General features: G+C 43.3%; 2 protein-coding genes and 1 long non-coding RNA gene across 15 annotated transcripts; all 3 read right to left on the reverse strand.

Moving 5' to 3' along the window:
• Positions 1-8,494: 8,494 nt before the first annotated feature.
• On the reverse strand, positions 8,495-43,749 carry LOC112264472 (protein FAM83H). 5 transcript variants are annotated; one of them, XR_006078583.1, is made up of 14 exons: positions 43,453-43,749; positions 29,179-29,335; positions 28,906-29,040; positions 21,764-21,961; positions 16,073-16,237; positions 15,481-15,605; positions 14,952-15,353; positions 14,425-14,562; positions 13,963-14,199; positions 13,144-13,768; positions 12,066-13,041; positions 11,379-11,887; positions 9,734-10,675; positions 8,495-9,526 (listed from the first exon to the last, which is right to left on the reverse strand). XR_006078583.1 is itself a non-coding variant. In XM_042295355.1 (14 exons), the coding sequence occupies exons 3-14, from the start codon at positions 29,299-29,301 to the stop codon at positions 10,655-10,657; spliced, it is 3,654 nt and encodes a 1,217-aa protein (XP_042151289.1). In that variant the 5' UTR covers positions 29,302-29,335; positions 43,453-43,461; positions 43,498-43,749; the 3' UTR covers positions 8,495-10,654. The 5 variants fall into 5 exon arrangements, 3 of the variants coding, with proteins under 3 accessions (XP_042151289.1, XP_024296856.1, XP_042151290.1); XR_006078582.1 differs by having other exon boundaries at positions 8,495-9,456; positions 9,560-10,675; XM_042295355.1 differs by having other exon boundaries at positions 8,495-10,675; positions 43,453-43,461; positions 43,498-43,749.
• Positions 43,750-47,601: 3,852 nt separating this feature from the next.
• On the reverse strand, positions 47,602-50,388 carry LOC121838994. Its single transcript, XR_006078521.1, has 3 exons — positions 50,248-50,388; positions 49,904-50,023; positions 47,602-49,125 (listed from the first exon to the last, which is right to left on the reverse strand). It is a non-coding gene; the product is annotated as an uncharacterized LOC121838994 (long non-coding RNA).
• Positions 50,389-64,769: 14,381 nt separating this feature from the next.
• On the reverse strand, positions 64,770-71,938 carry si:ch211-199g17.2. 9 transcript variants are annotated; one of them, XM_042295361.1, is made up of 9 exons: positions 71,794-71,938; positions 71,235-71,347; positions 70,728-70,786; positions 70,546-70,623; positions 70,320-70,459; positions 69,811-69,936; positions 69,677-69,734; positions 69,238-69,561; positions 64,770-68,500 (listed from the first exon to the last, which is right to left on the reverse strand). In XM_042295361.1, exons 3-9 carry the CDS (start codon positions 70,750-70,752, stop codon positions 66,585-66,587), a joined length of 2,667 nt encoding a protein of 888 aa, XP_042151295.1. In that variant the 5' UTR covers positions 70,753-70,786; positions 71,235-71,347; positions 71,794-71,938; the 3' UTR covers positions 64,770-66,584. The 9 variants fall into 9 exon arrangements, with proteins under 9 accessions (XP_042151295.1, XP_042151291.1, XP_042151298.1 ...); XM_042295357.1 differs by having other exon boundaries at positions 70,728-70,914; XM_042295364.1 differs by having other exon boundaries at positions 71,235-71,307; positions 71,794-71,937.
• Between the last annotated feature and the right edge of the window lie 151 nt (positions 71,939-72,089).

Consider the following 72,089-nt stretch of genomic DNA (forward strand, 5'->3'; position numbering starts at 1 on the left):
GCGAGGGATATACTACGGACACCCGACCAGGCCCAGAGCCCCGTGATTCGCTGGAAATGGAAACATAGTTTGAACTACTCCCCTCTGGGCACAGGTATAGGGCACCCCTCAGCAGGAAAAACAGAACTAGACAATCATTTGTGCCAGGTGTGATATCCCTCCAAATAGCTCGGGCTAATGTTCCTGTCGACCCAGTAAGGCCAGCAGGCTAATGTTCCTGTCGACCCAGTAAGGCCAGCAGGCTAGCAGGCGTGGACTAATTTTCATTATCCAATTACATGTTCATGTATTTAACCCTCTGTTTCCCCCATGTTTGTTGTGCGTGATTATTCCTATGTTCAATTCGGTTTATGATGGCTGTTTTTTTGACGGGTGCTGTGTTCACCCGTGCATAATATTCCCGTTGGTTATTGGTCAAGTGTATTTGTTTACCTTGTGCCTTTATTTTTTGAGTAAAGTACATTGCTCACTCATTTTGCTCTCCTGCACCTGACTTCATGCACCAGCTACACTCACCTTCTGACAGTATGTAAACTTCTGACCCACTGGGAATGTGATGAAAGAAATAAAAGCTGAAATAAATCATTCTCTCTAGCATTATTCTGACATTTCACATGATTAAAATCAAGTGGTGATCCTAACTGTCCTAAAACAGGGAAATTTACTAGGATTAAAACTGAGTTTAAATGTATTTGCCTAAGCTGTATGTAAACTTCCGACTTCAACTGTACCTCTGCAACAGAATCCTGAACTTCCTGACGGGCCGCCCCAGGTGGTAAGGGCAGGGAGCAACACATCTGCCACGCTGATCCTCAACACGCGGGGCCCTCATGGGTGCCTGCTTAGTCCCCTCCTGTACTCCCTGTTCACCCATGACTGCGTGGCCAAACACGACTCCAACGCCATCATTAAGTTTGCTGACCAGCCAACGGTGGTAGGCCTGATCACCGACAAGGATGAAACATTCTATAGGGAGGAGGTCAGAGAACTGGCAGTGTAGTGCCAAGACCACAACCTCTCCCTCAATGTGAGCAAGTCAAAGGAGCTGATCGTGGACTACAGGAAAAGGCGGGCCGAACAGGCCCCCATTAACATCAACAGGGCTGTAGTGGAGGAGGTCGAGAGTTTCAATTCCTTGGTGTCCACATCACCAACAAACTATCATAGTCCAAATACACCAAGACAGTCGTGAAGAGGGCACAACAAAACCTTTCCCCCTCAGGAGACTGAAAAGATTTGGCATGCGTCCACAGATCCTCAAAATGTTATACAGCTGTACCATTGAGAGCATCCTGACCGGTTACATCATCACCTGTTATGGCAACTGCTTGGCATCTGACCGTAAGGCGCTACAGAGGATAGTGCGTACGGCCCAGTACATCACTGGGGCCAAGTTTCCTGTCATGCAGGACCTCTATACTAGGCGGTGTCAGAGGAAAGCCCAAAAAATTGTCAAAGACTCCAGTCACCCAAGTCATAAACTGTTTTCTCTGCTACCGCACGGCAAGCGGTACCAGAGCGCCAAGTCTCGGGCCATAATACTGCTGAACAATTAATCAAATGGCCACCCAGACTATTTACATTGACCCCCCCACCTCTCTATTTGTTTTGTACACTGCTGCTACTCGCTGTTTACTATCTGTGCAGTCACTTCACCCCTACCTACATGTACAAATTACCTCAACTAACCTGTACCCCCTCACACTGACTCGGTACCGGTACACCCTGTATATAGTCTCGTTATTGTTATTTTATTGTGTTACTTTTTATTTTTTTTAACTTTAGTTTATTTGGTAAATATTTTCTTAACTCTTCTTGAACTGCACTGTTGGTTAAGGGCTTGTAAAGTAAGCATTTCACAGTAACGTCTACACTTGTTGTATTCGGCTCATGTGACAAATAAAGTTTGATTAGATTTGTTCTTCGAGCTCAGAATGTGAAAATACATTATTAATCATAAATAGAAAATATTTCTTATGCAATATAATACTAATATAATACAATATATACTAATTCATCAAATTAACTAAAATAATAGTAACCGGAGACGGGATACAACAGCTACCACAATACAGGGTAGAGAGCTACAATCATTTCGCAATATAATTTCGAGTGAGCCTAGCTATGACCACAGGGCTGGAGCAGGAAAGATATCATGTTTAAATGTAGGCTTATTTTTGCGAAACATGCACAAATGGCCGTCGTTTGGTAGCATGCTAGTGATACCAGGGGAGAGGAATGCCTAGGGGAGGCAATCCGAATCTCACGTTTTATAGCTGGTTAGGCTAACCTTCCTAGATGTGTTTATCTAGGGAAGAGACCCGTTTGTGTTTTAAATAGTTGAAGGACAAGTAGTGCCCGGTGGCCTTGATAACAACCACAGCAGGATATATTGACAAGATTACCACCGGAATACGGTGGCCAACACACACACACTAACTGTTGGGCTAAATGAGTACAAGACAAGGAAGCCTGATATCCTTATATAAAAGGGATAGGTAGGGGAATCTGTCACACAGCCTTGTAGGGCGAATTTCGCACTCTGACCTATAGGTCACAGGCTGTTGGTGACAGACTGACAGTACACACAACTCACACAGTTTAGTTTACGGGAGCAGCGCAGCAGTCAACATGCGCGACACAGCTAAACTAACTGCGAGAAGGATATTAGAGACAGTGCGTGGTCTGATTTACGGGTTTATATGTCCTCCCACGCTGTCACGTCACCTGCGTGATTTAGTTGTTATTATTACTTAACCTGCGCGGAGTGCGAGGGATATAATCCATACTTTCAACTGTACTGACAGTCTGAAAGGTATGAAGTAGAACACACACACTACTACTACTACCAGTAGATGGCAGTACTTTTCAAATATAATGCTAGCTGGATGTTGCTCTGAAATGTTTTGTGTGTATACAGTATCATTGTTTGGCTGTGTTGAGTTTGTTACCCTTTATACTCTGGGGCCCAGGACAGCTTGGCTGGTGTGTTTTACACCCTAATACACTATATCATACCATTCAGTCAGTGAATCTAAGTCAGCGCTCCCAAAGACACACACGTGTGTGTACACTCACACAGACACATACACACACACCAGTCAGTGTCAGCTTTAGCCACATTAAGACTTTATTACAATGTTTTTTTGTTAAACATGACATCATAAAATACAATAGAGTTGTAAAAGAAAACATTTCCCTACTGTGCAAAATCCCTTTAATTCTGATATTCTGATTGTCTTACTACAGTCATTAATCATGTTAATAAAAAATGACACAAGACGTTATTTAACAGCCTGGTGATAGGCTATCATTTGTCACTTGTTAACAGTATCAACAACAAACCCTTTTTATCTATACCAATATTTACACTAATATATCCCTTATCGGTGTTGTAGGACTCGAGACCATCTCGCAGTGTCTGCTTTCTACCAGACACTGCGAGATTAATTCACCTTTCAGCAGGACAATAACCTAAAACCGAAGGTCAAATCTACACTGGAGTTGCTTACCAAGAAGATAGTGAATGTTCCTCGAGTCCATTCTCGAGACCACATATTGAGTGTCTCGGTCTTGTCTTGTACTCACTCTTGACTCTGTCTCAGACAAGTGAGGTATCAAAATGTCTTCCCGAGACTAGCAGAGTAAAAAAATTAATAATTATCAGCTCCCATTCAGTCAGGGCATAAAACCACTTAGCCAGGTCAAATATATACATACACTCCTTTCTTGAAACATTGATAGAGTTTCTTAACAGCCTTTATACCTGTTATAGACATGTTGCGCAATGGTGAACCTATAGGTCTTCAGTGTGTGACAGGTTAGTACAGTGGTAAACCTATAGGTCTTCAGTATGTGACAGGTTAGTACAGTGGTGAACCTATAGATCTTCAGTATGTGACAGGTTAGTACAGTGGTGAACCTATAGATCTTCAGTATGTGACAGGTTAGTACAGTGGTGAACCTATAGGTCTTCAGTATGTGACAGGTTAGTACAGTGGTGAACCTATAGATCTTCAGTATGTGACAGGTTAGTACAGTGGTGAACCTATAGATCTTCAGTATGTGACAGGTTAGTACAGTGGTGAACCTATAGGTCTTCAGTATGTGACAGGTTAGTACAGTGGTGAACCTATAGATCTTCAGTATGTGACAGGTTAGTACAGTGGTGAACCTATAGATCTTCAGTATGTGACAGGTTAGTACAGTGGTGAACCTATAGGTCTTCAGTATGTGACAGGTTAGTACAGTGGTGAACCTATAGATCTTCAGTATGTGACAGTGGTGAGCCTATAGATCTTCAGTATGTGACAGGTTAGTACAGTGGTGAACCTATAGGTCTTCAGTATGTAACAGGTTAGTACAGTGGTGAACCTATAGATCTTCAGTATGTGACAGGTTAGTACAATGGTGAACCTATAGATCTTCAGTGTGTGACAGGTTAGTACAGTGGTGAACCTATAGATCTTCAGTATGTAACAGGTTAGTACAGTGATGAACCTATAGATCTTCAGTATGTAACAGGTTAGTACAGTGATGAACCTATAGGTCTTCAGTGTGTGACAGGTTAGTACAGTGGTGAACTTATAGATCTTCAGTATGTAACAGGTTAGTACAGTGGTGAACCTATAGGTCTTCAGTATGTGACAGGTTAGTACAGTGGTGAACCTATAGATCTTCAGTATGTAACAGGTTAGTACAGTGGTGAACCTATAGATCTTCAGTATGTGACAGGTTCGTGATTCTGAAAGGACCGTAATACCAGCGCACTTATGTAGAAGAGTACACTTTTTGTAAAACACAAAGGGCCAGTGGTCTAGTTGAGGGTATACGCAGGTATAAGCCATATACCCACTTTTGTTTTGTTTTAGTGGGCATTGCTTCTACTTAAGCTTTAAGGCTCGAGGGGGTGTGGTATATGGCCAATATACCACGGCTAAGGGCTGTTCTCATGCACGACGCAATGCAGAGTGCCTGGATACAAAGCTAAGCCGTGGTATATTGGCCATATACCAAAAACCCCTGAGATGCCTTATTGCTATTATAAACTGGTTACCAACATAATTAGAGCAGTAAAAATGAATGTTTTGTCATACCCATGGAATACGGTCTGATATACCACGGCTGTCAGCCAATCAACATTCAGGGCTCGAACCACCCAGTTTATAATCACTTCTTAATCCCTACTGATGCATATCAAAGTAGTTTAGTGGAGGTATACGACTTATCAATTATGTAGCACAATAGAGAAATCATGCACAAAGTAGCCTACACAATCGCAAAGCGCGTGAAATACAGTCACATGCGTTCCACACACATAGCCTAGTTTCAGCGGAATATTATCTGCAGGCAGCAAGAGTGTGCAGCTCTCAACTAGTTTTGACATCCGTAGCCGGCAGGGTAGGAGACATTTTAACTTATGATATCTACCAGTAAATGATAACTAAGGCAACAATGGGTCTGCAAACCAGGAATTGAAAAAGTGAAGTCTTTATTGTTGGTTAGAAGGCTATTTGTCATCATGTGCTGCATCCGGCGCGTAGACATGGATGGGCCTGGGTGGACAGAGGCCCACCCACTGTGGAGCCAGGCCTTGACAGATAATAAGATTGATGTGGTTTAAGCATTGTTGTGGCCTTAGACCGTCACAATTTGGTCTTTTTTCTTTAAAAAAAAAGTGTGATTTTGAGAGTGAACATCTGAAAAATGGATAGGAAAATATAGTACTTTCACACAGGATGCCTTTCCTTCGCTGGGTGGGCCATTTGGGAACTTTTGGGCAAAATTAGAGTATACCCACTTCTCCAAACACCACTGCATGGAAAGACAGCAGTCCCACACAGCATGATGTTAAAGGATAAGCAGTCCATAAACTCAGACATAATAAGCCAGTTGGTCCCAATCATAAGAACACAAAAACACAACCATTAAGCATTTCCCAATCAAAATGTACAACCATTACTTCCAATGCAAAAAACATTTCATGTTTAGCAAACAAAGTAACCGGTGACCTAAAGTTTAAAGTGAAAATGACAGCGTTTTAACTAGGGATGCACGATATATCGGTGAACATATCGGAATCGGACGATATTTGCAAAAAATGGCAACATCGGTATCGCCCGATATCTAGTTTAATGGTGATGTTAAAAACCAGTGTCAAAGCTACCATGCATACTTATATAACGTAGTCATAACGTAATGACACCACGTAAAATTTTGCGCTACACGTGCAACACAGCATTCCTAACCTAGCCCACAATGTCTGCTGTGTGGATCGAGCAGTCAACAAGTCGAGCAGTCATTTGAAAGAGTAAGAACATTTCAGCGAGACAACTCAAAGGCGAAATACATTAAAGCCAAGATGATGGAATTCATTGCCCTTGACAATTTGCCGACTGGTTGAGCACCTGTACACACTACCAAGTGCGTTATTTTTCAGATGTTGCCCTACCGGAGTTACACAGTAATAGCGTCACTGCTATTAGCTTCACGACATACATACTATGGAACACCGTTTGGGTCTTTGCGTGTCAAAAAAGATACAGTAGCACTGTCAAAGCTGTACAAAAAAGTACACCGGCCATGAACGATGTGTTTACAATACCGCGTTGGTAATAAAGCATAACGTTAATTTGTTCGACCTTCTGGGGTAGCTAGCTTTAGCTATAAGAACTGTCTTATAAATTAGGGTTATTTGAGATGATGACACCTAGCTCTATAGTTAGTTAGCTAATTATAGCTACTGAAATAGCTTTTTTTATAACCAGCACTGTTGGTGCGCAAGATAACTTTACCAGCATCATAGCATACGTATCGATTAATCATTGTGACATATGAAATACGAGTGATAGTGTAATCAATGTGTAATAACTACGTAAAACATTATGAATGCGTTAAATTATTATGTGACGTGCAGTCACATTCAGGTCCTGATTGGTAAACAAGCTTATTTGACACATCAAATACTGTTATTTGACTTGTATCTTTTTTGACACGCAAAGACCCAAACGTGTTCCATAGAAATCCTGGTTGAGAATGAAATGACTGAACAAATGAACAACGAAACAGCACTGCAAGTAAGTTAAATAAATCGTTTTTGATTATGTTTTACTGGTAATGGGGACATACGTAAATGCCAACAGAATAACTTTTTGGTCAGTGTGGTGTGTGTGTGTGTGTGTGTGTGTGTGTGTGTGTGTCTGTAACCTTTATTTAACTAGGCAAGTCAGTTAAGAACAAATATTTTTTTACAATGACGGCCCGGACGACGCTGGGCCAATTGTGCGCCGCCCTATGGGATTCCCAATCACGGCCGGATGTGATACAGCCTGGAATCGAACCAGGGACTGTAGTGACGCCTCTTGCTGCGTCCATGTGTGTGTGTGTTAACTATTTAACTGTACTAGAATGCTTAAAAAGCGGCTAAAATGTTAAATATTAGTTATCGGTATCAGGTTTTTTGGCAAGAAAGATATTAGATATCGGTATGGCCAAAAATATCATACCAGTGCATCACAAGTTTTAACTACAAACAGACAATCATAATATCAGTAAAAAATATACAATTCCCACTTGATGCTACAAAACCAACTTTATAAGAGGTTTTAAAAATAGGTTCAATTTGACTCAACGTTCCATGATGCAGTTCAATGCATGATTAATGTAATTCACCAAAACATTTCTTGGTTGTTCAAAAAATATTGCTATCAGTTTGTAAATCACAGCTGGCCTGGTACATTGTTTGCTGCCTCCATTCGGGATGCATGTTTCAGTTTCAATGACTCAATATTCTGGACAAAAACTGACAAATGTAACTAAGACTGAGAATGTCAATAGAATCTAACTAGTCAGTCATAACGTGGCTTTAGGCTAGTGTATCAAGCAAAAAATATGGAGCCTAACGTTAGCTAGCTGCTAGGAGGATGTCATGGAGTGGGTGAGTGACAGACTTTTCCCCCTCATATCGTTGTTTCTGTGACTATACACAGCCAGAGATGATTTGACAAAATTACTATCATGGTCTTGACTTAAGTCTCGGAACCCCTTGTCTCCCTCCTGGTCTCGGTCTTGGCTCCCGAGTGGCGCAGCGGTCTAAGGCACTGCATCTCAGTGCAAGAGGCGTGACTACAGTCCCTGGTATGAATCCAGGCTGTATCACATCCGGCCATGATTGGGAGTCCCATAGTACGGCACACAATTGGCCCAGTATCGTCCGGGTTTGGCCGGGGTGGGCCGTCATTGTAAATAAGATTTTTTTCTTAACGGACGTGCCTAGTTAAATAAACGTATCGGTCTTGAGAAGGACTCGATTTGCTACGGTCTAAATCTTGAAACAGTCACGCTTTAGGTGGTCTCGAACACAACACTGGCATTAATTAATTATTCATAACTCTATTCCCTCACTAAGTATTTTTACAGAGTGTGTTCATGTACTTGGAAATGTTCTTTCCACTTCTGGTGTAGTGGACAGAGACAAACTGACAGACTCAAGGCGTGAAAGTTTTTATACTCTTGTATTCTTCCCTACGTTTCTTCATCAAAGATGTCTGACCTGACTTGACCGGATAGGTGAAGGTTTTGTGGTGGAAATATCACTCAGACCCTATCCAACTCACTACGTTTTCCAGGTACCTGCATCCACACAGGGCTACAACGAAGCAGTCTCAATCTCAACTTGTCTTCTAAGGTACTGGTGATTTAATTAATAAATACAAAATTGTAAAGACCTGCAAGCCATATACACAGTATCTAATTATCTTACCCTGTTGGTCCATCTCTTTCCATCTCCTTTCCCAGCTAGCACATACAATTCTGAGAACAATATGTTTCTTAGAGCTTGGTGAGAGTGTGGTTGTCCTATGGTTATTTTGCATTCAACCTTCAAACAAAGTTCTTGGAATGGTGCAGGATACCCAGCTAGCACATAAGGTTCTGAGAACCATATGTTTCTTAGGTGGAATTTCAGTGCTTAAGTGTAAAGTTTTCTGCAGGTTTCCTCATGGTTCTATTTAAAGTAATGTTTTCAGAATGTTCAGAGAACATTAAGAAACAACAATCTTCTGTGGGAATTTCAGTACCTCAGCATAAAGTTTTCTGCAGGTTTCCTCATTGTTATATTTAAAGTCATGCTCTAAGAACATTAAGAAAACTTTCCATAAAAAAACACAAGAAAACATTAATAGCTTTCAAAGATCATTCTAAGAATGTTATTTAAAAACGTATACATTCAGTATCAACAAAAGTATTTTAAACCTCATGGCTAGAGAACATAAGATCATAGGTTTGTATCTCACTGACGCCATACCACAATAAAAAATATATGTGTTTGCATGATTGAAACATGTTCTCAGAACATTATTTAATTACCTTCAAATAATTAATCATTTCCGTTCGCAAAACATTAATAAAACCTCCCAAGAAAACCTTCAGGGAACCACAGTAAAATGTTCTCAGAACCTCCCTGCAACTTAAAAACCTTCAGGGAAGCACAGTAAACATCCTCAGAACCTCCCTGCAACTTAAAAACCTTCAGGGAACCACAGTAAAACATCCTCAGAACCTCCCTGCAACTTAAAAACCTTCAGGGAAGCACAGTAAACATCCTCAGAACCTCCCTGCAACTTAAAAACCTTCAGGGAAGCACAGTAAAACATCCTCAGAACCTCCCTACAACTTAAAAACCTTCAAGGAAGCACAGTAAAACGTTCTCAGAACCTCCCTGCAACTTAAAAACCTTCAAGGAACCACAGTAAAACATTCTCAGAACCTCCCTGCAACTTAAAAATGTTCTCAGAACAGGCAAAATGTTCACTTCTGTTCTCAGAATGTTTAAAAGATGTTCAGTTTTACCAGTCAGGAAACGTATAGCTTTGTTCCGAGAACCAATGGAAAACAAAAAACGTACATTCCCACAACTTCCAAGGAACCAAATGTGCTAGCTGGGTTAATCTGTATTTTTCCTCTCTCCCTCTATCATTTTCTCTCTCTCCCCATCTCTCTCCCTCTCTGCTGTCTTTAGTGTGGAGACTGGTTAATAATAGTTCTCTGGGTTTGACGAGACGTGGCGCTCCGTTGGCACAGTGTAAACCCAGACATACTTTCAGCATTACCAGTTTCCACACACACAGACACACACACACACACACACACATACATACGACTGGCACAGGGAGTGTGCTGTTCTGTACAGGCATGTTTGATGGCTGGGCATGTGTTCAGTTGCTTTCTTGCAGTAAAACATGCACACACAACACACACTTTCTCTCACACATACACTCTCTCTCACTCTAGGCGTGGATGAAGGATTGTGGTGAATCGGTGAAAGGTTGTCCCATGAAGTCCATATAAGGCAAAAACCAACCAGACAACGCTTGCCTTATATGGGTACAGTTTCATCTCATGTTTCATAGTCAGTCTTTTAAAGGTTTACTACAGTATCGTCTGATCATCCGCGAAGACTGCAGTCTGAAGTCACAGGAGGTATCTGCTGTTCTAGTGTTCAGTGTGTTCTCCCTCTCTCTCTGGTCTTCTGATGATGTGTTTGGCACATATATTGCTGAATGTGAACGATGTGTGTGTGCATGTTGGTGTGTGTTTGCACGTCCTCCACACACACACTCAGCTTCCAGTCAATGTGTTCCTCAGCCATCTTTAGTTATCCCAGGTTATTCCCCATCTGTTAACAGAACATCAGGAATGACAGTGAGTGGAATACGATCTGATTCACTCTCTCATACTCCCCCTTTCCCTCCCTCATGCTCCCCTCCTCCCCTCTCCCTCATCCTCCATTTTCTCCTGTCATCCCTACCTCTCCTCTCCACTCATCCCTACCTCTCCTCTCCACTCATCACCCCCTCCTCCCCCCTTGGTATCAGCTTTCAGTGTGAAAGATCTCTTTAGGTACTAATGTGCTTCATTGTTCACATGGTTTTAATGGTAACTTCAGTGGTAACTTAATTAAGAGCCAAACTAATGTCCCTATGACATCATATCCACAAAATTAAAACTCACTGAGTCTGTGCACTATGTACAAATATCCTAAACATTTTTTGTTGAAAATCCTTATCAAAGTATCGGGAAACAAAATAAATAAAATGTTGTGTCACATCTTTAAATAGCAGCATCAAATATATATTTCACATTAAGGGCTATAATTCATAACATGTAAATGTCTCTTCTATTTAGTCAAGGGTCTGCTAAATGTAATTTATTATTGTTAATATATTATTTTACCTCCTGGACATAACCAGTAAAGGTGTGTATTTACTCCTCTCTACACTCCCCCTATCCTCCTCCTCTCCCTCTAACTCCTCCTCTCTTTCCCCTCTCCTGTAGCCCTCCTCCTCCCTGCAAACCTCCTTTCTGCTACGGTAGAGTACCTCAAAGCGGCTGTAGACCTTCTTGTCCTTCCTCATGCTCTCGATCCTCTTCAGGAGGCTATCTCTCTCCTGAGGGTTGACCTGGGGCCTCTGGAAGCGGTTCTTTTTAAGTGTTGACTCCCTCTCCAGCCCTCCTTTCTCCCCTGCTACGTCTACGTCCTTATCCCCTCCAGCCTCCTCTCCTCCTCCTCGCTCCAGACGGTTCTTCTGGCTGTTGGCAGAGATCTGTTCCAGGATGACCTTGGTGTCGTCTCTCAGGTTGCTACTGAACAGAACTGAGCCACTAGAGCTCTGGTACCGAGACAGACCTGTCGTTTTGGACGCAGCTTTGTGATTGGCTGCGGAGGTGGCATAGTCTGTGGCTTTAGCGTCGGCGGTGGAGCTCAGGTTTTTAGCGGCGATCACAGGCTCCTCTGAGCTTTCCGGCACAGTTCTCATGGTCTTTTCGTCTCCGTTGGATGGCGATGTCGCACCACCGGAGCTCTTCTTGTCCTTGGGTCCCAGGAAACCTTTGAATGAATGAATGTTTTAATTAATAATTGAACTAATTAATTAATTAAAACCTTTATTGCTCCGAAGGGAATTTGCTGTATACATCATGAGCACAGCAATTACATTTTTAAAATTAAAACCCAGTAAACATGTGCGTAACAATCCGTGACAGACACACAGACAGTACAAACATACCTTTGAGTCTTTGGGTCTGCTTCTTGAGGAAGTCTAGGGGCTTAGTGTCGGCCTTTCCCTCCCCTCCCAGGGTGTTGAGGGAGGTGTTGGAGCCCAGGTTCTTGTGGAGCCCCTCCTTAGACTCGGTCTGTGACATACTGGACGAGCTTTTGGAGCGAGACTTCTTCAGCTCGCTTTTCTCCGCGTCTGTGGCGTCCGTTGTTAGCATTTCCTCATCACAGGAGACGTGGCGTGGGTTGGAGCTCTTGAACGGCTTCAGAGTGTCCCTCTTGAAGATCTTCGGAGAAGGGAATGGCTTTAGAATCTTACCGGGCTCTTTCCTCTGTGACTCCGAGCTGCTGTTTTTTCTCTGTGCTGTGGTAGAAGCGGCAGGCTCTGAGATTTTGAAACTTGAGGTTTGAGGTTTACATTTTAGCTCTGGTGTGGCTGCGACTTGTGGTTTCTTTGGGGCAGGCTCTGGAGCAGTCACGAAAAATGAGGGGACTTTGGGGACCGAGGTGATGGCGGTCGTGCTGGAAGAAGGAGTGTCTGGAAGGTCTGGTTTCTTCTGAGGAGGTTCTTTTATCACAGCCTCTTTAGATGCGTTCCTCTTAGCAGCCAGCTCCATGAAGTACTGCAGTCTATTGGAAGGGTTGTTCATGTTAAATGACTGGGGTTTGGGGGGATCTGCAGATGCTGGGGTGTCTTTCGTGGTGTCCACCTCGGCCAGGGGGTTCTTAGACACCTCTCTACTGGCTGAGGTTACTTTGGGGGGCTCTTTCTTTGGCTCAGCCTCCTCTTTCAACCAAGCCTCTTTCTTTTCTTTCTCCTTCTCTTCTTTCTCCTTCTCTTCTTTCTCCTTCTCTCTCTCGTTCTCCTCTGCCTTCTTCCTCCACTCAAAGGGTTCCCGGGTCAAGGAGCGTCGCTTCTCCAGGATCTGTTGGACGATGGAGGTGGTGCGGAGCGAGTCGGAATTCTCGTCCTCCTCGTTGGCCACCTGCATCAAATCAAATGAAACTTTATTCGTATGGCACATTTCAAAGCAAGGTTGCAATTCAATGTTAAAAAAACCTCAGATGATATGAAAGGTAATAAAGACCTTCATGCCCAGGCCTCCCATGTGGGTCTCCGTCTTGGAGGAGGAAAAGATGAGGGAGGAGCGCAGCCGGGAACTCCTCTGGAGCATCGGGTTGACCCGCATCCGGACCGTCTCGTGTTTGGAGATCGAGACCTCCCCCGGAGCCTCCCTCGACGACGGCATCTCCACGTCTGCCCCCACCTCCCTCCCCCCCACCGCCCGCTCTTTCTCTCTCTCTCTCTCCCACTCTGTGGTCCATCGGTCAGCCCTGTCCTTCCCCATGCTCTCAGGCATGAAGGGCTTGCTGTAGTGCAGCGGTCGGATATCCGGTCTAGGCTTGGAGGGGACATTCGGAGGCTCTCTTGCCTCATGGGCGTACGATTTCCCATCAGACTCAGGGTCTTGGAAAGCATCAGGGCCCAGAGGTTGGAGCAGCCCCTCCTCTCCTGTGTCCCCGTAGGCGCTGAGGTAGGAGTTGATCCTCCAGCTGCGGAGGCCCTGTCTGACGTTGGGGTCCTGGTCGTGGTCTGCCTCCGCTGGGACGGGGAACACCTGCTTCTCTGGGGGGTGCGGATGGGTGGGGGACGACAGGCAGGCATAGGGCTGGCCCACCGTCGGCCTCTTGTGGCCACTGCCACCTCCGTACCTAGACAAAAGGGAAGGTGTTACATTAGTATAGACACATTTTGAGGGTCGTGGTTGATACTTACACATTAACCTTATTGAAACATTGTGTGCGTATCACTGAAAGTTTAATTTAAGAACTCTAGTGGGAGCTGTCAACAATGAACAGACATTACTGATTATTCTCAAGTCCAGTGGACTGTCTCTACCACGTACCTTCCCCCTGCTGGTGGATGTCCTGGGTCATGTTTCAGGTCCTCAGAGGAGAAGTAGTCTCTGCCGTAGCCCTCTGGACCAGGAGGTTCCTCATAGGGGTAGCCTGAGTCAGAGTACTGGTCCAGTGCTGGTCTGTTCCTCAGCCTGTCGTAGTGTCCATGGCCTGAGCCAGGTCCTTCTAGCCCCGACCCAGGTCCCTCACCACCCTGGTAGTAGTGGCTGGACTGGCTCTGCTCCCTGGAATACAAACATAAATCATAAATCATCATCAGCAGCAGAATCATCATCCTCAACATCAGAATAACGATCATAAAAACCCAACATGCTTTACGTATCACAGATCATTTTTTAAAAGATTATAACTAGGGCCAAGAGTTTTGCCTGACCTGATCACAATATTATGTCAAGCTGACAAAGACAACATAAACTAACTAACTAACAAATGAACTAACTAACTAGTACCTGTGGTAGTGCTGCTCTGTCTCATCCAGGTTGTTCATAACTCTGTGCTTCATGTACTGTCTGGACGAGGAGTAGCTCTCCTGGGTTCCCTCTGTGTAGCTGTGCCTCTTATAGTCACTGGAGCTTATCTCCATCTGCCTGGGAACACAGGAAACACAAACAAAACCCTTTAAAATGGTAACAGAGGACACATAACAAATGTAATACAATAAGTTAACTGTTTATGGGTGAAGTTCCCCAGAAATCGGTTGAATACTTATGATTGAATTTGGTACTCTATTCCAAGTATACACTCTTAGAAAAGGGTTCTTTGGCTGTCCCCATAGGAGAACCCTTTGAAAAACCCCTTTGGGTTCCATGTAGAACCATTGATTGCTACATGTAACCAAAAAAGGTTCTACCTGGAACCGAAAAGGGTTCTCCTACAGCCAAAGAACCCCTTTGAAACCCTTTTTTCTAAGAGTGTAGTGAATTATAGGGTTCTACATAAAATCTAGTTTTACATAAATATACGTGCACCATCCCACCTGGAGACCATGGAGCGGCTCTGCTGCATCCTGAACTGCTGTGACACTGCAAACTTCCCAAGATTCAGTCCTCCTGGGTCTATAGTATGTCGGAACATGTCATCTCTTCGGAACGCAGAGCGCTCGGAATCTCCTCCTCCGAAAGGGTAGGCCGGAAGTTCGGGGGTGTGTCGTTGGAAACCCAGAGGGTTTCGCAGGGACTGGGTCCGCTTCAAGCCAAACTGGTTACCATAGTAACTGCTGCTGCTGCTGTCAGAGGAGAAAGGCACTAGGGCGTGGTCAACAGTGAGGGGCTGTGATTGAGCGAACAGGATGCGGAACTCCTCGTCAAAGGTGGTGACCAGTTCTCCCAGGAAGAGATGAGCGATGCAGCGATGCAGCTTCTCATAGGACCACATGAAACTACAGGAAACAGGATATGACACGTTAACTTCTGCGACTAAAGAAGTATCTGATATCTGTTCTATCTGGTGTGTTTCGATGCTCAACTATAGTTGAGTGTTGAAATCTGTTATATTTCTATGTTTACCTGTAGTTTCCACTGAGCACGGCCCTGCAGTCAGCCAATAGAAAGCGGTTTTTCACCTGTCCTTTAAATGACTTCCCTGTCCGACAGAAATAGGTCACTCCCGCCACTGTCCGCACACGCATCATCTGCAACACACACACGCACACACAAAATAGTTATTCAGAGTCACAAGGGGTTAATGAATGATGTTATTCTTTAGTGAGTTCTAAGGATGAATCAAACCAGTTTGTCCGCTCTGTTGAGATTTATGTAACCAAGCTCAGGTGTTGTCAGTTAGACATCATGTAAATATGTAGGTAAATAAATGACCTTACTGCTATGAGACAGTGGCCTGCTACCAGTCAACACAGAAACACTGGAATACTATCTGTTAGACTGTCGGCTCAAACCATTTGTTTTTCAAACTATTAATAACTACTGTTATTTTTTTAGCCCTGTGCTGTTTGTGCTAGTGCTGGGATGGATCAAACCCCTGCACACCCAGTAGGCTTTCAGGAACAGCATTAACCTGAGTTATGGGGAAAACTGAGTTAAGGCGTGGAGAGTCACCCCGCTTAAAATAGTTCAATCTAGGCCAAAAACATAGACTCACGTGGACAAGGTCCAAGTTGACCTTACAGTTGATCACCATGGAGACGAAGTGATGGGCATTCTGTTCGTCCAATAGAATGTATACGGGGACTTGACGCGCCGCGGCATCCAGCAAGTCAGAAAACAGATCCACATCTGTAAACATGTCCATCACCACAGCAATGACCTAGCAATGCCCAATGAGAGAGGGGGAAATATCACATTAACCAATTAGAAACTAGAAAATATCACATCAGGTTTAGGATTATTTCATTTAGTTGGACATGAAACACACACACACACACAGAAAGAGGGGGAGGACAGTAACAGAGACATGGCCAGTCTGATTAACAGGTTTGTCAACCCTGTTGACATTTAGACACACACACACACAGAAAAGTAATTGTATTCTTTTGGTTGAGCTGAGTGCAAGTCATTCATGTTCAGAGACAGGGTGTGGTGGATAAGCAGGGCAAAGCAGAGCGGGGGCAGACTGACTGGCAGAGTTTAAGACAACAGCGTCCATAATTGACATATAATCATGAACATAACTCTATCTGCAACACTGGATCCCTGTCTGAGGGATAGTGACTGAGTAAAAAAATAACATAATAGATATTCAACAGGATGGGAATGCTATCGTGTTAACGGTGTGTTGCTGGGTGGACTGGGGTGAGAAGGCCTGGGTCTGGGAATCTGTAACTGTCAGTTGAACTCCACCCCTCACTGCTGGAACATACACTACCAGTCAACATTTTTAGAACACCTACTCATTCAAGGGTTTTTCTTTATTTTGACTATTTTCTACATTGTAGAATAGTGAAGACATAACACATATGGAATCATGTAGTAACCAAAAAAGTATTAAACAAATCAAAATACATTTAATATTTGATATTCTTCAAAGAGCCACCCTTTGCCTTGACAGCTTTGCACACTCTTGGCATTCTCTCAACCAGCTTCATGAGGTAGCCACCTGGAATGCATTTCAATTAACAGGTATAACTTCTTAAAAGTTGATTTGTGGAATTTATCTCCTTCTTATTGCGTTTGAGCCAATCAGTTGTGTTGTAACATATAGTAGAGTTGGTATACAGAAGATAGCCCTATTTGGTAAAAAAAAGTCCATATTATGGCAAGAACAACTCAAATAAGCAAAGAGAAACGACAGTCCATCATTACGTTAAGACATGTAGATCAGTCAATACGAAACATTTCAAGAGGTTTGAAAGTTTCTTCAAGTGCAGTCGCAAAAACCATCAAGTCCTATGATGAAACTGTCCCTCCTGAGGAATGGAAGACCCAGAGTCACCTTTGCTGCAGAGGATACGTTCATTAGAGTTACCAGCCTCAGAAATTGCAGCCCAAATAAATGCTTCATAAAGTTCAATTAACAGACACATCTCAACATCAACTGTTCAGAGGAGACTGTGTGAATCAGGCATTCATGGTCGAATTGCTGCAAAGAAACCACAACTAAAGGACACCAATAAGAAGAAGAGACTTGCGTGGGCCAAGAAACACGAGCAATGGACATTAGACCGGTGAAAATTTGTCCTTTGGTCTGGAGTCCAAATCTGCGATTTTTGGTTCCAACAGCCGTGTTTTTGTGAGACGCGGTATGGGTAAACTCTGCATGTGTAATTCCCACCGTAAAGCATGGAGGAGGGGGTGTTATGGTGTGGGGGTGCTTTGCTGATGACACTGTCTATGATTTATTTAGAATTCAGGGCACACTTAACCAGCATGGCTACCACAGCATTCTGCAGCGATACGCCATCCCATCTGGTTTGGGCTTAGTGGGACTACCATTTGTTTTTCAACAGGACAATGACCCACACACGTCCAGCCTGTGTAAGTACTATTTTACCAAGGAGAGTGATGGATTGCTGCATCAGATGACCTGGCCTCCACAATCCCCTGACCTCAACAAAATTGAGATGGTTTGGGATGAGTCGGACCACAGAGTGAAGGAAAAGCAGCCAACAAGTGCTCAGCATATGTGGGAACTCCTTCAAGACTGTTGGAAAAGCATTCCTGGTTGAGAAAATGCCAAGATTGTGTAAAGCTGTCATCAAGGCAAAGGGTGGCTATTTGAAGAATATCAAATATATTTTGATTTGTTTAATACTTGGTTACTTCATGATTCCATGTGTTATTTCATAGTTTTGATGTCTTCACTATTATTCTACAATGTAGGAAATAGTACAAATAAAGAAAAACCCTTGAATGAGTAGGTGTGTCCAAACTTTTGACTGGTACTGTATGTAAAATGTGTGTAAAATGTTTATGTAACAAAAAACCTTTGTCCTCCAAAGAAGATGCGAGATGGTGGAGGTGTAAGTCGCTCTGGATAAGAGCTTCTATTAAAATGTGGGTGTGCATCTGGGTGTGTGGGTGAGTGGATGGGTTGTTTTGTAGCCTATAGTGTGGTGATTAGCTGTCTGATGAGTGTGCATGTGTTTTGTAAACTTCCACACACACCTAGAGCTATAGGTAACCATAGTAACCAGTTACGTTATAGCCCTGCCCACTGGATCAAAGGCTGGCTGTAGTTTACTCAGCAGCAGCACTGTGACTCACCTGCAGCCTGCTAGTCAAGACTGCTAGCCTACGGCTAATGAGTAGGTGTTCTAAAACTTTTGACCGGTAGTGTATGTGGGCAAGACAAAGGAGCTTATCGCGGACTAAAGGAAACAGAGGGCTGAGCACGCCCTCATTAACATCGACGGGGCTGTAGTGGAGCAAGTCGAGAGCTTCAAGTTCCTCGGTGTCTACATCACTAAGGACCTATCATCATGGTCCAAACACCCTAACACAGTCGTGAAGAGGGCACGACAACGCCTCTTCCCCCTCAGGAGGCTGAAAAGATTTGGCATGGGCTCTCAAATCCTCATTGGTATTGCAACTTGGTATTGCAACTGCTCGGCATCCGACAGAGGGGAGTGTGTACGGCTCAGTATAACACCGTGGCCAAACTCCCTGCCATCCAGGACCTCTATACCAGACTCCAGCAACCCAAGTCATGGACTCTTCTCTCTGCTACCACATTGCAAGCAGTACCAGAGTGCCAAATCTGGGACCAAAAGGCTCCTGAACAGCTTCTACCCCCAAGCCATAAGACTGATGAACAGTTCATCAAATGGCCACCTGGACTATTTACATTGACCCCTTTATTATTAATTTGTCTTATCTGAATTGTTCTGCACTTACTCTCCTTCACACACACTCACACTCTAACACTCACACACACACATGCTCACACACACACACACACACACACACACACATATTGATGGCACACACACTCCAACAGACACATTTTCACACTTCACATATGCTCCTGCTACTCTGTTAATTATCAATCCTGATAAGTCACTTTTACCCCTACCCACATGTACATAATGTATTACTTCAACTACCTCGTACCCCTGCACATTGACTTGGTACTGGTACTCCTTGTATATAGCATCGTTTTTGTTTTTATTGTGTTAGTATTTATTTTTTTATTCAGCAAATATTTTTCGTATTTTTTAACTCTGAATCGTTTGGAATAGGCTCGCCTGTCACGCCCTGACCTTAGTATTCTTTGTTTTTCTTATTATTTTGGTTAGGTCAGGGTGTGACATGGGTGATATATGTGTTTTTGTCTATTATAGGGTGTTTGTACTGTCTAGGGTTTTTTGTAGATTTATGGGGTTGTTTCCATCTCTGTGTTTATGTAGGTCTATGGTTGTCTAGATTGGTTCTCAATTAGAGGCAGGTGTTTATTGTTGTCTCTGATTGGGAACCATATTTAGACAGCCATATTCTTTGGGTATTTTGTGGGTGAGTGTTTCCTGTGTCAGTGTTTGTGCCACACGGGACTGTTTCGTTTCCATTTCACTTTGTTGTTTTGTATTTGTGTCAGGTTCAGTCTTTTCTATTAAAACATGGACACTTACCAGACGAAGAGGAGGAAATCCGTTACAGAATCACCCACCAACCAAGGACCAAGCAGCGTGGTAACGGGCAGCAGCAGCGAACACAAGACTCCTGGACTTGGGAGGAGATATTAGACGGCAAGGGACCATGGGAACAGCCAGGTGAATATCGCCATCCCAAGGCAGAGCTGGAGGCAGCGAAGGCAGAGAGGTGCAGGTATGAGGAGGCAGCACGGCAGCGCGGCTGGAAGCCCGAGAGGCAGCCCCAAACCTTTCTTGGGGGGTGGCACACAGGGAGTGTGGCGCAGCCAGGTAGGAGACCTGCACCAACTTCCTGTGCTTACCAGAGAGAGAGAGAGGGACCGGGCAGGCACCGTGTTATGCGGTGGAGCGCACAGTTTCCCCAGTGCGTGTGCATAACCCGGTTCGGTACATTCCAGCTCTGCGTATCGGTCGGGCTAGAGTGGGTATCGAGCCAGGTGCCATGAAGCCGGCTTTACACATCTGGTCTCCAGTGCGTCTCCTCGGGCCGGTGTACATGGCACCAGCCTTAGAGCCGCTAGATTCTCCTGTCTGTCCTGAGCCACTAGATTCTCCTGTCTGTCCTGAGCCGCTAGAGTCTCCCGTCTGTCCTGAGCCGCTAGAGTCTCCCGTCTGTCCTGAGCCGCTAGCCTCCCGTCTGTCCTGAGCCGCTAGAGTCTCCCGTCTGTCCTGAGCCGCTAGAGTCTCCCGTCTGTCCTGAGCCGTCAGAGCCGCCAGTCTGTCCTGAGCCGTCAGAGCCGCCAGTCTGTCCTGAGCCGTCAGAGCCGCCAGGAGCTGCCAGAGCCATCAGCCAGCCAGGAGCTGCCAGAGCCGTCAGCCAGCCAGGAGCTGCCAGAGCCGTCCGCCAGCCAGGAGCTGCCAGGAGCTGCCAGAGCCGTCAAGTCAGTCCGGAGCTGCCCCTCAGTCCGGAGCTGCCCCGCAGTCCAGTGGGGCCCTTTAGTAGGGTTGCCAGTCCTAGGTTGGAGGCGAGGGTCGCCATTCCTAGGAGGCCACAAAAGCGGACTAAGACTATGGTGGAGTGGGGTCCACGTCCAGCACCCGAGCCACCGCCGTGAAAGAGGCCCACCCAGACCCTCCCCATTAGGTTTTTGTGGCCGGAGTCCGTACCTTTGTGGGTTGGGGGGTACTTTAAAGCCTTGACCTTAGTATTCTTTGTTTTTTTAAAATGTTTTGGTTAGGTCAGGGTGTGACATGGGTGATATATGTGTTTTTGTCTATTATAGGGTGTTTGTACTGTCTAGGGGTTTTTGTCGATTTATGGGGTTGTTTCCATCTAGGTGTTTATGTAGGTCTATGGTTGCCTAGATTGGTTCTCAATTAGAGGCAGGTGTTTATCGTTGTCTCTGATTGGGAACCATATTTAGACAGCCATATTCTTTGGGTATTTTGTGGGTGAGTGTTTCCTGTGTCAGTGTTTGTGCCACACGGGACTGTTTCGTTTGTTATTTTGTATTTGTGTCATGTTCAGTCTTTTCTATTAAAACATGGACACTTACCACGCTGCGTATTGGTCCGATCCTTGATACACCTCTTCAGACGAAGAGCAGGAAATCCGTTACATCGCCTTTCACAGCAATGTCAACACCTGTTGTGTTCGGCGCATGTGACCAATACAATGTCATTTGACATACGGTACACTTCCCCTTTACACCACTTAGACCTGAACAGGTGTGTGTGTGTATGTGCCTCTGTAAGTGCTGTGTGTGAGTGTGTGAATGTACATCCCTTCTCCCCGCCCCTCCACTTACGTGCTGTGCATTCTTGATGAGTCGTCTGGCCTGCTCCTTGATGCTTGGCATGTCGGGCTCGCTGGGGTTGACCAGGGTCGTGACCTCGGTGGGGCCAATAAAGCTGTGTGCCTGGAGGGGCCAGCCCAGGTCCAACCCCGGGGCTGCTGTGTCAGAGTGCATCGGCCAGTAGGTGTCAGACGAGCCGTCGGCGTCTGCCTGGGGGAAACCGAGCAGGCTGTTAACTATATTTACACTATGACAACAGGAAAATATGAATATACACTACCGGTCAAAAGCTTTAGAACACCTACTCATCCAAGGGTTTTTCTTTATTTTACTATTTTCTACATTGTAGAATAGTGAAGACATCAAAACTATGAAATAACACATATGGAACTCTGCAATTTCTGAGGCTGGTAACTCTAATGAACTTATCCTCTGCAGCAGAGGTAACTCTAATGAACTTATCCTCTGCAGCAGAGGTAACTCTAATGAACTTGTCCTCTGCAGCAGAGGTAACTCTCATGAACTTATCCTCTGCAGCAGAGGTAACTCTAATGAACTTGTCCTCTGCAGCGGAGGTAACTCTAATGAACGTATCCTCTGCAGCGGAGGTAACTCTAATGAACTTGTCCTCTGCAGCAGAGGTAACTCTAATGAACTTGTCCTCTGCAGCAGAGGTAACTCTAATGAACTTGTCCTCTGCAGCAGAGGTAACTCTAATGAACTTGTCCTCTGCAGCGGAGGTAACTCTAATGAATTGTCCTCTGCAGAGACGTCTAATGAACTTATCCTCTGCAGCAGAGGTAACTCTAATGAACTTGTCCTCTGCAGCAGAGGTAACTCTAATGAACTTGTCCTCTGCAGCAGAGGTAACTCTAATGAACTTGTCCTCTGCAGCAGAGGTAACTCTAATGAACTTGTCCTCTGCAGCAGAGGTAACTCTAATGAACTTGTCCTCTGCAGCAGAGGTAACTCTAATGAACTTATCCTCTGCAGCAGAGGTAACTCTAATGAACTTGTCCTCTGCAGCAGAGGTAACTCTAATGAACTTATCCTCTGCAGCGGAGGTAACTCTAATGAACGTATCCTGCAGCTGAACATCCTCTGCAGCGGAGGTAACGCTACGTATCCTCTGCAGCGGAGGTAACGCTAATGAACGTATCCTCTGCAGCGGAGGTAACTCTCGTATCCTCTGCAGCGGAGGTAACTCTAATGAACGTATCCTCTGCAGCAGAGGTAACTCTCATGAACTTATCCTCTGCAGCAGAGGTAACTCTAATGAACTTGTCCTCTGCAGCGGAGGTAACTCTAATGAACGTATCCTCTGCAGCGGAGGTAACTCTAATGAACGTATCCTCTGCAGCGGAGGTAACTCTAATGAACGTATCCTCTGCAGCGGAGGTAACTCTAATGAACGTATCCTCTGCAGCGGAGGTAACTCTAATGAACGTATCCTCTGCAGCGGAGGTAACTCTAATGAACTTATCCTCTGCAGCGGAGGCAACTCTAATGAACTTATCCTCTGCAGCAGAGGTAACTCTGGGTCTTCCATTCCTGTGGCGGTCCTCGCGAGAGCCAGTTTCATCATAGTGCTTGATGGTTTTTGCAACTGCACTTGAATAAACTTTTAAACCTCTTGAAATGTTCCGTATTGACTGACCTTCATGTCTTAAAGTAATGATGGACTGTCATTTTCTCTTTGCTTATTTGAGGTGTTCTTGCCATAATATGGAATTGGTCTTTTACCAAATAGGGCTGGCTTCTGTATACCCCCCTACCTTGTCACAACACAACTGATTGGCTCAAACGCATTAAGATGGAAATAAATTCCACAAATTAACTTTAAAGAAGGCACATCTTTTTTTCCTTTAAAAAAACAAAACTATTTTTAACTAGGCAAGTCCGTTAAGAATAAATTCTTATTTACAATGATGGCCTACCCTGGCCAAACTCTCCCCTAACCTGTGCGTCACCCTATGGGACTCCCGATCACAGCCGGTTGTGATACAGCCCGGGATCAAACTAGGGTCTGTAGTGACGCCTCTAGCACTGAGATGCAGAGCCTTAGACCGCTGTGCCATTCGGGAGCCCAAATGAATTGAAATGCATTCGAGGTGACTACCTCATAGGGTGGCACATTCTGGGGAATATTCAGAGGTGGAAACTTTCTGTGGGAATTAACGGGAATATATGGGAATATATGGGAATTAAAGGAAATATATGCAAATTATTATTAATACCATTTAAATGTGGCGCCGAAGAGGATGGCTGCCGTTTTACATACCCGTAATCAATTGTGCTATTTTGTTCGTTTTTTTGCAATGTTTGTAACTTATTTTTAATTTATTTTGTGCATAATGTTGTTGCTACTGTCTCATATGACCGAAAATAACTTCTGGACATCAGAACAGTGATTACTCACCACTAACTGGAAGAAGCTTTTTCTTTAACGAGTCAGATGAGAAAGAGAGACTGCTCTCCCGGGAACAGGCCCAGTTCCACATCATTTACGTGAAGAAAAGACAAGAGGAAAAGAGGATGCAGATCAGGCTGCCTTTTGAGAATCAGTAGGCGAGTGAGTAAACTCCCATTTCCATCTATTCTACTTGCTAACATGTAATCATTGTAAAATAAAATGGATGGCCTACGATTACGATTACCCTACCAACGGGACATTAAGAACTGTAATATCATGTGTTTCACCGAGTCGTGGCTGAACGACGACACAGACAATATAGAGCTAGAGGGATTTCCAATGCACCGGCAGAACAGAGAAGCTACGTCTGGTAAGATGAGAGGTGGGGATGTGTGTCTTTTTGTCAATAACAGCTGGTGCGCAATGTATAATATTAAAGAAGTCTCAAGGTATTGCTTGCCTGAGGTAGAGTACCTTATGATAAGCTGTAGACCACACTATCTACCAAGAGAGTTCTCATCTACATTATTCGTAGCTGTCTATTTACCACCACAGACCAATGCTGGCACCAAGACCTCACTCAACCAACTGTATAAGGCCATAAACAAACATGAAAATTCTCGCCCAGAAGCAGCACTCCTAGTGGCGGGGGACTATAATGCAGTCAAACTTATATCAGTTTTACCAAATTTTTACCAGCATGTCACATGTGCAACCAAAGGGAAAAAAAACTCTAGACCGCCTTTACTCCACAGACAGAGATGCATACAAAGCTCTCCCCCGCTCTCCATTTGGCAAATCCGACCCATAATTCTATCCTCCTGATTCCTGCTTACAAGCAAAAACGAAAGCAGGAAGAACCAGTGACTGGCTCAATATGGAAGTGGTCAGATGGTGCAGATGCTACACTACAGGACTGTTTTGCTAGCACAGACTGGAATTCTTCCAATGGCATTGAGTAGTATACCACCTCAGTAATCGGCTTCATCAATGAGTGCATCGACGACGTCGTCACAACAGTGACCGTACGTACATATCAAATCAAAGTTAATTTGTCATGTGTTCTGAATACAACAGGTGTAGACCTTACAGTGAAATGCCTTATGGCTTAGGGATAAAAGCTGTTGAGAAGCCTTTTGGTCCTAGACTTGGCTCTCCGGTAACGCTTGCCATGTGGTAGCAGAGAGAACAGTCTATGACTGGGGTGGCTGGGGTCTTTGACAATTTTTAGGGCCTTCCTCTACTCTCGATGCTCCAGTGGAGCAGGTTGAGAGTTTCAAGTTCCTTGGTGTCCGCATCACCAACGATCTATCATGGTCCAAACCCACCAGGACAGTCGTGAAGAGGGCACGACAAAACCTTTCCCCCTCAGGAGACTGAAAATATTTGGCATGGGTCCAGCTGCACCATCGAGAGCATCATGTCCAGTTGCATCACCGCCTGGTATGGCAACTGCTTTGGCATCTGACCGTAAGGCACTACAGAGGGTAGTGCGTACAGCCCAGTACATCACTGGGGCCAAGCTTCCTGCAATCCAGGACCTATATAATAGGCGGTGTCAGAGGAAAGCCCATAAAACTGTCAAAGACTCCAGTCACCCAAGTCATAGACTGTTTTCTCTGCTACCGCACGGCAAGTAGTACCGGAGCGCCAAGTCTAGGACCAAAAGGCTCCTTGACAGCTTCTACCCCCAAGCCATAATACTGCTGAACAATTAATCAAATGGCCACCGGACTATTTACATTGACCCCCCATTTGTTTTTGACACTGCTGCTACTCGCTGTTTATTATCTATGCATAGTCACTTCACCCCTACCAACATGTACAAATTACCTCTAACCTGTACCCCCTCACACTGAGTCGTTACCGGTGCCCCCTGTATATAGCCTCATTATTGTTATGTTATTGTGTTACTTTTTATATTTTTTACTTTAGTTTATTTGGTAAATATTTTCTTAAATCTTAAGCATTTCACGTTAAGGTCTACACTTGTTGTATTCGGCGCACGTGACAAATAATGTTTAATTTGATTTTTTTTAAATTGGATATATTTACCATATCATATGGAGACAGAAACATAAACTTTGACCTTATCATAAGTAGACATAATTGCAAATGATTAAATCCTTCCAATAGAAAAAAAAAAAAACAATTTAGTTTAAATAAATGGGACTCTTCACATGGGATGATTTCACTGAACAACAAAAGGGAATATTGAATGATCCCCAATGATCCATCGCATCTCCAAAAAACATTTTCAACTATCATCTGTAAAATGATAGTCTAGAAACTAAAGCTTTGGTTGTCTTCCTCTCAGGCTTCCATGTCTTGTCCCTGGACCTCCTCAATGTCCACCTCTTGAACATCAGACTCTGAGGCCTCATCTTCACTGTCACTTTCCAACCTTGTTGAGGATGGCTCATTGTCAGGCTCAAAAAGCCTAAAATTTGCCCGGATGGCCACCAATTCCCCTCCAGGAGACTGTCAAACATGATGACAACACCACCCCAACAGGTGTTGCTGGGCAGCTTCAATGTGGTGCTCTTAGGTAGATTGCTGCTATAACTTGATGACCCTTCACATACCAAACCATTTCCTTGGCTCTCTTGTAGAGTGTATCCATTGTTTTCAGTGCCTTTATTGTCATTGAGGAGCAAACTCAATGCATGAGCAGCACAGCCAGGACTCCTCCACTTTAGACTAAGCAGACTTCATGTTCGCAGCATTGTCTGTCACCAGTGCAAATACCTTCTGTGGTCCAAGGTCATTGAGGACTGCCTTCAGCTCATCTGCAATATAGAGACCGGTGTGTCTGTTGTCACTTGTGTCTGTGCTCTTGTAGAATACTGTTTGAGGGGTGGAGATGATGTAGTTAATTATTCCTTGCCCATGAACATTCAACCCCCCATCAGAGATGAATGCAATACAGTCTGCTTTCTCTATGATTTGCTTGACCTTCACTTGAATTCTGTTGAACTCTGCATCCAGCAAATGAGTAGGTAAGGCATGTCTGGTTGGAGGGGCGTATGCTGGGCGAAGAACATTCAGAAATCTCTTCTAATACACTTTGCCTGTGAGCATCAGAGGTGAACCAGTTGCATACACAGCTCGAGCAAGACATTCATCAGCATTTCTCTGACTAAGTTCCTCCATTGAGTCAAAAAAACTTCTGATTCCAGGAGGACCATGAGCTGTTGCTATCGATAAGGTGTCTGATTAATAATTTTCACCTCGATTAGAAGTAGAGGGACTTTTGTCAAGAGGTTGCTTGTTGTGAGCGCTGAGGGAACTTTATGCACTTGGCCAGATGATTCTGCATCTTTGTTGCATTCTTCACATATGATTTGGCACAGTATTTGCAAATATACACAGCTTTTCCTTCTACATTATCTGCAGTGAAATGTCTCCACACATCAGATAGTGTAAACCTGTAAAGATTAGAAAAAAATTAGTAAAAAAACAACAAATACAATTCCATGTACAGATAAATAGTTAAGCCGTTAGATTAAACAACTCCTTTGTGAGATAAATGTTTTAAAATTAAACATGCATGGAAACAGGTGAACTAACACTCCTCAGTTAGCAGGCTCAAGCAAGCTAAAACCCACATGGTAGCAAAAACTAACAAGTTAGAAATAATTTAAACACACTTTGCTGTAGGTACTATTTACTAGTTAACAAAAAATCGTGTATGTCATATAAAATATATTCACCCCAACCTATTGTAATCAAAACTTACCAGAACTCATGTAGTCCTTGGCTCAGACAGTGTAGTAGTGTGGGCTCAATAGCATCTCATTAGTGTGCAAGATCTTGAGTCAGCTGTACATGTGATGGAAGGATGCACTGTGCATGCAGAGGGTTGAAATTCCATTGAATTGGGGATAGTTTAACCAAAATATGCCACAAGACCTACAATTGTCTTATGTGTGTCCCACAAAAGGAAACACTGTGGACCTGGCAACCTTGGTTAGCGTGCACTGCGCCCGGCCCGCCACATGAGTCGCTGGTGTGCGATGAGACAAGGTTATCCCTACTGGCCAAACCCTCCCTAATCCGGACGACGCTAGGCCAATTGTGCGTCGCACCACGGACCTCCCGGTCGCGGCCGGTTACGACAGAGCCTGGGCGCGAACCCAGAGACTCTGGTGGCACAGCTGGCGCTGCAGTACAGCGCCCTTAACCACTGCGCCACCCGGGAGGCCATTGGCTAAATTTTTTGATGAATTTAAGCTAAATTCCCCAAATTCCAGGGCTCAACTTCCAATGGAAAATTTCCGGATTAATTCTGGAAATTTACAGTAAAGTTTCCAACCCTTTGGTTGAGAGAATGCCAAGAGTGTGCATAGCTGTCACCTAGGCAAACAGTGGCTATTTGAAGAATCTCAAATATAACATTTATTTTGATTTGTTAAACACTTTTTTTGGTTACCAGATGATTCCATATGTGTTATTTCATAGTTTTGATGTCTTCACTATTATGTAGAAAATAGTCAAAATAAAGAAAAACCCTTGAATGAGTAAGTGTTCTAAAACTTTTGACTGGTAGTTTTGACAATAGTATACAATTGTCTCCACCTCTATTTTAGTGATATCAATTAATTAATCACTCAATCAAATCATTTGCAGACTCCTGTCACCTGAAAACACTAATTTTTACTATGATGCCTTCATGTAGCTCAGACTGTCATAAATACTTATCTTCTCACTTTAATAATATCATTATCATTATTAATGCTACCTCATGATAGGGCAGCTCCGGTACGTTCGAGGTCGGGGCCTGGTTGGGTGTCTGGATCGTGGTCTTGATGTGTTCGATTTCCGGTTGACAGAGAAAGTTGACCACATCTGCTTTCTGAATAAATTCATAGTAGCCCTGGAGAGAGAGTACACACACTGAGTTCACACACAAACACACACACACACATACATACATACATACATACACACACACACACACACACATGGGCATGCACGCCACACACACACATATACACACACATTCCTCCTGTACCTGTAGGTCTGTCTCCACCAGAGCATCAATGGCGAGACGGTATTCTTCTCTGTAGTGGGGGGGCAGGAAGTTAGGGTCCAGGGGGTTGTCCCCGATGTCCGAACTCTGGGACCGGTGGGCCATGATGGGGTCGGGGTTAGGGGGAAGGGACTCAAACCTTTCGGAGAAAAATGTATACATTATTTTTTTGCAGATAGATTGTAGCTTCCATAATTTTTTACTTGATTTAGTAAGGTTCCTCTTATAGTGATAGAGTACCCTAAACAAAGATGTGTATTCATGTGACAGAGAAAACACCCTTCCTAAAACAATATGTTGCCTAGTGTATACCAACATAACACCAAAGATAGTACAGTATGAAGATATGCAAAAACTGCTTCTCCAATAGAAATCCCTGATCACACTTGTAGGCGATGTCCTGGTGACATTGGCTAGTATGTGCAGAAACACATCATTAGGTCTAACGGTCATGTTGTGCTGAACTGCGCATGTGCAGGCTGGCACTCCGTTGTTTTGGAGAAAAAAAATGTACATGCCAGTTTGTCACTTTCACGATGTTGTAGTAATGACTGGTTCAGCTACTTAAGACATTGGCTCCAATCTACTGCCATTAGATTTCGACAAAATTAACAACTACGGACACATTTTTCACTTCTCCCATTGACCTGCAAACTCCGGTCTGGTCTGTCGAGTCTGCTCCGCAACGAGTTCTCTGAAGTGTCAATGGTTGCGCCTCTGGGGAAAACTCTATGATAACACTCTCTATCAAAAAGCAGCACACAAAACCCATGCTGTACCCAGAGAGGGGCAGGTAGAGAGAAATAGATTATAAAGAGAGCAATGGGTCGTAGGATAGAGATAGGGTGAGAGAGACACAGGGCAAGATAGAGAGAGAGGGCGAAAGCATTCCCTCCCACATATGCCCCCCTAGGCACAACTACAACAACATAAGCAACAAAAATGTGTCACAACTCCTGCAGCTCTGTCGCACACTGGGTATGTACTAGAGGTCGACCGATTAATCAAAATGGCCGATTAATTAGGGACGATTTCAAGTTTTCATAACAGTCGGAAATCTGTATTTTTGGGCGCCGATTGGCCAAATTATTTTTTATACCTTTATTTAACTAGGCAAGTCAGTTAAGAACACATTCTTATTTTCAATGACGGCCTAGGAACGGTGGGTTAACTGCTTCGTTCAGGGGCATAACGACAGATTTTCACCATGTCAGCTCGGGGGAACCAATCTTGCAACCTTACAGTTAACTAGTCCAACGCAATAACGACCTGCCTCTCTCTCATTGCACCCCACAAGGAGACTGCCTGTTACGCAAATGCAGTAAGCCAAGGTAAGTTGCTAGCTAGCATTAAACTTATCTTATAAAAAACAATCAATCATAATCACTAGTTAACTACACATGGTTGATGATATTACTAGATATTATCAAGCGTGTCCTAATCTGACTGAGCATACAAGCATACAAGTATCTGACTGAGCGGTGGTAGGCAGAAGCAGGCGTGTAAACATTCACTCAAACAGCACTTTTGTGCGTTTTGCCAGCAGCTCTTCGTTGTGCGTTAAGCATTGCGCTGTTTATGACTTCAAGCCTATCAACTCCCGAGATGAGGCTGGTGTAACCAAAGTGAAATGGCTGGCTAGTTAGCACGCGCTAATAGCGTTTCAAACCTCACTCGCTCTGAGCCTTCTCGTAGTTGTTCCCCTTGCTCTGCATGGGTAACACTGCTTCGATGGTGGCTGTTGTCGTTGTGTTGCTGGTTCGAGCCCAGGGAGGAGCGAGGACAGGGATGGAAGCCATACTGTTACACTGGCAATACTATTACACTGGCAATACTAAAGTGCCTATAAGAAGATCTAATAGTCAAAGGTTAATGAAATACAAATGGTATAGAGGGAAATAGTCCTATAATAACTACAACCTAAAACTTCTTACCTGGGAATATTGAAGACTCATGTTAAAAGGAACCACCAGCTTTCATATGTTCTCATGTTCTGAGCAAGGAACTGAAATGTTAGCTTTCTTACATAGCACATATTGCACTTTTACTTTCTTCTCCAACACTTTCTTTTTGCATTATTTAAACCAAATTGAACATTCATTATTTACTTGAGGCTAAATAGATTTTATTGATGTATCATATTAAGTTAAAATAAGTGTTCATTCACTATTGTTGTACTTGTCATTATTACAAATAAATAAATAAAAATCGGCCGATTAATCGGTATCGGCTTTTTTGGTCCTCCAATAATCGGTCGACCTCTAGTATGTACATAATCATTGGTAGGCTTTGAGGGGACTCCTATGGTAGGTCATCTCTTGGCAGTAGTACTGTAGACTACTTTATCACTGGCCTCAACCCAGAGTCTCTCAGAGCGTTCACAGATAACCCACTGACACCCCTATCAGATCACAGCAAAATGACAGTCTACTTGAACAGAGCAATACTCAATCATGAGGCATCAAAGCCAGAGGAACTGAATAATATAAAAAAATGCTATAGATGGAAGGAATGTAGTGTGGAAACCTACCAAAAAACTATGAGGAAACAGAACACAGAAGAAAATTAACAACAATGACAAATGGTTTGATGAAGAATGTAAAAACCTAAGAAAGAAATTGAGAAACATATCCAACCAAAAACATAGAGACCCAGAAAACCTTAGTCTACGCCTTCACTATGGTGAATCACAAAAACAATACAGAAATACACTACGGAAAAAGAAGGAACAGCACGTCAGAAATCAGCTCAATGTAAATGAAGAATCCATAGACTCTCATCCCTTCTGGGAAAATTGGAAAACACTAAACAAAAAACAACACGAAGAATTATCTAACGAAAATGGAGATGTATGAGTAAACCGCTTCTCCAATCGTTTTGGTCCTATAACAGAGAATAAAGAGAAAAAACATATACATGATCAAATACAAATCTTAGAATCAACTATTAAAGACTACCAGAACCCACTGGATTCTCCAATTACATTGAATGAACTACAGGACAAAATACAAACCCTCCAATCCAAAAAGACCATTAGTGTTGATTGATGGTATCCTCAATGAAATTATAAAATATACAGACAACAAACTCCAATTGGCTATACTTAACATCATCCTTAGCTCTGGCATCTAACCCCAATATTTGGAAGCAAGAACTGATCACCCCAATCTACAAAAGTGGAGACAAATTTGACCCCAATAACTATGCATCAACAGCAACCTCGGGGAAATCCTCTTCATTATCATCAACAGTAGACTCGTACATTTCCTCAGTGAAAACAATGTACTGAGCAAATGTTAAATTGTCTTTTTACCAAATTACCGTACGACAGACCAAGTACTCCCCCTGCACACCCTAATTGACAAACAAACTAACTAACCAAAACAAAGGCAAAGTCTTTTCATGCTTTGTTGATTTCAAAAAAGCCTTTGACTCAATTTGACATGAGGGTCTGCTATACAAATTGATGGAAAGTGGTGTTGGGGGAAAAACATACATCATTATAAAATCCATATACACAAACAACAAGTTGAACGTGGTACCTTCAGGCATTTTGAAATTGCTCCCAAGGATGAACCAGACTTGTGGAGGTCTACACATTTTTTCCTAGTTAGTTAGTATCGGAGTGTGGTTCAAATTGGCAAAAAACACACATTTCTTTCCAAAGTGCCGTGGGGTGAGACAGGGATGCAGATTTAGCCCCCACCCTTTTCAACATATAGTTGAATTCGGAAAAATACATATACTTAGGTTGGAGTCATTAAAACTAGTTATTCAACTACCGCACAAAATTCTTGTTAACAAACTATAGTTTTAGCAAGTTGGACATCTACTTTGTGCATGACACAAGTCATTTTTCCAACAATTGTTTACAGACAGATTATTTCACTTATAATTCAGTGTATCACAATTCCGGTGGGTCAAAAGTTTACATACGCTAAGTTGACTGTGCCTTTAAACAGCATGGAAAATTCCAGAAAATTATGTCATGGCTTTAGAAGATTCTGATAGGCTAATTGACATCATATGAGTCAATTGGAGGTGTACCTGTGGATGTATTTCAAGACCAGCCTTCAAAAGCAGTGCCTCTTTGCTTGACATCATGGGATTTTTTTTTAAAAGAGTCCAGGAAAAAATGTGTAGACCTCCACAAGTCTGGTTCATCCTTGGGAGCAATTTCAAAATGCCTGAAGGTACCACGTTCATCTGTACAAACAATAGTATGCAAGTATAAACTTCTATGACCACGCAGCCATCATATCGCTCAGGAAAGAGACACATTCTGTCTCCTAGAGATGAATGTACTTTGTGCGAAAAGTGCAAATCAATCCCAGAACAACAGCAAAGGACCTTGTGAAGATGCTGGAGGACACAGGTACAAAAGTATCTATATCCACAGTAAAACGAGTCCTATATCGACATAACTTGAAAGGCCTCTCAGCAAAGAAGAAGCCACTGCTCCAAAACCGCCATAAAAAAGCCAGACTACGGTTTGCCACTGCACATGGGGACAAAGATCATACTTTTTGGAGAAATGTCCTCTGGTCTGATGAAAAAAAATAGAACTGTTTGGCCATAATGACCATTGTTATGTTTGAAGGAAAAAGGGGGAGGCTTGCAAGTCGAAGAACACCATCCCGACCGTGAAGCACGGACGTGGCAGCATCATGTTGTGGGGGTGCTTTGCTGCAGGAGGGACTAGTGCACTTCACAAAATAGATGGCTTCATGAGGAAGAAAAATTATGTGGATATAATGAAGCATCTCAAGACATCAGTCAGGAAGTTAAAGCTTGGTGGCAAATGGGTCTTCCAAATGGACAATGACCCCAAGCATACTTCCAAAGTTGTGGCAAAATGGCTTAAGAACAACAAAGTCAAGGTATTGGAGTGGCCATAAAAATACCCTGACCTCTCCCGGGTGGCGCAGTAGTTAAGGGCGCTGTACTGCAGCGCCAGCTGTGCCACCAGGCTCTGGGTTCGTGCCCAGGCTCTGTCGTAACCGGCCGCGACCGGGAGGTCCGTGAGGCGACGCACAATTGGCCTAGCGTCGTCCGGGTTAGGGAGGGTTTGGCCGGTAGGGATATCCTTGTCTCATCGCGCACCAGCGACTCCTGTGGCGGGCCGGGCGCAGTGCACGCTGACCAGGTCGCTAGGTGTACGGTGTTTCCTCCAACACATTGGTGCGGCTGGCTTCCGGGTTGGATGCGCCGCTGTGTTAAGAAGTAGTGCGGCTTGGTTGGGTTGTGTATCGCAGGACGCATGACTTTCAACCTTCGTCTCTCCCGAGCCCGTACGGGAGTTGTAGCGGTGAGACAAGATAGTAGCTACTAACAATTGGATACCACGAAATTGGGGAGAAAAGGGGTAAAATTCACAATAAATAAAAAAATAAAAAAATGCCCTGACCTCAATCCTATAGAAAATTTGTGGGAAGAACTGAAAATGCGTGTGTGAGCAAGGAGGCCTATAAACCTGAATAAGTTACATCAGCTCTGTCAGGAGGAAATGGCCAAAATTCACCAACCTATTGTGGGAAGCTTGTGGAAGGCTACCCAAAACGTTTGACCCAAGTTAAACAATTTAAAGGCAATGCTACCAAATACTAATTGAGTGTATGTAAACTTCTGACCCACTGGGAATGTGATGAAAGAAATAAAAGCTGAAATAAATAATTATCTCTACTATTATTCTGATTTCACATTCTTAAAATAAAGTGGTGATCCTACCTGACCTAAAACAGGGAATTTGTTACTAGGATTAAATGTCAGGAATTGTGAAAAACAATATATTTGGCTACGGTGTATGTAAACTTCTGACTTCAACTGTATATATCAATGAATTTGAGAGGGCACTAGAACAATCTGCAGCACCCGGCCTCACCCTACTAGAATCTGAAGTCAAATGTCTACTGTTGTCTACAAATGTCTACTGTAGGGCCTACAGCAGCATCTAGATATTCTGCACAGATTCTGTCAGACCTGGGCCCTGACAGTAAATCTCAGTAAGACAAAAATAATGATGTTCCAAAAAAAGTCCAGTCGCCAGGACCTCAAATACAAATTCTATCTAGATACCGTTGCCCAAGAGCACACAAAAAAACTATACATGCCTTGGCCTAAACATCAGTGCCACAGGTAACTTCCACAAAGCTGTGAATGAGCTGAGAGACTAGACAAGAAGAGACTTCTATGCCATCAAAAGGAACATAAACTTTGACATACCAATTAGGTATCTGGCTAAAATACTTGAATCAGTTATAGACCCTGTTGCCCTTGATGGTTGTGAGGTCTGGGGTCCGCTCAAAACACCAAATAATGCATGCAGAGCAGAATTAGGCCGATACGAAATACGAAAGAGGGCGAGAGAGAGAGAGAGAGAGAGAGGGTGAGAGAGAGAGGGCGAGAGAAAGAGAGAGGGTGTGAGAGAGAGAGGGAGAGAGAGCGAGAGAAAGAAAGAGAGAGGGTGAGAGAGAGAGCGAGAGGGTGAGAGAGAGAGCGAGAGGGTGAGAGAGAGAGGGTGAGAGAGAGGGCGAGAGAAAGAGAGAGAGGGAGAGGAAAGAGAGATTATAAAGAGAGAAATGCGTCATAGGATAGAGTGAGGGCAAGAGAGAGAGAGAAGGCGAGCGAGAGGGAGAGTGAACTCTTAGTGACAGTGCACTCAGGTAGACATGCTGACTAGATCAAGACGATCGACATAATTAAGGTATTGTTGTTGAGTCATTGACAACTGGTGTAACGAGTACATACTTTACATTAACAAACACACACCTGTTTACTGTAACACATATACACAAGATTGAACAGAAATTACAGACAACAACAGGATGTAGTTATTAATATGACAGTAAATACTGATATTTAGCATGGCAATGCCAATGCCATTATGATACAGATGTATCATTGAATATTAAATCAGGTCGGGATTAAAAAAGAGAGACAGACAGAAAGAGATACAGAGAGAGAGATTAAGAGAGAAAGAAGGAAAGAGAGAGAGATCTGTGAAGACAGGTTCATCCATAGTTGTGTTGAGTAAACATGTCTTACAGGTGTGTCAGGCGGTAGGTACAGATGTAGGATCTTCATTTGAGCCCGTTTTCGTAATGGCACAAAACATTCAAAGCGCTACTTGAATTTGTGGGTGTCCCTGACCTAAGTTCTCTCAAGTTTGGGCCAACTAGAAAGTTCAAGTAACACTTGACCGAAAAGTTAAGTAAACTAAAAGGCTGTGGAACCAGTTACTGAATAATAATTTGTTGAATCAATTAGATGTTGTTTTTTTTTACAGTGCCTGTCTGGGGTAAATACATGTGATGTTACATATTACAGTGCAATTGCATGTTTACTTGTTCACATCAACCAACTGAAAACACTGCTAAGAGTGTTCCACATGCTGAAACAGTACATGGTATATGGAGACTGGGCATATCTGAACTTACACCATATTCCTTCTACTGCACACTATATAGGGAGGCATTTACTGGGTATGATCTGAACATGTCAACTAGACAGGAAGTGTTTTTACCTGTTTGCTCACATCATGAAAACATGCAGCCTGTGACTGACTTATTAGCCTGCAGGCTTGACAGACTGACTGTGTTGCTCAATTGGTAGAACATGGCCCGTGCAACGCCAGGGCTGTGGGTTCGGTTCCCATGGGGAACCAATACAAAAAATGTGTGAACTCACTACTGTAAGTTGCTCTGGATAAGAGTGTAAAATATGTGGGTGTGAATGTGTGTTAACCCTACAAATAGCAGTGTTGGGTGATTTGGAAAGCCATAGTAAATCAATCAACATTATAATAATACTCTTAGGAAAAATATTTATCTTTAACGTACAATCTGTGGATACTATGCAATTGGAGAAGTTCAAAGTTCATGTGAGACAGCACAGTTAAAATATATGGTGCGTGGAAATCAAAAGGGGGTGGTCTACAGAGATAGGTGGGATGGGCTGAGGGAAGCAGAGGGCTGGGTTTAAAATGCTTATTATCGGTAATAGTTATTACTGAAAACAATATATAGATGTCCAAGTACTAACTATCCAAAAGGTTGTGTGTGTATATACTGTATATACACTACATGACAAAAGTATGTGGACACCGCCTCGTCGCACATCTCATTCCAAAATCAAGGGCATTAATATGACGTTGATCCTACCTTTGTTCGTATAACTGCCTCCACACTTCTTGGAAGGCTTTCCACTAGATGTTGGAACATTCCTGTAGGGACTTGCTTCCATTCAGCCACAAGACCATTAGTTAGGTCGGGCACTGATGTTGTGCGATTAGGCCTGGCTCGCAGTCGATGTTCAAATTCATCATCAAAATGTTTGATGGGGTTGAGGTCAGGGCTGTGTGCAGGCCAGTCAATTTCTTCAAAAAACATTTCTGTATGGACCTTGCTTTGTGCCTTGAGGGCATGTTCATGTTGAAATAGGAAAGGGCCTTACCCAAACTATTGCCACAAAGTTGGAAGCACAGAATCGTCTAGAATGGCATTGTATGCTGTAGTGTTAAGATTTCCCTTCACTGGAACTAAGGGGCCTAGCCCAAACCATGAAAAACAGCCCCAGACCATTATTCCCCCTCCACCAAACTTTACAGTTGGCAAATAGCGTTTTCCTGGCATCCGCCAAACCCAAATTTGTCCTTCGTACTGCCAGTTGGTGAAGCGTGATTCATCACTCCACATAATGCCTTTCCACTGCTCCAGAGTCCAATGGTGGCAAGCTTTACACCACTTCAGCCGACACTTGGCATTGCGCATGGCGATCTTAGGCTTGTGTGCGGCTGCTTGGCCATGGAAACCCATTTCATGATGCTCCTGACGAACAGTTCTTGTGTTGACATTCCTTCCAGAGGCAGTTTTTAACTAGGTAGTGAGTGTTACAACCCAGGACAGACAATTTATACACGCTATGTTCTTCAGTACTCGCCGGTCCTGTTCTAAAAGCTTGTGCAGCCTACCACTTTGTGGCTGAGCCGTTGTTGCTCCTAGACGTTTCCACTTCACAATAACATCACTTACATTTGACCAGGGCAACTCAAGCTAGGCAGAACTGACTTGTTGGAAAGGTGGCATCCTATGACGGTGTCACGTTGACGTCACTGAGCACTTCAGTAAGGCCATTCTACTGCCAGTGTTTGTCTATGGAGATTGCATGGCTGTTTGATCGATTATATACACCTGTCCGCAATGGGTGTGGCTGAAATAGCCGAATCCATTAATTTAAAAGGGTCCACATACTTTTGTATATATAGCGTATGTATATACGTATAAGTATGTGGATATAATGAAGCAACATCTCAAGACATCAGCCAAGTTAAAGCTTGGTTGCAAATGGGTCTTCCAAATGGACTATGACCCCAAGCATACTTCCAAAGTTGTGGCAAAATGGCTTAAGGACAACAAAGTCAAAGTATTGGAGTGGCCATCACAACGCCCTGACCTGCAAAGAAACCACTACTAATGGACACCAATAATAAGAAGAGACTTGATTGGGCCAAGAAACAAGAGCAATTGACATTAGACCGGTGGAAATATGTCCTTTTGTCTGATGAGTCCAAATCTGGTGACACTGTCTGTGATATATTTAGAATTAAAGGCACACTTAACCAGCATGGCTACCACAGCATTCTGCAGCGATATGCCATCCCATCTGGTTTGCACTTAGTGGGAATATCATTTGTTTTTCAACAGGACAATGACCCAAAACACACCTCCAGGCTGTGTAAGGGCTATTTGACAAAGAAGGAGAGTGATGGAGTAGTGCATCAGATGACCTGGCCTCCACAATCACTTCAACCCAATTGAGATGTTTTGAGATGAGTCGGACCGCAGAGTGAAGGAAAAGCAGCCAACAAGTGCTCAGCATATGTGGGAACTCCTTCAAGACTATTGGAAAAGCATTCCTCATGAAGCTGTTTGAGAGAATGCCAAGAGTGTGCAAAGCTGTCATCAAGGCAAAGGGTGGTTATTTGAATAATCTAGCATCTAAAATATATTTTGATTTGTTGAACACTTTTTGGTTACTACATGATTCCATATGTGTTATTTCATAGTTTTGATGTTTTCACTATTATTCTACAATGTAGGAAATAGTACAAATAAAGAAAAACCCTTGAATGTCCAAACTTTTGACTGGTACTGTATGTAAAATGTGTGTAAAATGTTTATGTAACTAAAAACCTTTGTCCTCCAAAGAAGATGCGAGATGGTGGAGGTGTAAGTCGCTCTGGATAAGAGCTTCTATTAAAATGTGGGTGTGTGGGTGAGTGGATGGGTTGTTTTGTAGCTTATAGTGTGGTAATTAGCTGTCTGATGAGTGTGCATGTGTTTTGTAAACTTCCACACACACCTAGAGCTATAGGTAACCATAGTAACCAGTTACGTTATAGCCCTGCCCACTGGATCAAAAGCTGGCTGTAGTTTACTCAGCAGCAGCACTGTGACTCGCCTGCTAATCAAGACTGCTAGCCTACGGCTAACATGCTACATCCTGCACAGTGACTGTCTGTTGGCTAACGCTACCCACAGGCCTAGCCTGCATGAGTCTGTGCTCCAAGGATAACATTACCTCAAGGCATTAAATAGTCCTACTCTCAAATCACAGGATGTCTTTGTCATATTTGGTTAAGACCTGCACTAACCTATCCTCTGAGGTAAGTTAGATCAGAGTGAGAGAGTAACTGTACAGGTGGGGTTACTCACCCTGACCTGAAGGCAGTTAGAAATTACACAACAAACACTACACCTGAGATATCTTCCACAAGCTGTCTGTGTGTGTGTGTTTGTGTGTACGTGTGTGCTCATTGGGTTGAGATTGGGTTAAGCCAATCACATGCTGTTTTACTGGAACAAGGGGCACACTGATTGGTTTACAGACAGAGGAATGACAACATCCAGTGCTGACAGTGTCTGATGTACCTGTCTAACAAGACACATTCACACACGGAACATCTATTTGTTTGTTGTGGCAACAACAACTTTTTACCTCAAGTGGTGACACAGGATGAATGACAGGAACTGTGTGTGTCTGCGTGTGCATGCGCGCGTGTGTTTATGTGTTTCTCAGAAAAGGGCAGGACTGTTTTAAAGGCAGCAAACAGAATGGGTTTGAAGCCATAAACCACTTCAGGAGGATTTAAGAACCAAACCTCCACTCCAGGCTATATAGTTATATCTATCATCACTGTCTGACTCAGAGTTGCCTAACCCATGCTTGTTCATTCAACGTTCCGACCAGTCATTCCCAGCATTCCTGTGTGAACTTCGGGAGAGAGGGGGATAGAGGAAAATAGAGAGAGCAAGAGGGGGAGGGAGAGGGAATGATAGAGGGGGCAAGAGGGGGAGGGAGAGGGAATGATAGAGGGGGCAAGGGAGAAAAGGCAGGAGAAAGAAAAAGAGAGAGGAGGATTGATAGAGATAGAGGGAGGGAGCATGATAGGGAGTGAGGGATAGAGAGGGAATTAAAGAGAGAGGCGGAGGGAACATTTGTCTCTGTCTCAACACGTGAACAAGTAACTGAGGCTGTGTTTACACAGGCAGCCCAATTCTGATATTTTCTGCACTAATTGTTCTTTTGACGAATCAGATCACCTCTGCAAAAGATCTGACGTGAAAATATCTTATGTGATCGGTTAAAAGACCAATTGGTGCAGAAAATATATGAATTGGACTGCCTGTGCAAACAGAGGTAGACCAATCAGATCTGCTATGAAAAATATTGATGTGATTGGTCAAAAGACAAATTAGTAGAAAAAATATTTGAATTGGGTGAACACAGCGTGAGGAGACAGAACCTGTACAATTACACACACACACACACACACACACGAACACGCCTCACTAAACAAACATACAGATTGATCCTGCATACCGATTCAGGTGGATTCTACAGTTAGTCGTTTAAATAGGTCAGTGAGAATAGTACAGGGCGAGAGAGAGAGAAGGGGGAAGGGTACCTGTCCTTCTCTATATCATCACTGGTACTCACACGGGCAGATCTGAAATGACACCCTATTCCCATCGTAATTCACTTAGGGCTCTGTCAAAAAGTAGTGCACTTCATAGGGAATTAGAGTGTAATTTGAGACACAGACAGAAGTACATCTACCTGTCCTGTATCATCAGGATATCATCACTGTCTGACTGAAAAGACAACAGCACCACATACAGCACAATGACTCAAGGTCAGATACTACAAGTACACAAAGGGATAGAATGAATTCTCGTAAGCACGAGAACGCACACGGATAGACATTGACCCTTATTAAGACAATGCAAACAAAGGGTGCAGCCATGACAGCATAATGGTCTAACAGGAAAACATGAACACACACACACACACACAAACAAATGTGCTATTCCAATCTGCAAATCTTCTATTTTGTAATATAAGATAAAGCAAAGCAGTGCGACACAAACAACACAGAGTTACAGGTGGAATAAACAAACATACAGTCAATAATACAATAGAAAAAGTCTACATACAGTGTGTGCAAATAAGGTAGGATAAGGGAGGTAAGGCAATAAATAGACCATAGTGGCGAAATAATTACAATATAGCAATTAAACACTGGAGTGATTGATGTGCAGAAGATGAGTATGCAAGTAGAGACACTGGGCTGCAAAGGAGCAAAATAAATAAAATAAATAACAGTATGGGGATGAGGTAGTTTGATGGGCTATTTACAGATGGGCTATGTACAGGTGCAGTGATCTGTGAGCTGCTCTGACAGCTGGTGCTTAAAGCTAGTGAGGGAGATATGAGTCTCCAGCTTCAGTGATGTTTGCAGTTTGTTCCAGTCATTGGCAGCAGAGAACTGGAAGGAAAGGCGGCCGAAGGAGTAATTGGCTTTGGGGGTGACCAGTGAAATATACCTGCTGGAGCGCGTGCTACTGGTGGGTGCTGCTATGGTGACCAGTGAGCTGAGATAAGACGGGATTTACCTAGCAAAGACTTATAGATGACCTGGAGCCAGTGGGTTTGGCGATGAATATGAAGCGAGGGTCAGCCAACGAGAGCATACAGGTCGCAGTGGTGGGTAGTATGTGGGGCTTTGGTGACAAAACGGATGGCACTGTGATAGACTGCATCCAATTTGCTGAGTAGAGTGTTTGAGGCTGTTTTGTAAATTACATCGCCGAAGTCAAGGATCGGTAGGATAGTCAGTTTTACGAGGGTATGTTTGGCAGCATGAGTGAAGGATGCTTTGTTTTGCGAAATATGAAGCCGATTCTAGATTTAATTTTGAATTGGAGATGCTTAATGTGAGTCTGGAAGGCGATTTTACAGTCTATTCAGACACCTAGTTATTTGTAGTTGTCCACATATTCTAAGTCAGAACCGTCCAGAGTAGTGATGCTGAACGGGCGGGCGGGCAGGTGTGGGCAGCGATCGGTTGAAGAGCATGCATTTAGTTTTACTTGCATTTAAGAGCAGTTGGAGGCCACGGAAGGAGAGTTGTTTGGCATTGTGGGATTCGAAATGGTCGGTGATCTGTTTGTTAACTTGTTCACTACCACCTGCGCCCTAAAAGGTCGTCCCCCTGGGCAAAAGCCGAAGCAGTAGTAAACACGCACACAAACACACACACAGAGAAAGTAGTAGTAGGCTGACATACAGGAAGGCTAAAGTAGGCCTATTATCTGACATGGACCAAAGTCTCAGTCAGATACAAAGCAGAACATCTGTACTCAGCATACACACACAAACACCTTCTGTATGGTAATTTACAAGGCATACGACTTTGATTATCAATCGACTTTAGTCCAACTATGTAGTCTACATTATTAGATAACACGACATACAACATATTGTCCTGTTTATGCACAACAATATGTAGGTTATAATAGAGGGCTACTGTAATACAGAAGTTTCTTTGTGTGTATGTGCATTTATGTAAATTAATTGAAGACTGCCAATCAAGTCTTGCAGAGTTTCTATTGGTTGGCAGCTTTCAATGAAACCAGACGTTATTGCAGAGTTATTACTAGAGAAGCCTAATCAAACAGTGATCGCGATAGGTACTGTAGACTATAGAACTACTGGTAACATTTGACTGCTTCAAGGTTCAAAGTGCTATTTCATTCTCTTGTTATAGTATAGGCTACATACACTGAGTTACATAGAGATTATTGCAATAGGCTAATTTATAGAAGGCACGGAGAGATCACCTGGATAGATTATCACTTAAATAGATGTACCTGTTTCAGAGAGAGTTGTTATGGACATAATGATTCAGTCTCTTACCCTCAAGTGGGCATCAACCTGTAGACTACCTTGTCTTTTTTTGCTAGAACCGCGGTGTATGGCCGTGTATCCCTTCCGCGGTACCGCCACTAGTGTTCCTCGGCTCGTCTGTGTATTACATTCCTTTCTCCCGTTGGGACTCCACCCTATCCGATCAAAACGCCCAGGAACTCCACACTACTCAAGTCCGACCTGTCTGCGTCTGTTAAACCTACCTCTTTACCCGCGCTCTTCCACACCGCGGGGAGATAAAACAGGGAAGAAGTTGAGTAACTCACTCCCTTTCCTCCCTCCCAACTCCTCCTATTATCACTGTAGTTAAAGCTGACAGTTGAAAACTATTGGAAGTTGACTGGTGGCATATTTCAAAAACTGTTACCACAGAGTTTTTAAAACCAGAGCCACAACATCGCGAGACTTCCGGGAACGCGTGCTAGCTAAACCGACCAAGCAGACCAGGTAGGGGTTTGGGTTTTTAGAAGTCAATGAGAGAAGTGAAAATGTCTTCCTTAGTTCTTAATTTTCTCGAAATCTAAAGGCACAACCTATATTCGAGCAAATGTCTTAAATCCTTGAACATGATCTTAAAGTGACACTGACACGTTTTCATTTTCCTGAAAAACAACTTTATTTTGATTTGACGGCCTGCACGTGCGCAGTTCGGCGTGAGGCGACACACGATGACGTGTTCTGCGCATGAGCATAGCTAGCCAACGTCGCCATGACATCGCCTACAAGCGTTTTCGGGAATATCCATTGGAGAAGCAGTTTCTGCCTATCTTTGCTATTACCACCTCCCCCTCTCTCTGTCGCTCTCTGTTGCGCTCTCTCTCTCCACTAGTGAGCTGTAGCATGGTTTGTGCTTCAGACAGTTGTGTGCTACTACCCAGTGTGCACCCCTCTTATTTTTCGTCTTTCCTCTCCCTCGTTCTCTCCTTTCCTTTATGTCCCCCTCCCTCTCTCTCTCTCTCTCTCTTCTCTCTCTCTCTCTCTCTCTCTCTTTTTAACTGCGGACAGGGAAGTCTGAGAGATAGAGCTCTTGTTTCTTCATGACTTTGCCATCCTTCATGCTGATTCAGCTGCATAGTGTTAACATAGCAAAGTTGTCCATGTCTACCAGTAGGTCACTCTAACCCATCAAGTTGCACTTGTTCTGTTTGTCCTGCCCAGTACAATACCACTGGGCAAAACTGGTTGAATCAATGTTGTTTCCATGTCATTTCAACAACAAAAAATGCAATCTGATGATGTTGAATCAAAGTGGAAAACTGATTGGATTTTGTTTTTAAGTCATCAACATAAAGGGAATTTTGTTGATTTTTTCACCCAGCTTTTAACCTAAATCCAATGACATGGTGACATTTTTAGTTGATTTCAGGTTGAATTCAGGTTAGTTGACAACTCAACCAAATGTTAATTAATGTTTCCCATATCTACACTAAGGGGCACTGAGTTTTTGTGTGTGTGTGTTTGACGTGGGCTGTCTTTTGTTCTGTCAGATCAGCTCCACCCTACTCCCCTGATATCCTGCAGCACACACACACACACACTTGTTCGGCGCAGGGTGTGTCTCACGGTTGTGGATCTCTGCCCATGTACCTTGGTGCACCCTGCCCTGTGTTACACACACACTACATGCACACACCTGATCTAGACCGAGATAAGCAAATCTACTTCTCCCTGGTGTGTATGATAACACAACTAGTCTCACGTTCATCTATGTTTCTGAAACGTCAAATTTCTAAGTTGTTCCAAAGTCAAATTTCTAAGTGTTTAAGGTTAAGTTTAGGCATTAACTCCTATTGGTTAAGGAGGGTGTTAAGGTTTGGGGTAGGCTTAAAACAAAAATCTCAAAAACAACTTTCTATCGCTGGATTCTGGCAACCTTTGGAATCAGAGGCAGATGCCCTCCGCCATCCACATCGCCAAAACCTACTTGAAGATAACAGTGCTCACTGTTGCCCCTAGTGGCCGGTTTCCACATATTCTCCCGACGTCCTCAGACATAGGTGGAAGTCAAATACTGACTTGTATCACAGGTGACCTGGCTGTGATAACAACACTCCATGAAAGTTCATTTGTATACCGTGTGAGTGTATAACCATACGTGTGTATGAGTGAGAATGTCTTAGACTTAGTGTGTGTATGTTGTTCACCTGAGCATTTTTTTAGCTAAGTTAGCAGCTGGAAATGTGAGTGTGTGTGTGTGGGAGGTGCGATTGAGGGTGTGGTCTATTCTAGGAATGTGCCACGGGCTTCAGGACCACACCCAGCTCCTCTCTCTCTCCCCCATCGTCACCCCTCTCTCTGACTCACCTCCTAGCCATAGAGCAGAACCACAGGTCTGGGCCTGACTCTGGACAGCAGATAAAACCTGGCATGGACCAACACACTTGGAACTGGACAGTAAGCTGGGACTCAGAGAGAATGGATCAGGAGTCAGAGAAATCCTGTCGGCAGCAGCATTAGCCTATTGCTTTCTCTCTCAACTTCAAGTCTCAACTCTAGAGACACTGGGGTTTGGAAGGGAGGTTAGGTGTTGGTTTAGATCCTCCTCCAATGAACACAGACACAGAGTACACTCACATCCACCTACACACACTGAGAAAATGACACACGTGAAAATCTCTAGTAAGCTTTCCAAAATGCTTTTTCCATGCTGTAAATCAAATCAAAGTTTATTTGTCACGTGCGCCAAATACAACAGGTGTAGTGGACCTTACATTGAAATGCTTACTTACAGGCTCTAACCAATAGTGCAAAAAAGGTGTTAGGTGAACAATAGGTAGGTAAAGAAATTAAACAACAAGGAAAAAGACTGAAAAACAGTAGCGAGGCTAGATACAGTAGAAAGGCTACATACAGACACCGGTTAGTCAGGCTTATTGAGGTAGTATGTACATGTAGATATGGTTAAAGTGGCTATGCATATATGATGAACAGAGAGTAGCAGTAGCGTAAAGAGGGGTTGGTGGGTAGGACAATGCAGATAGCCCGGTTAGCCAATGTGCAGGAGCACTGGTTGGTCGGGCCTATTGAGGTAGTATGTACATTTGTACATGAATGTATAGTTAAAGTGACTATGCATATATAATAAACAGAGTAGCAGCAGCATAAAAGAGGGGTTGGGGGGGGGCACACAATGCAAATAGTCTGGGTAGCCATTTGATTACCTGTTCAGGAGTCTCATGGCTTGGGGGTAAAAACTGTTGAGAAGCCTTTTTGTCCTTGACTTAGCACTCCGGTACCGCTTGCCATGCAGTAGTAGAGAGAACAGTCTATGACTGGGTGGCTGGGGTCTTTGACAATTTTTTGGGCCTTCCTCTGACATCGCCTGGTGTAGAGGTCCTGGATAGCAGGCAGCTTAGCCCCAGTGATATACTGGGCCGTACGCACTACCCTCTGTAATGCCTTGTGGTCGGAGGCTGAGCAATTGTTGTACCAGGCAGTGATGCAACCAGTTCTCGATGTTGCAGCTGTAGAACCTTTTGAAGATCATAGGACCCATGCCAAATCCTTTTAGTTTCCTGAGGGGGAATAGGCTTTGTCATGCCCTATTCGACTGTCTTGGTGTCTTTGGACCCTTCTAGTTTGTTGGTGATGTGGACACCAAGGAACTTGAAGCCCTCAACCTGCTCTACTACAGCCCCGTCGATGAGATTGGGGTTGTGCTCGGTCCTCCTTTTCCTGTAGTCCACAATCATCTCCTTAGTCTTGGTTACATTGAGGGAGAGGTTGTTATTCTGGCACCACCCGGACAGGTCTCTGACCTCCGTCTCGTCGTTGTCGGTGATCAGGCCTACCACTGTTGTGTCGTCTGCAAACTTAATGATGGTGTTGGAGTCGTGCCTGGCCATGCAGTTGTGGGTGAACAGGGAGTACCGGAGGGGACTGAGCACGCACCCCTGGGGGGCTCCAGTGTTGAGGATCAGTGTGGCAGATGTGTTGCTACCTACCCTCAAATAATGTCACACCTGCATTTCAGGTGACTCACTGCAGCCAAAATGCACTGAAGTCACACCAACACACACACATAGTGGAGCTGAAATGCTGGAAGGTCATCCCTCTGTGGTGAGTAAAGGTACGCAGTAACATGCCATGTCAGCAGTGTGTGTGGTTTTCCCTGTATGTCTGTGGTTGTTTGAGTACCTGTAATCATAAATTACATATGTGTTAGTTAAACAACTAACACATGACACACTGTGTTAGGTACCTCTGAGTTGGCCTTAGATTACCTTCCCTGTAGAGTTGTGGTGTGTACCTTCATGATAATATATTGTGACACACACACCAGAATGAAGGAACCAGAAAAATCAGTTACTGTAGGTTTGACTCCACCAATATGTGACATAATACTAGAGGGATGAAAACTGAACCTTGCGAAGGAGACTGACAAGTTCTCAGGTTCAACAGACCTCAGAGAGGAGCATGCAGCCATGGCCTCAGCTCTGTGTGTGTGTGTCTCTCAGCTCCCTCCCACCCGTCAACAGGTTCTACAGCATTAGTACATACAACTTGTCAGGTGGAATGGTGCTGATGCTATAATTAACATAATTACAGATTGTTACAGTGTAATGCATGTAAAGGTTGCTCACAAGCCAGAGGACACACATACACAGTGGTATTTATTTAACCTTTAACCAGGAAAGATCCTTGAGCTCTTTATAAGGGACGTAGTTGTTCTCATCACAGCCATTGGCCGTGTATATACAGTATACTGTATATTTGACCAGCAGAAGCCTATGCTAACTCCATTTTAATGTCTATTATGCCTTTCCCTAACCTCACTAAAACTACACCTAACCTCACTGAAACTACACCTAACCTCACTGAAACTACACCTAACCTTCATTCATTTTGACACCTATTCCAAATCTTGCATTTGTCTTCTGCCAGTCGAATATCCGCTTCCATTAAATAAAGCCTGAATAAGAAAATCAAATAATATGTACAATTCATCCAGAACCACAATTCCAAACAGAGGAATACAATACACAATATCAAGGGCAGAAGAACAATTGCCTAGTTAAATAATTTAATTTAAATACATTTAAAATAAGAACAATCCCAAAACGTTCACCAGTTTGCTGAGCATGGGAGCATCTGTAACTTTGATTTACACTGTGGCCACTATCAGTGTGTAGTTCCAGGGTTTAGTCTTTGTGTGTGTCTGTTGTCTCTGTCTCTTGGCCTCATCCAGCACCTCCTCTAGATAGCAGAGCTGAGACAACTTCAGTTGTTCTATGAACACACGCATGCACACACTCATATCAAGCACAGATACATCATAGTTGCACACCCGATGGTGCACTAGCCCCATGTTAAAGTCTACAGTACACTACAGTCATCATGTGTAGAGGTTCAAACCAGCTTTCAACAGCTGAGACTTGGTGTTTTCTATCCTCTCTATTTCAGCAGACAGTCTGTTTGGGCTCTGGAGCGAAGAGACAACATTTAATATTCACAGATCTGGAGAGACTGGATAGATAAAAGCAATATGGTGGATGCTCTCTAAGTCTATTGGCAGGCTAGGTAGAGTCATTGCCATTTACTTTAACAGCTATTCAGTTCTATTGGATTTATATATTTCAAACAGGTATAAGCAAACAAACTCACTCATGAATGTGCTTATTCTCTTCTATCTGCTGCTGGAGCTGGTTTTCAAACTTTATCCTGTCAGAAAAAATACAGGATCATTGGTGATTTTAGCATGTAAATCTTGGTGGGGCAAAAAAATTAAATACTTGTCAGCAAAGCCACTAAACAACACATTAATTGCACAATAACAGTAACAAACGGTGCCCATAAACTTAGGGCCTACATAAAGCTGTCCCAACACCTTACCACTGCTACACCTGGCTATCAGTGGAGCCTCGTCTGTCAGCAAAACAGTTCATTCAGTCTCATTTACTGCCTTTAAAAAAAACATAGCTGATATGGCTGACTTAGTTAAACTAATGTGGTTTCTACTGACAATTGAGATGTACAAACTATGGCATAAGGGGAACGACGAGCGGATAAGAGACGATCCGTATTTTTGATTAGGACAATGAGCGAGTTAGAACGGACGTAATCAATATAACTATTTGTTCACCACTTTTGAAATGTACAGTGACAGAATTCAGAACATGGGCCATTCTTACAGTATTCTCCCTGTATACCAAGTCAGAGCCGTAGGATAAATAAAGGGGGCATATAAGCAGACATTGAAAGCTCTTACAGTTTTCAATGATTACATTTCTCAAAAACAGGTTATAGGCTACATGTGCACCACCAAGTCAGAACAGTAGGCAAAATTATGAGGGGAAAGGGGACCAAATTATTAGGGTGAGGCACATGCTAACAGCTTACTACACAACATACACTTAGATTTACCTTCTTATCTACAGTATACATCTCCCTGCATATTACATAATTTATACAGCAGCATACAATACATTTTTAGACTCACCTTGTTGTGCTCACTTGAACAAGAAGGTGGCGCTGTGGTCTTTCGTGGGCAAATTTGTCATCAGACTTTATCAAAGTCTGTCATTCTCTGGATTTATGGTGTCTTCAAGACAACTGGGAACTGAAAAAAACAAGGTTGAATCATAATGACGTCAGAGATCTTCAGGTCGAAGCTCTAGAAAGAGTCCCCGACTTGCAAATCCAAGTTGGATGACCGTTCAAAACGTATTTCCTAGTCGGAGCTAAACGTCCCTTTCAGGACCATGTCTTTCAAAGATTATTTTTGCAAATACAAATAACTTCACAGATCTTCATTGTAAAGGATTTAAACACTGTTTCTCATACTTGTTCAATTACTCTATGAGGGCACAAGGCGTGACCCAGATGCAGACACGGGAGGCAGATGGTTTGAGTCTTGATATCTATTAAACAATCCAAAAGGGGTAGGCAAGAGAATGGTCATGGACAGGCAAAAGGTCAAAACCAGTTCAGAGTCCAGGAGGTACAGAGTGGCAGGCAGGCTCGAGGTCAGGTCAGGCAGGCGGGCACAGAGTCCAGAAAAACAGGCAAGGGTCAAAAACCGGGAGGACTAGCGAAAGAGAATAGAAGCAGGAGTACGGGATAAACGCTGGTTGACTTGAAAAACATACAAGACAAACTGGCACAGAGAGACAGGAAACACAGGGATAAATACACCAGGGAAAATAAGCAACACCGGGAGGGGATAGAGACAATCACAAGACAGATGAAACAGATCAGGGTGTGACAGAACCATAAACATTTAATGAACATGCACCTGTTGGGGGTTTCCCTGGAGGTCAGGTGTGGGGCTACAACAATGCCATGGTCACTGTATATATGTGATAACCTTTGTATACTTGCAATGCACAATGATGGAAGAGTACTGGGTAAATGGAGATGTACTGCTTTAGATCTCAGGCTGAGAATTGCCTGCACCTGCTGATAGTAATGCAGCCTCAAGGCCGAGATAGTAGAGGAAGAAACCACAGGCTAGACATGTTTTTCTCATTTGAGATACTTTGTATCTAATGTGGAAGGACCACCAGAGGGCAGGCTGGGCTCACAGATAGTAGCCCAACAAGGCATGTGAGACCAGGTAACCTGAGGCAATTAAGCACAGCTGACGGTACTAATGACATATTCTCTTTCCCCTATAAGAGAGAGGAGGGAACCAGTAGGAATGGGGGGGAGATAAACTATCTCTGTAGAATGGCTACCAAGAGAGGGGAGCTATCCAAGAAGAGCCATTAAGACGGTGACAAATCTGTGATTGTTGTTATAGTTGAAAGATAATCGTCTTGTGTCATCTAAAGGAGAAGATACTGACTGTTACTTTTGATTTTGACCCCCACCCCCACCTTTGTTCAGGGACACATTATTCCATTTCTGTTAGTCACATGTCTGTGGAACTTGTTCAGTTTATGTCTCAGGTGTTTAATCTTATGTTCATACAAATATTTACACATGTTAAGCTGAAAATAAACGCAGTTGACAGTGAGAGGACATTTCTTTTTTTGCTGAGTTTAGTTGTCTTAAACTCACTGAAGTCTGAGATTTCCCAGTTCCGAGTTTCCAGTTGTTTTGAGTGCGGCAGAAGTCATGCTGGATTGACAGCATTGCCAGTTGAATGTTTATCCTTTTAAGCTTTGAAAATATACCCTTAAACCCAGACTTGGACCACACACCCACTCCACTGAATATCAGGCTAGTGATTGCTTTGCAATGCCTGCAGTTAGCCACTGATTCCTTCCAAACCACTCATTGTTGAAATTGCGATTTCCAATTTCTTCTGTAATGTTTATGTCCATTGGCCGATGAGTACCGATACGTTTTATCGTGGAGGAGAGATTGACTTCATCACAACTCGTATTTGAGATGTTTTGACATTGTTGAATGTAACAAGCTGAACTACTGGCACACAGCTCGGACACCCATGCATACCCTGCAAGACATGCCAGCAGATGTCTCTTCACAGTCCCCAGAACAGACTATGGGAGGCGTAGAGTACTATATAGAGCCATGACTACGTGGAACTCTATTCCAAATCAAGTAACTCATGCAAGCAGTAAAATTAGATTAAAAAACATAAAAATACACCTATTGGAACAGCGGGGACTGTGAAGAGACACAAACACAGGCACAGACATATGCATACAAACACACGATAACATACGCACTGCACTATACACACACGTACACATGGATTTTGAGTTGTAGATATGTGGTAGTAGAATAGTGGCTTGAGGGCACACACTTAATGTGTTGTGAAATCTGTTGTGAATGTATTGTAGTGTTACTCTTCCTGTGCCCCAGGAAGAGTAGCTGTTGCCTTGGCAGCAGCTAACAGGGATCCATAATAAATACAAATGAGTAAAACAGTATGTAAACATAATTAAAGTGAGGCAGCAGCCTCTAAGGTGTAGGGTTGAGTAACTGGGTCGTAGCTGGCTAGTGAAATTGACTATGTTCAGGGCAGGGTACTGGGTGGAGGCCGGCTAGTGATGGCTATTTAACAGTCTGATGGCCTTGAGATAAAAGCTGTTTTTCAGTCTCTCGGTCCCAGCTTTGATGCACCTGTACTGACCTCGCCTTCTGGATGATAGCGGGGTGAACAGGCAGTGGCTCAGGTGGTTGAAGTTCTTGATTATCTTTTTGACCTTCCTGTGACATCGGGTGCTGTAGGTGTCCTGGAGGGTAGGCAGTGTGCCCCCGGGGATGCGTAGGGCAGATCGCATCACCCTCTGCAGAGCCCTGCAGGTACGGTAAGTGCAGTTGCCATATCAGGCGGTGAAACAGCCCGACAGGATGCTTTCAATTGTGCATCTGTAAAAGTTTATGAGGGTCTTAGGGTCCAAGCCAAATTTCTTCAATCTCCTGAGGTTGAAGAGGCGCTGTTGCGCCTTCTTCACCACACTGTATGTGTGGGTGGACCATTTTAGATTGTCAGTGAGTGTACCCTGAGGAACTTCAAGCTTTTCACCTTCTTCACTGCAGCCCGTCAATGTGTATGGGTGCGTGCTCCCTCTGCTGTCTCCTGCAGTCCAGGATCAGTTCCTTTGTTTTGTGGACATTGAGGGAGAGGTTATTTTTGTGGCACCACTACACCTGGCTCCTCACGTCCTCACTGTAGACTGTCTCGTCATTGTTGGTAATCAGGCCTACTACTGTTGCGTCATCAGCAAACTTTGCCACGCAGTCAAGGGTGAACAGGGAGGGGCCCCTGTGTTGAGGATCAGCGTAGTGGTGGTGGTGTTTCCTACCTTCTTGTGGTAGCAAGAAGGTTCTGGGATTTTTGCTCACCGTTCTTGTGATCATTTTGACCCCAAGGGGTGAGATCTTGTGTGGAGCCCCAGATCGAGGGAGATTATCAGTGGTCTTGTATGTCTTCCATTTCCTAATAATTGCTCCCACAGTTGATTTCTTCAAACCAAGCTGCTTACCTATTGCAGATTCAGTCTTCCCAGCCTGGTGCAGGTCTACAATTTTGTTTCTGTTGTCCTTTGACAGCTCTTTGGTCTTGGCCATAGTGGAGTTTGAAGTGTGACTTGTTTGGGGTTGTGGACAGGTGTATTTTATACTGATAACAAGTTCAAACAGGTGCCATTAATACAGGTAACGAGTGGAGGACAGAGGAGCCTCTTAAAGAAGAAGCCTCTCTCATCTTTTTAAGTGGGAGAACTTGCACAATTGGTGGCTGACTAAATACTTTTTTGCCCCACTGTACTTGTTTATGAAAGTTTGCAAGCTTAATAGGGATTTTACCCATATCAAATTTGCATTTGAGTAAGAATTCTAGACCACCAATCTGTTGGAATATTAAATGAGGGATGATACTCCAGATGCAATCCTTATTTCTTAAATAGTTTTGTATCCATTTCATCTTAAATATTATATTAGAGGTTTTAAAATCCAGAGCATTCTACCCTCCCTCACCTTGGGTGCTACATATTACCGCTTTTCTTAAATAATCAAATCAAATTTAAAATCAAATCAAATGTATTTATATAGCCCTTCGTACATCAGCTGATATCTCAAAGTGCTGTACAGAAACCCAGCCTAAAACCCCAAACAGCAAGCAATGCATGTGTAGAAGCACGGTGGCTAGGAAAAACTCCCTAGAAAGGCCAAAACCTAGGAAGAAACCTAGAAAGGAACCAGGCTATGTGGGGTGGCCAGTCCTCTTCTGGCTGTGCCGGGTGGAGATTATAACAGAACATGGCCAAGATGTTCAAATGTTCATAAATGACCAGCATGGTCGAATAATAATAAGGCAGAACAGTTGAAACTGGAGCAGCAGCACGGCCAGGTGGACTGGGGACAGCAAGGAGTCATCATGTCAGGTAGTCCTGGGGCATGGTCCTAGGGCTCAGGTCCTCCGAGAGAGAGAAAGAAAGAGAGAAGGAGAGAATTAGAGAACGCACACTTAGATTCCCACAGGACACCGAATAGGACAGGAGAAGTATTCCAGATATAACAAACTGACCCTAGCCCCCCGACACATAAACTACTGCAGCATAAATACTGGAGGCTGAGACAGGAGGGGTCAGGAGACACTGTGGCCCCATTCGAGGACACCCCCGGACAGGGCCAAACAGGAAGGATATAACCCCACCCACTTTGCCAAAGCACAGCCCCCACACCACTAGAGGGATATCTTCAACCACCAACTTACCATCCTGAGACAAGGCTGAGTATAGCCCACAAAGATCTCCGCCATGGCACAACCCAAGGGGGGGGCGCCATCCCAGACAAGATGACCACATCAGTGATCAACCCACTCAGGTGACGTACCCCTTCCAGGGACGGCATGAGAGAGCCCCAGTAAGACAGTGACTCAGCCCCTGTAATAGGGTTAGAGGCAGAGAATCCCAGTGGAAAGAGGGGAACCGGCCAGGCAGAGACAGCAAGGGCGGTTCGTTGCTCCAGAACCTTTCCGTTCACCTTCCCACTCCTGGGCCAGACTACACTCAATCATATGACCCACTGAAGAGATGAGTCTTCAGTAAAGACTTAAAGGTTGAGACCGAGTTTGCGTCTCTGACATGGGTAGGCAGACCCTTCCATAAAAATGGAGCTCTATAGGAGAAAGCCCTGCCTCCAGCTGTTTGCTTAGAAATTCTAGGGACAATTCGGAGGCCTGCGTCTTGTGACCGTAGCGTACGTGTAGGTATGTACGGCAGGACCAAATCAGCGAGATAGGTAGGAGCAAGCCCATATAATGCTTTGTAGGTTAGCAGTAAAACCTTGAAATCAGCCCTTGCTTTGACAGGAAGCCAGTGTAGAGAGGCTAGCACTGGAGTAATATGATCAAATTTTTTGGTTCTAGTCAGGATTCTAGCAGCCGTATTTAGCACCAACTGAAGTTTATTTAGTGCTTTATCCGGGTAGCCGGAAAGTAGAGCATTGCAGTAGTCTAACCTAGAAGTGACAAAAGCATGGATTAATTTTTCTGCATAATTTTTGGACAGAAAGTTTCTGATTTTTGCAATGTTACGTAGATGGAAAAAAGCTGTCCTTGAAATGGTCTTGATATGTTCTTCAAAAGAGAGATCAGGGTCCAGAGTAACGCCGAGGTCCTTCACAGTTTTATTTGAGACGACTGTACAACCATTAAGATTAATTGTCAGATTCAACAGAAGATCTCTTTGTTTCTTGGGACCTAGAACAAGCATCTCTGTTTTGTCCGAGTTTAATAGTAGAAAGTTTGCAGCCATCCACTTCATTATGTCTGAAACACATGCTTCTAGCAAGGGCAATTTTGGGGCTTCACCATGTTTCATTGAAATGTACAGCTGTGTGTCATCCACATAGCAGTGAAAGTTAACATTATGTTTTCGCATAACATCCCCAAGAGGTAAAATATATAGTGAAAACAATAGTGGTCCTAAAACGGAACCTTGAGGAAAACCGAAATTTACAGTTGATTTGTCAGAGGACAAACCATTCACAGAGACAAACTGATATCTTTCCGACAGATAAGATCTAAACCAGGCCAGAACTTGTCCGTGTAGACCAATTTGGGTTTCCAATCTCTCCAAAAGAATGTGGTGATCGATGGTATCAAAAGCAGCACTAAGGTCTAGGAGCACGAGGACAGATGCAGAGCCTCGGTCTGATGCCATTAAAATGTCATTTACCACCTTCACAAGTGCCGTCTCAGTGCTATGATGGGGTCTAAAACCAGACTGAAGCATTTCGTATACATTGTTTGTCTTCAGGAAGGCAGTAAGTTGCTGCGCAACAGCCTTTTCTAAAAATTTTGAGAGGAATGGAAGATTCGATATAGGCCAATAGTTTTTTATATTTTCTGGGTCAAGGTTTGGCTTTTTCAAGAGAGGCTTTATTACTGCCACTTTTAGTGAGTTTGGTACACATCCGTTGGATAGAGAGCCGTTTATTATGTTCAACATAGGAGGGCCAAGCACAGGAAGCAGCTAATGAGGTTTATTCCTCCATATGAAGTTAAATCATTTAGTATCAACCATTTTAGTTACTGACAGAGGAACATCCAAGGCAAGGGAGGTATAAACTCATCTGGACCATCAGATTGTGATAAAAGTACATGTCCAGATAAAGAAAGATCTCTTAATAACCAGGAGTTAAATCTCTTTCCAATTTTCTCTACAATAGGAGAGATATTTAAAAGTTGGCCCTTTCTTTCTGATCTTTGCTAACTGTAATACCAAGATATGTGATCACATCTTTTACAGGGATATTACATACTGAGTTTAAGTCACATCTTTTTAGCGCAAATAATTCACATTTCCTAATATTCAGAGATAAACCTGATACATGTGTGAAGGCATTAATACACTCAATAGCTTTCCTGACTTCATTAAGATCTTTCAAAAAAAATGGTGGTGTCGTCAGCCAATTGTGAACATTTTCTCTCTTTGTCTTGTATCTGAATACCCCTAGAACTATCCTTATTTATATTAAGTGCCATAACTTGTGACCAAAAAAATAAGAAAGGAGAAATTAAGCATCCTTGTTTAATTCCACGTCTAATGTCGAATCTTTGTAAAGTTCCATGGGATAATTTAACAGAGCTGTTACTATTATTGTAAAGTGTCTTAATTACACTTTGAAAATATTGACCAAAACATTGAAGAGTCTGTTGTGGTAATTTCCTGTATTACTAAGTGAAAGGAGAGTTAACAAACCACACACAAGTCAGAGTTATACTTTAAAACTTCATCTTTTAATAATATGAGCTTCAAAATAGCCCTGTGACTCTCAGATCAATTCAGTGTCTATAAATGAATTCAACATAATGGCAACTGAGATCTTTTATAGCAAAGATCCACCCCTCTCAACTCACAATGACGAACCACAGGTCTTAGGAAAACTGCACAAAAGAAGACTTTTACTTGAGAGAGGAGTATCCCATAGCCAGAGAGCATTAGCCATAAATTATTGTCCAGTTTGCTCTCTTAGACGAGGTTCTACTTCTCGTTCTTGTTACTTCCTATTACCAAAACATTACCTTATCCAATGGCATATATCAATTGTCAATTCTAGATACCCCAATCTCAAATACAACCCCTCCTGGACAAGCTCACGGAGAGGAGTGAGCCTCTAGGTCATATACCATGAAAGACAAGTTTCGACATCAGAGGGGACATACAATGGTTCCAGACACTGCCGTACTCCTCCCCCCAATGGGAAAAGTAGGGAGTGACTGGAGTACAGACATTGTGGAGCCAAGAGATAATTGGTTCCCCCTCAATCATCTCTTCACATGGTTTAAAAGATACATTCACATATGAAGACAAGCCTGACCTCTTCCCTCTCTGGTCCCCAAGTGACTTTCCCACATAAGCATATTTATGAAAGTAGATAAAACATCTTATTTACCAATGTTACCTAACTAATTCTGATTCTGCTATGACAAGTCTCAAAAAGAAAATAATGTTCAACTGTATCAAATGCCTTGTAAGTCTACAAATAAAATAAAGCCATCTTCCATAATGTGCTCATTATAGTCTATCAAGTCCAATACTAGTTGAATATTATTACATATATGTCTGCCCTTCATAAAACCAGACTGGGTATCATCAATGATTTGGTCAAGACCTTTTTTAAGTCTTTCTGTAAAGATGGATGCAAGTAGCTTTCCATCATTGTTCATTAATGTGATTGGTCTCCAATTTTCTAACATCATAGAATCTTTGTTTGGTTTGGGTATTACAGAAATTAGGTCTTGTGTCATAGAAACAGGCATGATCCCTAAATCAATTGCCCCCTTAAAAACATTAAATATAAATTCAGTAATATCCTCCTGAAAATATTTATAGAATTCACTGATAATGCCCTCATTCCCTGGAGATTTGTTCTCTTTTAACTTGCAGATATTGTTTTATTTCCTTGATAGAAATAATTTCATCACAATACTTTTGGAAGTCTTCATCTATGAATTTTGCACAGTCTCTGACAGAGTCTAGAAAGGCAGATATGTCACTAGTAGGACAGGCATTACTGGTATAAAGGTTACCATAGAATTATGAAACATATTTTGAAATATCTTTGGGGTTTTCATTTTCTTTGCCATCTATATTAAGCTTATGAATATATGTATATTCAGAATTTTTTCTTTCTAAATTGTGAAAGTCTTTTGCATTTTTTTCCACCTTCCTCCAACCATCTCCTTCTTGATCTTACAAATCCCCCTTTTGCTTTCTCTTCATACATCCGGTCCATTTCTAGTTGTAAAGAGAATAACTGACTCTTTCCTTCTTCATCAAGGTCCTCCATAGAGATTAGAGAAAGTATTTCCTTAACAAGTTTATCTTCCCTCAATCTTTTAAGTTCAGCAATTTTTTTACCTCTCTTCATGGCTGTTTGTCTTATTTCATACTTCATTAATTCCCAATATTTCCCATAAGACTTAAATAGTTGGGCTTTCCTCCAATTGTCTTGTATAATATCTTTGGCATCCATCTTGAAATTAACATCTTCCAACAGTCTACTACTGAGTTCCAATAACTCCCGATTCGGTTTAACTTCAGATCCATTCATATTTAAAGATAACAATATAACTTTATGATCAGTAAGAATTGATGGTTCAGTTGATACCTTGACTCCAGAATTATCTAATGAATTAGAAATAAACCAGAAGTCAATTATTGACATGTCCTTGTTACTCCAAGTGAATTCCTTTTTATCAGGATCTCCAAATATCTACTAATCCAAGACATAGGTTATTAAACTCAGGATTAACAATGCTGGATCTAATAGGAGGGAGATATCTGACAATCATCGCATTAGATACAGAAATCAAATCTCCACCTGAGATAATTTTGATATCCTGAAATACACCTATAACTGTATTAATTACAATCATCAAATTCTAAAAATAATATCTTGTTGTTTTGTTTGTTGTCGGATGCATAAATATTCCCTAATAAAAACAGTTCACTGTTGAAATTTACTGTTAAAATGAATCAATGTCCAGAGTGGTGAGTCTTACTACTGATGACCTTCCCTTTAAATGCACCTCTTAAAACTGCTACACCTGCAGAGTGGTTGTTGCCATATGATAACCAGATATCGTGATTTGGTCCTGCCGTACATACCTACACGTACGCTACGGTCACAAGACGCAGGCCTCCTAATTGTCCCTAGAATTTCTAAGCAAACAGCTGGAGGCAGGGCTTTCTCCTATAGAGCTCCATTTTTATGGAACGGTCTGCCTACCCATGTCAGAGACGCAAACTCGGTCTCAACCTTTAAGTCTTTACTGAAGACTCATCTCTTCAGTGGGTCATATGATTGAGTGTAGTCTGGCCCAGGAGTGGGAAGGTGAACGGAAAGGCTCTGGAGCAACGAACCGCCCTTGCTGTCTCTGCCTGGCCGGTTCCCCTCTTTCCACTGGGATTCTCTGCCTCTAACCCTATTACAGGGGCTGGGTCACTGGCTTACTGGGGCTCTCTCATGCCGTCCCTGGAGGGGGTGCGTCACCTGAGTGGGTTGATTCACTGTTGTGGTCATCCTGTCTGGGTTGGCGCCCCCTTGGGTTGTGCCGTGGCGGAGATCTTTGTGGGCTATACTCAGCCTTGTCTCAGGATGGTAAGTTGGTGGTTGAAGATATCCCTCTAGTGGTGTGGGGGCTGTGCTTTGGCAAAGTGGGTGGGGTTATATCCTTCCTGTTTGGCCCTGTCCGGGGTGACCTCGGATGGGGCCACAGTGTCTCCTGACCCCTCCTGTCTCAGCCTCCAGTATTTATGCTGCAGTAGTTTATGTGTCGGGGGCTGGGGTCAGTTTGTTATATCTGGAGTACTTCTCCTGTCCTATTCGGTGTCCTGTGTGAATCTAAGTGTGCGTTCTCTAATTCTCTCCTTCTCTCTTTCTTTCTCTCTCTCGGAGGACCTGAGCCCTAGGACCTGAGCTCCAGGACTACCTGACATGATGACTCCTTGCTGTCCCCAGTCCACCTGGCCATGCTGCTGTTCCAGTTTCAACTGACCTGAGCCCTAGGACCATGCCCCAGGACTACCTGACATGATGACTCCTTGCTGTCCCCAGTCCACCTGGCCATGCTGCTGCTCCAGTTTCAACTTCCACCTGACTGTTCTGCCTTATTATTATTCGACCATGCTGGTCATTTATGAACATTTGAACATCTTGGCCATGTTCTGTTATAATCTCCACCCGGCACAGCCAGAAGAGGACTGGCCACCCCACATAGCCTGGTTCCTCTCTAGGTTTCTTCCTAGGTTTTGGCCTTTCTAGGGAGTTTTTCCTAGCCACCGTGCTTCTACACCTGCATTGCTTGCTGTTTGGGGTTTTAGGCTGGGTTTCTGTACAGCACTTTGAGATATCAGCTGATGTACGAAGGGCTATATAAATAAATTTGATTTGATTTGATTTGATATCGTTACCCCATTGATTTTTCCAAAAAGATAGATCAGAAGAACAAGCATGAGTCTCTTGTAAAAAGTCAAAGTCTGCATTAAACCGTTTGCAATACAGGAAAATAGCCGTACGCTTGAGTAAATTACGAATAGACATAAACTTCAACCAACAACCTTGTTATGCTAATTTAAGCTTTTCCTAATAATATGTAACTCAAAAGGATGTCCATCCCATTATTAACCTCTCCAACAAAAAAACAAACAAATGTTGGTCATAAAGTTATTAAAGTTTTCTTAGTCCCACAAGGAGACATTGTGTAGACTTTACAATAAGCAGTTATTCACCTATAGTTAGTGTTTAGTGTACCAGTTCTCAGGTCAGCCTTTTCTCATTCAAGTGTTTGTGTACATTTTTTATAATAAAAGGCTGCTTTTCACCTGGCAATCAGTTTTTTTGCCTGACAGCTCTGTCCGATTTAGACTCTGGCTCTCTCTCAAATGTTCTGGTTTGGCCGCATTTCTTTCCCATCGATGATCACTCCTGCACCGATAAAAAAAAAACAGTTTTCACTGCCTTTCGAGCTGCAGCCACCATTGGCCAGTTTCTCTCTCGTCACTTTGTCTGCTGAGGTCAGATCCTCCATGAACCTCAATTTTTGCTTGATGAGGAATTCACAATTCTTTGCTTGCCTCCAGAGAAGATCCCATGTAGATCTGTTGTTGAACCGGATGATGGTTGTCCTCGGTCTCTTGTCTTGATCCTTGAGTCTTCCCAAACCATGGACAATGTCTACATTTTCCTGAAGTTTGGCTTTTGATTCGGGAATGACAGCTCCACAGATGTCAACAACTGCATTTGATGTTCTTACCCACCTGCTCTGGAATTCCATGGAGCCTCAGGTTCCACCTGCGCTGGTACCTATCCGCCTCATTCACCTTTTGCTCGAGTTCAGCCACCTTCTTTTCATTTTCCTGGCAGATAACTTCCACTTTCTTCATGTCACTTGAGGGTTTTCACTTCTCCAAAGATAGTCAGATTTTTTAATGGTCTCAATTTATCGTATTCTCCCTAACCATGACCTCCAAGCCATTTGCCCTTTCATCCAAAATATTGTTTTGCATCTCAAGAAGTGACATACCCTTTTGGCCTCATCTTTTTCCCCTGGGGCTTGAGTGGAGTGCCGGGGTCATAGGTTAACGGCCAGAGCTGGGGACTGGAGGGGCGCAAGTTGTGAGCTCACCACATTTTCATCACCCATTGCAGTATTTCCCCCCACAGTTACATTTTGAAGAGGAATACCCAAAATCATACCTTCTTTTGTGGTTAATTGTCCATCTGACGATCTCTCCATTTCTTTCCTTTTGGTTCTGGTCATGGAAGTTTCCATGTACGTTCGACAAGCTAGTTTTTGAGCTAGCTGGCTATCTAGTGTTGTCGCATACTTAGTTTCAGAGGTAAATAACTTGCAGAAAGTAATCAATTACTTTGGTAAATAAACTAAACCATATTCATACGGGGTTTTATGACCATAGAAATAATCCAGTGGTTATAATTGGGTAAGGAAATCCAATAATTCCTTCAGCTACCAAAACAAATGATCTGCACCTCCCTCTGCCATTGTTTTGTCTCAAGATTCAGACCATTAATGGTGTTTTCTATTCCATTCCGGGTTTTTATGAGCACCATTAGACCAACAGCATGTGCTCATACTTCACCTGGGTTAAGCCTGATTAGGTTCTCATTTAGGCTTACTTACCTTACTCCAGGACTCCATAGTCTCCGACTAACTAAACCAAATTTAAGCCACGTTCATGAAAGCTACATAAAATGTCCTAGTTTAACTGGTACACATTAAGGCCTACTCCTGGCTTAATCTAAGCCCTGTCTGCTCAAAATTTGAAATGACCTTTTCTCTCCTTCAATTATTCCCACAATGTGATCGTATACAAATGTCAGCAAGGTTTGAAATTGTTTTAGTCAAACATATTTGTTTGGGCTTCTTGAGGTCAATTTGTATTCTACAAATTATTTGTAATTATGTTCTGGCCCCCGACCATCCGCTCAAGAAAAACCTTGGCCCATGGCTGAATCTAGTTGATTATCCCTGGCCTACATGATTAGATTATTATGGACAAAAGAGCAAAACAATTTGTATTTGTCAAAGGGTAGCAAAGCATTGATGATCATGTCACCAGAATAAGACACTCAATATTTATTGGAAAGGAGCATCAAGCTCATTACCTTGAATTTTCACCACCCTGTGAAGTTCATCACAATTTATTTCATCTGTAGCCTAATAAACTGCATGCTTACCTGACAAGTCATAGTGGCAGGACCACACATGTCATCGCGTGACTCTAAAAGTACTTCGATATGGTTATTATATCAATATTTGCGCATAAAAGCGCCTGACATTTATTGCATAATACATTTTACCGATATAAAAAGACCCCACTTGGTCAAAATGTCTGTTTACCAGGCCTGTCATATTTTTTTTATCTGACGTGCTTTACGCACATAACACGTTTGGATGGAAACCTGGTTAATTATATAAAAATCTTTGTCATAGATGAATAGTGTAAACATTTAATTATATTTGCCGACACGGTCAAATTTTGGCACCAGTAGAGTGGCTATCAAGCTATATAAACTACGACCCCTCCGCAAACACTCCAATGTTGGTTACAAGGTGGTACTTGTTTAAATTAAGCGAATATCATGCTACCATTGGTGCATTAAAATAAGCGTTAGGGTGTGTCATCCTATCCCCTTAATAATCCCGCCTCCTTAATCCAAGTGTTTGGCATGGCATACTTTGGTCATCACACTTTAATCTGGTTTCATCCAATTTCATGAAAAACATGATTTTGACTGTTCATGAACTTTAACTTTAGCAACCATCATTGCTGTTAGTATGACAAGCATATGCTTCTACTTAGAATTGCAACGTATGATAAGGGAACAGGATAGGTGAAGAGCAATGATTATTATATTTATATTTCCTGACCCTGTTTCACCTTTAATTCACAGCGCTTCTGATGAGGGCCATGTTATTGGCTCTCTGAGCCTCTGACAAAACTGTCCAACCACATTAATTTTGAGTTTATTGCGTTTAGGGTTTGTATTTCATTTCTTTACCAAACAAGGTAACAAGGTTAAGGTAATACATATGAAAATAGTAAATGTTGACTTCAAAGGTTTGATAGTTTGCTGTGTTTTCGTGACTGGAAATGCAATGTCTTCCACACACGTTCAGTGAACTTGTAATAGGGTGACACCTAGTGGACTGTCTCATTTATCTGGCTTCCTTGTTTGCTAGAGGACTGTCTCATTTATCTAGCTTCCTTGTTTGGTAGAGGACTGTCTCATTTATCTAGCTTACTTGTTTGCTAGTGGACTGTCTCATTTATCTGGCTTCCTTACTTGTTTGCTAGAGGACTGTTTCATTTATCTGGCTTCCTTACTTGTTTGCTAGAGGACTGTCTCATTTATCTGGCTTCCTTACTTGTTTGCTAGAGGACTGTCTCATTTATCTGGCTTCCTTACTTGTTTGCTAGAGGACTGTCTCATTTATCTGGCTTCCTTACTTGTTTGCTAGAGGACTGTCTCATTTATCTGGCTTCCTTACTTGTTTGCTAGAGGACTGTCTCATTTATCTGGCTTCCTTACTTGTTTGCACTATTTCAATATGTAAATAACATTACTGAGAACAACCAGATTCAATAAAGTAGATTATGCTGCAACGTTGAGGTGTGTGCAGTACTTCCTTCTCAAGCCTTCACATGACAGCTGGATAATGTTATGGAAGATATTAGTAGATCAGTGTTTTGTTTCGCAACCCTCTAAGGGTTTTCCAAGGTCAGAAATTCATAAGATCAAAAAACAGGCATTACTACAAAATGACAATGACCTCATGTAAGATTTGGTTTGTCTTTGGTAAAAAATAATAAATTGGGAGCCACTGCATGGCTGGAGATGACTGGAGCAGGAGATCAATGGATACTGTGACTTTATTAGCCTGAAGGCCATAATGTACTCAAATACAGCAGCAAATAAAAAAATAAACTAGTATGAGACGCTTGAATACAGCATTGACTCAATGGAAAAACAGGTTAAAAAAAACAACTTGAATCCAGCTGTGCTACATTAACCATATTATAGACCTGCTTGACAAGTTGTATCATGCCCACAAATTGACATTGGGCAGTGGGGGAGACAAAACTGACCAAAAAAATAAAGTTCAATGCCACTTGCTGAGTAGCCTTTCCAGTGCTGCCTCTAGCCTTTTAGAACCCCCCCTCCTCCTCCAGTTTGGAACTCTGTAGTGAGTGTTGCAACAGGGGACAGACAATCTTTGTGCTCTACAGCACTCGGCGGTCCCGTTCTGTGAGCTTGTGTGGCCTACCACTTCGCAGCCGAGCTGTTGTTTCTCCAAGACGTTTCCACTTCACAATAACAATTGACCGAGTAGCTCTAGACAAACTGACTTGTTGGAGAATGTGGAACCCTATGACAGTGCCCCGTTGAAAGTAACTGAGCTCTTCAGTAAGGCCATTCTACTGCGAATGTTTGTCTATGGAGATTGAATGGCTGTGTGCTCGATTTTAAACACCTGTCAGCAACAGGTGTGGCTGAAATAGACAAATCCACATATACTTGTGTGTGTGTGTATATATATATATATATATATATGAGTGTCTGTGAAAGAGTGACAAAATTACAAAACCAATGGAGGCCCCCCTGGAGGTCAGGGCCCTGGCTCAACTACCTTACCTAGCAATCTTAAAATGTTTTGCTGACATGGTCTCATTGAGCGACTGTCATAAGTGGGAAACTACTGATACACAACAAAATGTCAAAATTGCACCTGGTGTATTCTACTTTTCAAAAGTGAGTTGAGACCCAACAGTTCCTTGAAAAAGAAAAGGGCAGCGCGTAGTCTGCCTATAGGAAGAGGCGAATCCAAGTCTGTCGTACCTGCTGCACATAAACATTTTGGGGGAATAATCTTCAAATTAACACTAATAATTCAACAAATGGAATCAGATCTACTCAGTTAAGCCAATGTAAAGGTGTGTGAACCAAAGTCAAAGTATAACACTGGCCAAAGCTGTTGTTACACTGAAATAAACCCAACTTCATGAGGGAAGCACACATGGCAAATATAAAAAGCATTTAAACATAAAACTGTTTATTTTAACAAGTGTTGTGTTTCTGAACATCATTTTAAACAACTTATTCAGCTCTGCTTCCCTCAGCTGGTCGAACTGAAAACTAATACAGCGCCTCCTTCTAGACAGTTCTGGAAAGGTCAATGTTGAACCCCTAATTGATCCCCCTTATTGTGTAAAATAAACCTTAATGTTAATATAACCATAGATTTTTTTTTGCATTAACCAAAATATTTGTTGTTGAAAAATAGATATTTCACAAACTGAGTTCATATTATAAAATTTAGCCAGTGTTCAACGTGTTGTCTATTTATCCATCTCAGCTCCATCTTGATTCGACGGTAGAAGACAAACAACTTAAAACAAACAAGTCTTGTATAAATCTGAATTGGTAACAGAATTGAACCGGTGAGTTGAATCGTTGCCAGTTGTCAATGAGATTTCATGACATCATACAGGGGAAGTACCTAAAATCAGCACTTATACAATGGATGGGATACTGTTGGTTTAAGACAGCTATAAAAACAATAGAACCTAGAGTGTATAAAACACACAAAACACCTGTCCATTTAAAACAACAGTGTCTAAAGTGCCACAAATAACTATCCTGGTGGATTTATGTATGGTGTGTGGTAATTAGACCCAGGGAGGTCCTGGTCCTGCCCAGGGACTCCGGGCAGGGCTGTGGCCCAAGTAGGCTCCTCTGTAGTGGGGAGGGCTGGGAGGTAAGGCTGGGCTGTGCCGGGGGGACAGAAAGCCTTCATGTCCTGGAAAGAAGGGCTGAGGGTGGCAGGGTCTAGACACCATAACAAATGGGGGGCTGGGGAGCCTTCTGTACTCCTGTGACTGCACGCCCCTCATCTTCATGGGGAAGGGACCAGAGTGGGGATTGGGTCCAAACCCCTGGGGCATTGTATTGTGGGGGTACGGGAGGACCTGGGGTGTAAACTCGTCAGGGTTAGAGTGAACGAAGTGCGGGCCAGGGGTGGTTCTAAACCAATCAGAAACCACTTGGTGGGGGTCACAGTTTATTCTGTGGCCCTCTGGGAATGGCAGGTAGGAGCCAGGGTCAGTCTCATACTCCTGCGGACCTGATCTATAGGTGTCAGGGGTCAGCTGTGTGCCTCCATAGGCCCATGCTTCTCTGTACTCAGCCTCACATAACTGCACCTGCTGCATAGCTGCTATGTCACCCATACGACTGCTCATCTCTTCTCGGTGAAGGGCTGGCCCTGCCTGATCTCTATGAAGGGCTATGTCATGTCTGAGATCTGCTGTGTCAACCATATGAAGCCCTACGGCGCCCCTATGAGTTCCTGTGAACCCCTGCGCCTGGTGCCGTTGTAGAGGCTGGCCTTGCAAATACTGTTGGTGGTAAAAGTCTGAGTTCTCCTCCCTCTCTCCATCCTTTCCTTCCTCTCTCTCCCCCTCCTCCACCATGACCTCCACGATGAGCCCAACTCCATTCTGAATTTCAGCTCTGCATCGCTCCTCTTCCTCCATCAACTGACGGTCAGTTAGCTCCTCTCCTGTAGCATACCAACAGTCAGTTGTCACTTCTGTTGTAAAAGACTGATTGTCAGTTGATCGTTCTCCTGTTTGGTACATTTTGTCATTTGACCTGCTTCCTGTGGAAAACCCACTGTCTGTTATCCTCTCTCCAGTAGAGTACAGACTGTCAGTTGTCCTGTCATCCTCTGCAAGCCTCTGTGCCCCAGAATGACACTCATTCCCCCTCTCCTCCTCCTGTTCTTCTTCCATTAGAGGAGTGTCTGTCAAGCTCTCCTTCAAGAGACAGCCGGTAGTGAAGAGAATCGGCCCGGCAACAGACGCTGTGTCAGTGATGTCTCTGGCACAGGCTAGACCGGGGTAAATACTGCCTTGTCGGTTGTTCTGCCCCACTCGGACATGGAACTTTGTGTCAGTGAGTCGGTTATTTTCTGAATACAGATGGTCAGTTCGGTCCTGCTCTCTCCTGAGGTAAACCAGGTCAGTTGTGTTTTTCTCTCTGCCATCGTACAAAGCATAGTCGGTGAACCTCTGTTCCCCTCCGAGATACAGACGGTCTTTCTCTGTGTCCTCGTCTCCCATAGTCAGCTGCTCATCAGGTATGGCTGGGCTCAGTCTCATAGTTGAAGTGTGTGCATGTCCCGGAGTGCGTCTCAGTCCCGGAGTGTGTGTATTTTCATGTGTGTTTCCGAGTCTTGCGGCAACTGAGTTTCCCGGCTGGCCAAGCAAACGTGAGGGATCGGGAGAGGGTTGGAGTGAGGCATCTACGGTGGGGGAGTGAAGGGGTGAGGCGTGTCTGAGGGAGGAGGGGGAGGTTTCCAGGCTGAAGGAGTTCCTCTCCAACAGCCAGGGGCCGTCCGTCATAGATAGACTGACCTTGAACACCGGCTCACAGCGAATCAGCTTTGCAGGAACCCCCTGCAGTCCCGCCCCCTTCCCCTCAGGCCCGCCCAGAGACGTCTGACTTCCAGCTGTGACATTTGGGGTCGGGGAAAGAGAGGGGTCATGCTGCCATGATGAGGCAGGACGCTTCAGTGAAGCACCTTAAGTGAGAGACAAAAGGAGACGAAGAGAGCGAGGGAGAGAGAAAGAGGCAACGAGAGAGAGAAAGACACTCACAAAGAAGAGGAGTGATAAATGTTAGTAAAAAGTTATACATTTTTCTATAGGCAAAATAAAGACAACCCAATGTGTGTAGCAGGGAATGATTCAGGGGACGTAAATTATAAAAAATGAATTAAAGGGCCAGTGCTGTCAAAAATGTGACTTTCCTGCATTTTATGTACATTTCCACACTAGGAGTTGGAATACTACTGTGAAAATTATGATAATGCCCTTTTAGTGCAAGAGCTGTTTGAAAAGACCGCCTGACATTTCAGCCTATTTTGGTGGAATGTAGTTTTGGCCTGCCTGGTGACATCACCATCCGGTAAATTAGTTAATAGACCAATAAGAAAGAGTTCCAAACCAGTCTACCAATAACAGCTAGTTTTCATTTTTTCCCCCTCCCCCACTTAGACCACTCCCAGACAGTCCTAGCAAAATGACTGCTCTTGCTTGAGAAATTGCTCTTGCCAAGAAGCTATTTTTGTATATTTTTTTCAATTTTGATTGAAAATCACAGGAAGGTACTTAATTATTATTTGACACGGGGATGAAAACAGCTGCATTGGGGCTTTAAACTAACTGTCAAAAGGTTATTTCCAACACAGTGGTACCCAATGTCTTTAACCACCCATTAACAAAGTTGGCGCATCATCCCATGAGGTCATACACTCACCAACCAGTGGCTTGCTTCCATGGAGAAACTCCTCCTCCAACGAACTAAGCCGTGATTGGATAGAGACACTCTGCTGCAACACAGGGGACTTCTCCGATTGGCTAGATGAGTTCCGACTCTGGGTGGTCGGACTCCTCCATAGGACGGTTCGGTTGTCAAGCTGGACAACAGGCCTCTCTGGTTGGACGGAGAGCCTCCGAGGCGATATCACAGTTCTCTGTGACTGGATGGTAAGATACTCCGACTGGACTGATTGCTTCACTGATTGGCTCTGAAGATCTCTCTGCTCCCTCCCAGTCCTGGTGGCATGCAAGAGGATGAGAGCTGGAGGAGAGAGAGAGAGCGATAGATCCGGGGGGTGACACAGCGTGAGTGACGCTGACTGGTACAAAGAGAAAAAAAACTGATGGATGAAGGAGAAGAGAGAATATGGACTGACCATCACTCTCGCTGTGTGTTGTCATATCGTCATACATGGCAGCATCCAACTTCAGCACCTAACAGAAAGACAGGACAGAGGAGATTTGCACGCACACACAAACATCACCCCAGCATGCACAGACACACACATACCTGTACGTCCCCGGTTCCTTCTCTCTTCTCTAGTATTTGAGCCATCTCCATAAGAGGCCGGGCCAGCTTGGACAGGTCAGGAGGACTCTGCTTCCACTCTGACACAAAGTGAGGGTGATGGACTTTCTATACAACGACAGCCACAGGAGAGAGGAAACACACAACTGGTATACTGGTATACATGCAGCTGTATTAGGCTAGTTGTAGGTCAGTGATTGTGTAGAGCAGTGTGTTGCATTCCCCAACGGGGTGCGCATTTTTGTTTTTGTCCTAGCACTAAAACACCAGATTTAAAAAAATTAATCATCAAGCCTTTGATAAGAACGTGGTGTGTTAATGCTAGGGCACAAAAAAAAAATGCACCCCTTTGTGTCCCTGGGACAAGGATTGAGAAACCCTGGTGTAAGGAGGTGTGGTTTAACCGTACAGGTATTACAATAAGACATCAGAATCATTAAGTAGCTTGTGAGTAAAGAGCACAGATCCAGAAACACACATCCCACACTCACAATGTAGTTGTATCGGTGGAGACTCCCCATGATGTGGCTCCTGACATCAGCCTTACTGAGACGACACACACACACCTCACACAGGTACACCGCCTCAGAGTCCAAGCCGAGTGTCACACACTCTGTCACACAGCCCAGACCTAAAAACACACACACAGGTCTAAAGTACACACATTGGTCTAAAACACAGACGTATCATTTACAAAAACACAGAGTTGTTCCTGACCGATTATGGGCTGCAGTCTGTTCTTGTTGTTCAGATACACCCTAAGGGAGTTGGACAGCAGGCTCTGGCCACACACAGCTACATGAGGATGAGAGAATGAATGAATGACAATGAAAGGAAGAAAGAGAGGATGCTGAATGGATGAATGAGGATGAATAAAGAGCTGATAACCCATTGCCTACCATTGTGTGCTCCTCCAGGCTGCATAGTGGCAGACCTCAGGTGTCAAACACCCTAACAACTGAGAAAGAGTGAGAGAAAAAAATGCGACAGAGTAGATGGAGAAACAGAGAGAGGGAGGCAGGGGGGGAACACTGTGTGCAAACACCACAAGGTGGCTCAACAACACCAGTCACTGCAAATACGGGGCTGCAAGGGACAGAAGCAGATATCAGCTATGTTTTTTTAATAATATCGAGATAATGCATTATCTAGCTGCTATACCACACTCTACATCTGTCAGTTTGAGTCTTGACTCAAATGGGTGCTGTAAAGTCAATCTCATTTTGCCGTGCTCGATTGACAATTGGCATTGATCCCAATCAATTCCATAAAATAGACTCCTGCTCACGTTTAACGGTGCAATGTTTCACAATATCATATTTCACACAGTTTGACCATACAAATATATTGCCAAATCCATTCTTACCAACACAAGACTTGAAAATGAAGCCGACTATCAGTCTCACCATTCGTCTTTGTTGATGATGCACGAGCATGTGAAAGGTGATGTAGCTGATTGACTGGCGTCACCAAGGTGTGCTGATAAAAAGTCAAATATAACTCAACTACAGGACTCGATCTATATTTGCGAGATAGAAGAACATACAAATCCTTAATGTAGATATAATAATTAATCTCGGCAAGAACAGAGCGCAATGTGCTAAAATTGAAGAATAGGTCAGTAACAACTTGAATGTGGTCACTGGCCTGTCTGGCTAACGTGTCAGCAATATTTTCTTCCAAATGGTTTAGCAAAACGAAAGTGGCTAGCCAATAGCCAAGAAACAAAACTGGAGTGTCAGGATAACAACATTCGACAAGCTACCAAATCAAGGCTCGTATGAAAACTGAAGTATAAATGTCACTCTCGCCAAGCTATCGTTAACAATCAAATGTGTGCGAAGGAAACTCCGACAGAACTTAAATTACATGAACGCTAGCTAGCCAGCAAGCAACTAGCTAGCCAGCAAGTTAAAAAAAAGTTATCCATATGGCTAATTAACATATAACAATAGAATGACCTACCGGTCTGTACTCCACGTCAGGGGAAATGGTGTGTTTGATCTGTCTTTCTGAAATAAATTGTTAAAAGAGATTACTGACACGGATTATCAACTCGACGACCGCACTGCGTAAAGCATGAGGTCAGATACAGCGGGAGAAACTCAAGAGTACGGAACCAAAGAGGGGTGAGGAATTTATTACAGCCTGTTAATCGCACGTCTTCCTTTCGTAAATCAGAGTTTGAGCGGTAATAAAAATGATTATAATTGAATGGGTCAAAATGATACACAATAAAACTAAATTCTCTAGTTTACTTT

This window comes from Oncorhynchus tshawytscha, linkage group LG13 (genome assembly GCF_018296145.1).
Source record: "Oncorhynchus tshawytscha isolate Ot180627B linkage group LG13, Otsh_v2.0, whole genome shotgun sequence".
Classification (NCBI taxonomy): domain Eukaryota; kingdom Metazoa; phylum Chordata; class Actinopteri; order Salmoniformes; family Salmonidae; genus Oncorhynchus; species Oncorhynchus tshawytscha.

Bases quoted from the DNA above. Each gene is read 5' to 3' on its own strand.
- LOC112264472 (XM_042295355.1), bottom strand. From the start codon at position 29,301: ATGGCCCACCGGTCCCAGAGTTCGGACATCGGGGACAACCCCCTGGAC. The intron at 15,606-16,072 runs GTGAGTCTATGT...TGTGTGTTGCAG, and splicing joins TCAACTTGGACCTTGTCCAC to ATGATGCGTGTGCGGACAGT. The intron at 14,563-14,951 runs GTGGGATGGTGC...CTGTGTTCCCAG, and splicing joins AGCCGCTCCATGGTCTCCAG to GCAGATGGAGATAAGCTCCA.
- si:ch211-199g17.2 (XM_042295361.1), bottom strand. From the start codon at position 70,752: ATGCAGCCTGGAGGAGCACACAATG. The intron at 70,460-70,545 runs GTCAGGAACAAC...GTGTGTTTTTAG, and splicing joins CAGACTGCAGCCCATAATCG to GTCTGGGCTGTGTGACAGAG. The intron at 69,937-70,319 runs GTGAGTGTGGGA...GTCGTTGTATAG, and splicing joins TCCACCGATACAACTACATT to AAAGTCCATCACCCTCACTT.